Consider the following 70,249-nt stretch of genomic DNA (forward strand, 5'->3'; position numbering starts at 1 on the left):
GTAGCAAAATGGCTTATAGGATAAGGAGTCCTCCAGCAGTTCTAAACTGCACATAAGATCCAACAGGAGGACACTATAGGACACGCCCCCCTCCAGCCCCTTAGAGACTGGTCACCCCCCGCCTAGCCATAGGCGGCACACTGGCGAATCGCCAGACCCTCCTACCACTCCCTCCCCCTAGATCTTCCGATATACCTAGGAAGTATGGTACGCAAGGCAGACAAAAGACACAAAGATATACTAGCTAGGCGAAGGCGGAACGCGTATTACTAGCGGCAAGGAAATACTTAGGTTTTTCCCCCTTAAGGGGATTTTTTTCCTATATAGATAGGTAGTAGCCTACATGGACCTGAAAAGGGACCGAATTGGGCAATAAATAGAACTAATAATAATAATAATAGATAGAGGCGGTATTTATAGCGTTATACCTCTTACTTTCCTTAATTATATAAGCAACAAGTTTAGTATTTTAGTTGCCCGCTCTAGGATTATTTTAACTATATTTATGGGACCTTAGTTAGTATATATTAGTTACTAGCTAGATAATTTATTTCCTAATATATTTTTAAGGCGGCCTAATTAGTATTAATATATACTTTATACTATATAATCTTTAAGAGTCTCTCCGTTGATTTAAGGAGCTTACTAGAAAGACTTTTCTATAAGATTAGGAAGGACGCCTTTCCCTAATAAGAAAAATTTAAAGACTTATTAGCGCTCTTATTAGAGACTATTAGTATAATTTATCTGCTATTAAGAGCGCGTTCTAACAGAGCCTAGGTATTTCTCCTAAAATATTTAATCTACTAAAGAATAATATAAAGGTCGCGGTAACGATAATAACTGCGCCTCTAATAATACCTTATTTAATATTAAACTATAATAAAGGATAAAGATCTTGGGAGTGCGGTATATAAGTTAAAGGTATTTATTTATCCGATTTTACTAATATTAACTTAAGGGTATTAACTTATTTAGGCTTAGCAACTAAAGTATAACGTATTAATTAGTAAAGCGTAAGTCTCTAGAGCCTACCTTCCTAACTTAAGTTTCCTATTAACTGCCTTGGGGAAGTGCTTTCTATATATCTACAGCTCTATAATATTTTAAGCCTAAAGTATTTAATAACCTAAGCACTTACTAAGATGGTGGCCTTAAGTTTAATAATCCTTATTTTATCGCTTTTTAAAAATACTAATTTCTCTAGCTAGATAAGGGTTAACTAGATTTTATACTCTCTTTAGGGACTAGCACTTCTTCTACTTATGAGTATAAGGTAGGAGTACAATCCCCAGTTATAAATTAACGCATTTCCCGCCTAGTATAGGCATTTATAGCTAATTTAGATAGAGAAAGAAAATGGAAAAAGTTCTATAATAGTGTGCCAATAAAGGCGCGTAGTCGATACCATCGTCTTAATATATTTTTTAACGGTGGGGAGCCGAATATTAATAATTTATCTTTACTTAAGGATCTTAAATAATTGGTATATAATTCTATTACGTTTAATATATAAGCAACATTAGTAAAGGATTTAATCTATACTTCTATTTTCTACTTTAAGCTTAATGTATAATTACAGCACCTGTCGTACTAACCGCGTGCCTACGCGTTCGGTACGCCAGGTACGCGTTTACGCGTTCAGTGCACCAACCACCCGCTTACGCGTCTGGCGCACTTATGGAGCACTGACTAATTAGGGGGGAGGTCGCATCAGTATATAGACCACGTAGTCTGCTTTAATATAAGAGACAGTTACCATCATCTTAAAGAGCATACAATACTATACGTATTTCGTGCCCCGGGATATAACTTACTTATACCATTAAGTTGGTACAAATACTGATTAGTAAGCGCGCATAGATTAGCAATTACTTGATACCTGTTCTGCCCTATACCGGCACACGGCTCGTTCCGGATTATTTCTGCTTTATACCAGAACAGATCGTCTTCAAAGAGGAACAAATCGTGTATCGGTTTTATCGTCTTGATTCCGGAACAATTGCTTCATTCCGGAAAAGATTTAATATTATATTGAACTTTTAAAGCTATACAAAGCCTTTTGGTGGAGCTTTTTGGCCGTTTCTACGAGCATATTTAGAAAATATAGTGTAGTAGATGGTTGCAAATAATAGTAAATATATAATTTAATTGATTTTAGGTGTAAAATAAGTAGTAATATATCCTTAATATTACAATTGATTATCTAATGGAGCATATTTAGAATAAAAATACAAGATCTTAATTTTCTAATGAGATTTTGTAAGGCTCTAGAGATTAAATTTTACTACCCCCCCTAACCACTATAATATTATCAAATTCCATCTAAACTAGATTACGCTGCGATTAATAAGTACATTTAAAGGCTTTTCCGCGTTATAGATATAGCCTATAAGTAGTAGAAGCTAATTAGGTAGGGGGTGATTAATTACGTTCCCTAATACTAAAAATTAAAAATCTTATAAAGCTCTAATCTCACTAAGATCTATTAAAAAAATAGGCCCTCTGAGGTTCTACCGGCCGTAGACTAATTGCCTATTTAGGTTTAGCGTAATTACGATTTAGATTTCTCCTAATTACGCCAACCTTACTCGCTTTATAATCTTCCTTTCCTTCGCCTTACGCAGCCTTTGTGGTAGGCTTAATTAATTACCTTTTTAATTTACTATTATTAATTAAGGTAGTATAGGGCTTTGCAATAAGGTTTCCTATTAGGCTCGCTTTAATTAAGGGCTGAGCTAAGTACTAGTAAGCCTTCTATGGCCTCTTATAGGAGGCTTTACAGAACCCTCTGTTGGTTAATTTATATAGGGCTTCCCTCTATAGCAGTATATAGAACACTCTATATTTCCTTTTCAATAACCATATCTATAATTACTGCATCCTTGTTTATACGCACAGCTAGTAGGCCGTGTAGTAGTTAGGTAAGCTTTCACTACTTTTAAAAGTGGTATAATCTTACTAACGCTTATAGGAATTTAAGCGTTATAAGTCTCTCCTGGTTTAATAAGCTCGCTACTAAGGAAGGGCTCTTTTATAATTCCATATTAAGTACGAATCTCATAGTAGCCTTAATTTCGAATCTTGTAAATGCAGCCAGGTATATAAGAGATTTTAGTAGCCTTTTGAAGCTTTTTAGGAATTGGAAAAAGGACTAAGTCGCCTATACTAAATATAGTAATAGAGTACTGCATACCGTACTTTTTCTTTATCTGGTTATAAGAGTGAGCCAATCGCTATTAAACTCTCTTATAAATATCTAATATATCGTAAATAGAGCCCGACTCTGCTAAACGCCTCTATAGCCGTAGTTCCTTTTAGCGCTCTTTAAGCTTCTTTAACACCTGCCGCTTAAGCTCTAGCTATAGTAAAATAGTATAAATAGGGTTATTAGAGTTCTTAATCGCCTAAATTAACTTACGCCTAAAAGTAGGTGTGACTACATTGTAATACTCTTAAAGATCTGCTAGTAGAACGCTAGCTCCACTAGCTTCGCAATAAAGCTGTAATCGTAGAGCTTTAATTTAAATAGTAAGATTACCTATAAAGTAGCCTCCGGGGGTATAGTAAGGATTATCCAGATCTTTAATCTAGTTATTTAGATATAATTGCTCTTGCTACTAGATAGATTGTAGAGCTCTCTTAGCTATACGCTGTAGATCTACGGTAGGTTTAGATCGTACTACTATTAAGGCTTCGGCCTTTCTATCCATTGTCTTAATTACCTCCCGTATACTAGCCTCTTAGCTTAGTGTAAGAAAGCCTTCTAGTAAAGGTGGAGGCTGCCTAAATCTACTTAATCCTAATAATTGAATTTAACGAGTTTGAATTAAGATTAGTAAGTAATTAGGAGAGAGGCTATTGTCTTTAGATAGAGTATAGTTCGCAGAAGTCTCCTACCTTTATAATCTATTAGCTAAATCATGGTCCTTTTTAGATAGATTGCGGTCGCCTATAGAGGCAGTTCCTAAATTTAGAAGGCTCCTATTATTAGAATCCTTATCTTCCTTATTAAAAGATTTACCTAAGGTCGAGAGCCAATTACTATTGTCTCCTATATTAGAAATATCATCGCGATCCTTATCGGAAGCAGTAAGGGCGCTTAAAGCAATAGAGCGATTATCCTCCTTATCGCGCTCCTGTTCGGCAGCCTCTCGCCCATTACTATTCTCTTCTAGTAAAGGGCCTAAAACTTCCTTATTGCTATTTAGATCCTTATCCTTAGCTTTAGAGACTTTAATATTAGGCGGAGGCTCTACCATAGCCCTTAGGGCAGGCGCCACTAAAGCAGAAGCCTAAGGATCTCTCCTATATAGATAGCGAAAAGGTATACAGCTAATTGATTCGTGGTACATGCGATTAATTAAGGCCGCGACGATTAGGTAAGCTGTTACTCATCGCGAAGTTCCTAAGAGTCGCTTTACTGTATAAAGCTTCTTCTTTATAAAGCCATTGGCCTACTCTATAAGGCCTTATAATTAAGGGTGGCGCGGGCGGCTATTAATAACTTTTACTCTATAGCGACGAAGTAATATAAGGAGGGCGCCTTTAAACTCTATACCGTTATTACTCTACCAAATACGCGGGTGAACACTGTAGTGATATATCTATTGTAATATAGCGGCACTAACTTCCTTAGTAGTCTTCTGCTTAAGAGGGTAGAGGGTGTAACAGCGCTATTGTACGTTACCTGCCAAATTCTGCTATATTCTACTAACCCGCGATTAGCCCGCCCAAAGCTAGCGCCTTAGCGGCTCACCCTATATATTTATTTATATCGGTCCTGGCGACCCCTTTTTCTTCTCTTTAGCTTAGTATCTTTGTAATACAGCATTCGTTTAAGCTTCGGTTTAGAGGCATTTATTTAAGCCGTGATATTATACTAAGCTCTCCCTACCTTGCCTGGGAAGGCCTTAATAATATCCTACCCTAAAGAAACTTTGTCTGCAACGACGCATTAATACGCTATACTTAGACACTAAAACAACTCTATATTGCCTGGGAAGGCCTAGATAATATCCCACCTTACGAGCTAGATAGGACTGGACCTATACCCCCGGAATTAAAACTAAAGCGTATAATACCGACAAACCTTAGGAAGCCAACGATGGTACTTAAAGTAAGCTTATCTAAGAAAGCTGCCTCTACCTAAGAGGAACCTAAGATCTAATTAGGATCAGAAATCGAAGATAATAATAACGTTGTAGACGTACGCGAGTAGATTTATACCCTTGCAGCCAGCTAGGAAGCTAATCGTCTTAAAGCGAGAAATATATAAGAGACCCTATAAGAGATCCTAAAAAGCCTTACGGCCCTATAAAATAGCCCAGCTTCCCCTTCTTAAAGCCCTAGCCGACCTATTTACTCTACTAAATACGATATACTAGGGAGTACGGATATAATAATAAAGCAATTAAAGTCCGTTAAGCTCCCTAACCCCCTACTACTATCTAATAAGATAGACCCTACCTTTAAGAATTAGAGGATTTAAGTATAAGGAAAGCTTCGCGTTAACTATAACCATTTTCTTTCTAAAGAAGCTAAAATGCTCTACCTCTTTGGTTAAACCACTAGGGACGCCTAACGGCACCTTTAAGCCAAGTTTAAGGACAACTCCCCTGTCTAATTTATATTCGTTAACGAGATAATATAGTACCTAGCGGCTATTTACGTTAACCTAAATAAAGTACGGGATGCCTATTATAACTATAATCGCCTAATAATAAAACTGAACTAACCCTTTACTAAATTTTAGACTTAATTCCTATACCTTACAGGAGAAGGCCAGGTCCCCCTTAAGAACTATTAATTAGACCTATATAATAAGCTAATAATCCGGCTATAAGAAAAGATTACTATAACCTTAAATAACCTACCAACCTATAAAAGACTTGCAGCTTATTACCTATTATTAGACTTAAAACTAAAGCAGATTAACGCCCGCCCTAATCGGCAGAAGCGACTCCGTAACAATTAGAACTTACTAGCTATACTTATAGGAGCTAGAGTAGAAGGACGGGTTATAACTGCTCTTTTACTAAAGGCGGTTATAACTACGTACTGGTAAGCCTTGCCCGACTAGTTACGTACCACGCTATTAACTAGTATTCACCGCAATACTCTAATTAACTCTGCCTCGGCTATATACTTTAACTGTAATAAGTAGGGTTACTTTACCTCGTCCTACCCGGAGCTAAAGGATATAGGCGATATTAAGGAGATAGAGGAAGAAAAAACGTTAGATAAGTTAGGAAAAGAGGAACCTTAGGGAAAGACTCCCCCCTAGGGTACCCTATTGATCTTAAAGAGATTAATCTTAGTTAGTTAATGGGTGGAAAGCACTTTACGTTTCTATGTATAGTATCTCAAAATAGATATAGAGTTAATATAACCGCCCTTATTAATACTAGAGCAAATGGCTTTACCTTTATAAATACTGCCTATGTAAATAATGTTGCCAAGTTTTTAAATGCAGAAGCTATCTAACTAGAGAAGCCTATTTAGGTAAAAGGCTATAACGGCTAAGCTAGTTAGCCTATTACCTATATCTTAAAGTTATATATCGCTCTTAACGGACGACGCTAATATAGTATCCCCTTTTACATCCTAGACCTAGGGTCTTATGATATAATCCTTAAACAAAAATAGATATCCTATTTTAATATCTAGTTAAACGTATAATAAAGATAGTTTATCTGGCCGGAGGATAGACCAAGGTTGCCCTCCTTTATTAGGGAGATCTAAACTAACCGCAAGACACTAGCCGCAAGGGCTAACCCTACCTACTAGTAGGATGTCTAGGCCTATAACCTAGCCTTTACCTAAGAAAACGCCCGCCGCGAAGCTAGAAAGAACTCTATACTAATAAAGATACTCTCCCGAAGCGCTATATTTAAAGAGGACTCTATATACGGAAGCGGGATAGATAGTAATATAGATAACGTCTAAATTATACGGATTTAACCAGTATGGAAAAGAATATATTAATAGGATATAAGGGATAACCTCTAAAAGATATAATAGGAGCTAAAAGGGGTAATAATAACGCTAGTACCCTAGAAGTCCCTAAAGTTATATACGCCCTTATTATTAGGCAACCCCCCTACTATAGACATTGCCATAATTAGCGCTATAGCGTTTTACTTTAATATATACTAGAAGGACAATAAGGTTTTTATAATAAGCCTATATAAGATTAACTAAATTATTAATAATAGAGAGGAAAGGCTAGCTAAGGAAACCGATAAGGAACTAGTTAAACGCCTCCTTTTTACTATTTATATAAACTATAAGAATATATTCTTAAAGGCGGCCTTAAATAAGTTACCCCCCTACCAGATATATAATTATAAGATTTAATTAGAAGCCAATAACTCGCTAGGCTATAGCCCCCTTTATTATTAATTAATAGATAAGCTAAAAGTAATAAAGTAGTACTTAATTAACAACCTAGATAAAGGGTTTATTAAGCCAAGTTAAGCCCCTTTTACTTTCCCTATCCTGTTCGTAAAAAAGCCTAATAGAGGCCTTCATTTTTATATTAACTATTAAAAGCTAAACGCTATTACTTAAAAGGACCAGTATCTTATTCCTTTAATTAACGAAACCCTTACACGTCTAGGCTAGGCGAAGATCTTTACCAAACTTAATATCCGCTAAGCTTTTTACCAAATTAGGATAAACCCTATATCTAAAGATTTAACAACATTCCGTACCTATTATGGTTCCTATAAATATAAAGTTTTTTCTTTTAGACTAATAAACGGACCGGCTATGTACTAAAGGTATATAAATAACGTTCTTTTTAATTACCTTAATAAATTCTGCACGGTATACCTAGACGACATTCTTATATACTTGGACAATAAACTTAAGCATTAAGTTTATGTTAAGAAGGTCCTAGAGAGACTATGGAACGTAGGCTTATAAGTTAATATTAAGAAATATAAGTTTAGGGTAAAACGTATAAAATACCTTAGGTTTATCGTAACTATAAAAGGAATTAAGGTTAACCCTAAAAAGGTAGAGGCAATCTGTAACTAGAAGCCCCCTTATANNGTAAAAGNAATCTAGTCNTTCCTTAGNTTNTATAANTTCTACNNCTAGTTTATCNNTAANTANAGAATTANNGCAAAACCTCTTATANNACTAACCAGGAAGGANACGCCTTTTNTNTTTAATAATAGCTATATANANGCCTTTAAAGAGNTAAAGGATNGGNTTATCTNTTCCNTAATCCTTTATTACTATAACCCAGACCTTAAATTAATGCTAGAAATAGATGCCTCTAATAGGGTTATAGCGGGAATCCTATTACAGTTATATCTAGACGGTAAATAGTACCCTATAGCTTTTTTCTTAAAGATAATAGACCTAGCTAAGTATAACTACGAAGTACACGATAAAGAAATACTAGCTATTATTTAATTACTCTTTTAATAGTGTGTAGAGCTCGAAGGTACGAACTCCCGGATTAAGATATATATAGATTATAAAGCCCTAGAGTACTTTATAACTATAAAGCAGCTTACTAAATAATAGGCCTAGTAGGCTAAAATACTCTCCTAATTCTTCTTTATAATTATATATCGTTCTAGTAAGTAAAACTTTAAGGCTAATGCTCTTACCTAAAGAGAATAAGATGTAGGACCTTAGGATAAGCTAAAGACCCAATATCGGACGCGCGCCCTCCTCTATCTAGAATAGCTCGACCCGCGGATTCTTAAGGAGCTAGACTCTTAGTAAAACGAGCTAGCACTAATAGAGGAGTCCTTAGATAAGCTAATAGGGCTAATTAACCGCCTCTTAACTGTAAACCGCACGGCTAATACCCTAAGGGCCCTCCGCGAATAAGCCGTAAAAGGAGACCCCGATTTTAAGACGGAGGAAGGATTGCTCTTATACTAGGAGCGGCTTATAATCCCTAACGTTAATAATTTACGGACTAAACTAATCCGCGAAGCTTATTGCTAAGTCTCTATAGCATACCCTAGCAAGAATAAGACCCGTAAAATTATTAACTGCCGCTACTACTAGCCGAGAATAGTTATAGATATTAATCGATATATACGGAACTGCGAAGACTACTAGAGAGCTATAATCCCATAGGATAAGACCCTAGGACTACTTAAGCCACTCCTAATACCAGAGCGCCCTTAGCAGTATATCTTTATAAACTTCTATAAACTACCTAGGGACCGTAACGAATACGATATGGTTATGGTTATAGTCGACCGCTTTGGTAAACGCCTATTCTTAATTCCCTGTTATAAGAACATCGATACTAAAGAGGCAGCCCAGCTATATATCTATTACGTCTACTAAATTTACGGACTATTAGATACTATTATATCTAATTATAGGCCATAGTTTATATCGGCCTTTTGGAATAAGTTTACCCGGATCCTAGGTATTAAGCTAAAGCTTTCTACGGCTTATTACCCCTAGATAGACGGTTAGATAGAGATTATAAATCAGTACCTAGACTAGAGGCTTAGGCCCTTCGTTAACTATTTCTAGGATAACTAGTCTAAACTACTACCCTTAATAGACTACCCGCAAGCAACCTTACCCCATAACTTTATAGGGTTTGCCCCGATTTAGCTAGAAATGGGATACTTACCCTATATAAGCTTTAACTAGAAAAGGCTAGAAGAACCCTAGACTATATAAGAGAAGCTATCCTATACTAAGGCCTAATAGTACGCCAAATAATTAGAGGAGGCCTAAACGGTAGCCCGTAAGAACCTAGAAAAAGCTTAGAGGTTAATAGAATAGTAGGCGAACAAACACCGTTAAGAGCCCGATTTTACCCCTGGCGATATAGTCTAGGTTATAATAAGAAATTAGAAGACTAAACGACCTAGCTATAAGCTAGACTACTAGATAGCAGGACCATATAAGGTTCTTAAAAAGATAGGTAACTTATATAAGATAAAGCTCCCAGATTTAATTAGGGTTCACCCTATCTTCTTACCGGATAAGTTACGGAAAGCTATAAATGACCTATTGCCTAGATAAAAGAACGAGCCTCCCCTACTAGTTTAAGTAAACGGTAATAGCAAATAGGAGGTTAACGAAATACTAGCCTATAAGATAGTACGGGGAACGCTAAAATACTATATCTAATAGAAGGGCTATAATCCTAACCTAACCTAGTACTCTATATAGAACTTTATAGGCTACCCCTAGAAGCTTAAAGAATTCTATAACTAATACCCTAATGCGCCTAGACCCCTAAAGTACCTAGATAAATAGATGGAATGCTAGTATAATAAAGATAATAAATTACCGGAAGAATATAGGGACAAAAACGCCCTAAAGCCCTAATATAGCTATCTGCCAAATTCTGCCATATTCTGCTGTTTTCTACTAGTACCGTAAAATATCAGATGTCCAGGAACTTTAACTGCTGGTTAAAGTTATCTAATTAGTTAGATCCGTGCTAAGACTTTTAACGGCTACTCTTTCTGGCCTAGTGCTTCCACTTAGCTTACAATTGCCCTTTATACTTAGTCTGGACGTATTCGTGTCCCCTTTATCTCCTTATCTTATACTTTATAATCCTACGTTTATAAGCCTAGTGCTACCCTATTTCTAACTAAGCCTAAGGGCAGGCTTTCTTTAAAGAGGGGGGTGATGTAACGGCGCTATCGCACGTTACCTGCCAAATTCTGCCATATTCTGCCGACCCGCGATTGGCCCGCCTAAAGCTAGCGCCTTAGCGGCTTACCCTATATATTTGTTTACATCGGTCCTAGTGACCCCTTTTCCTTCTCTTTAGCTTAGTATCTTCGTAATACAGCATTCGTTCAAGCTTTGGTTTAGAGGCATTTGTTCAAGCCGTGACAGAGGGCGTAGTATTTACTAAAGTGATCGCGTATCTATAGGATCTATTTATATTCGCCGTTGGGCTTAAAGCGCATATTAATTAGATCGCCTTAGATGTAATTAAAGGGAGCTAAAAAGACGATTATATTAAGTGGAGGCCTTATAGTAGAGGAAGCCTTTCTATAAGAATATTAGCATACGCATACAACTAAGATTTTTTCTAAAAGTAATACTTACTCCTTATAGATTCAACAGTGCTTAAGTAGCTATTTAACTTTAATAGATCTTATACCGTAATACTCGGTCGCAATTATATGGTAAGTCTTCTTTTACCCTAAGTGTTTAATATTGCTATACTTCCTTATAATTATATCGTAAATATTTGGCTTAGGAACCACCTTTAAGGCCCGCTTATTAGGCCCTGTTAAACGCCTTTAAAGACCTCGCAGCTCTAGGGGAACATCCTCTCTTATATACCACCGTTGCTTAGCCTTTAATTTAGCGTTACGTTCTACCTGTAAGCGGGCTATATAATTTAGATCTGCGAGCTAGGAAATAAGATTATTGTATTTAGGCTAGGTAACGCGCTTTGTTAAGTTAACTCTGGTTTCTTTTAGATACTTAGTAAAGGCAGGCTTTACTATAACTAAGAAGGCAGAAATAGCATAAGAGACGTTATAGGAGTCGTCTGCGGTAGAAGGAGAGGCAATTGTATTAGGTACGGAGGTAGTTACGGAGGTTACGGAGGTTAATATTGCTATTACCAGTGTTAGATTTAAGCTAGCAATTAAGTCAATATATATTTAGAACTTATAGATAAGACGTACATCTTGTTAAGGATCTAATTAAGTTATACACAGAGGCGGTAAATAAGGACTAATAAGAAAATTTAACAGACGTTGAAGCTTACGAAGTTCGACTTTTGGAGCCCCTACGCTAGTCCCAATTAGGTAATCGCAACAAGAAAATCAACACCTTAGGAGGCTTTACGAGAGCTCTACAAAAATACCTTGCACTTAGGTATAAAATATAAACCAACCACCAAGCTTAGGCTTATCAACTAGCCGTTTTCGCGATGTCGTGTACGCATGGTTGGGGTAATTTGAGGCTGGTCTGGACGTTATCCGATAACAATTTACCAATTAGATTAAGAGGGGAAGAAAACCGAAGTTATTAGTATAATATATTTTAAAGAGCTTTATGATTCGTGCATAGGCGTTAGTAAGCCTTGCGCTGTTGTACCACCTTATAATTGGCCTGATCTTTTGAAGATCTTTTCCGGAATAAAGCAATTGTTCCGGAATTAAGACAATAAAACCGATACACGAATCGTTCCTTTTTAAAGACGATTTGTTCCGGTATGACGCAGGAATTTTCCGGAACGAGGCTCGAGCCAGTATGGGGCAGAACATATATCATTGCTATCGATCAGACAACCAAGCCCAAACCCTGACACCGTGATAACCCCCCTTCTTACTGTCGTTGCAGACGACGATATCTGCTCCTGGCATGCAAAGAGGCAGTCAATAAGGCGTAAATGAGGCGACTATCCGTTCGGCATACGAAGCGTCCCATACAGTCAAGGCTAGAGCGTGGTAGGGATTAGCGACAAGGTCCGGGCATCCTTCTGAGTCCGTGTGCGGTTGTGGGTTAAGTACGTTGCTGACTACTTGCCTAGGATCGCACTATGACTACTATCTCTCGCAATACGGGAACTGAGGAATGGACGGTCCAGACAGGGGTTTCCGACATTGTTACTGCAATCAATGCTGGGATCAGTGTGGCTGGGTGGATTGGTGGTCTCGATTCCGTCCAGAGAACCCGCCAGTATTGCTCGCGCTGGCTCTTCCAGTTCACCTCAGGTTCGACGGAGATAATTAAGGTCGATCTCCCACCAACTAAAATCGGATTGCTAACGAGCGAGGGCCTCAAAATACTGGAGGACAAAGATAGCGCTGAAGCTTTCGGTGGGGATGTTTTCACTCAGTGGCTAGGCGTTACGCTTTGCGCCCTTGCATTCCACTGCGGCAAGCGCGCGGCAGTGGACTTACTGGTAGAAGGCATGGTGCCTGGCTACTTCCCTGAGATTGCGAGTAACGAATCCTTGAAAGACTCGCTCAAGCAACAGATCCAAGATAACATTGACAAAATTTTGAACGAGGGAGCCGCTCGGAGCCTTCCCAAATTGTTTGAAGACCAAGCCTTCGATTTAGGGCCAGGAGATAGAGAGTTTTTGCAAAGGAAATTTAGGCGTAGCGATGACGACTCACAGCCGCCTACAGAGACAGACTTCGTTGCTGGATTCTTGAGGTGGTATTCCACCAAACCCATATCTACAACTCCCTACCTTACCCGATCCGGCCTTGTCATGAGAGTTACTGCTTGCTTACGAGCAGTTGGCTACAACCTCGAACCTGGTAGACTCTGGGATGGCCGGGGAGAGCCTCCTAAGGTATTGCGAGCACCCATACTTGTATCGGGCGGAACATACGTTGATGTCCCCACGGACAAACACCTGTTCCCACCAGGTACCATCACGCCGGAGTCCGGTGCAATATACTATACACTTTCCACCGTCGGAGCTTTCTGCGTGAACTCTTTTTATCACTTGGCTGAGGTCACACAACAGGAATGCCAAACTTACTGGATGATGGTCTATAAATATATCCACGACACATTTAGCTGTAAATGGATTGTCACAAAAGTCCCAGCTAACAATCGGTCGGGGAAGACACCCGACATTATTGCGCGCTTTCACCATTTGAGTCACCAACAACCTTCGGCGTACGCACTTGAGCTTGCAGCCATATACTTTCCGACTTGTAGCGGCATGCTGGCCCATTGCTATGAGTCTATTGGTGACCAGAAGACCCTGGATTGTGTCCGTGAGACATCCGGAGCGATTGGCGATTACGACCCACTTCCGGTCGAACTCCAACGCTTCCGGGTGATTACAGCTTGCATAGTGCTTGCCATTACTGAGCTATTGGTGGGCAGTGATTTCGAGAGAACAAAGCATGTAGCAACACTCGAACTTGACATGGACGATAGCTTAAAGATTCTTACCGAAGCTTTGGCAAATGGCCTAACGTCTGGTCTTCCGCTATGGGAAGCCGCGGTAATTGTTTCTGCTATGCATGCTGGTACAGACACCGAACCAATTGAAGCACTCCGGAAAAGAAAAAGCCCTGGGCATCGAATTGCAACTCTTGGTCGTCGTGCCGGAACTTTCTGCGTCGTTCCGAAGCTCTTGTTGAATATGGAACCTTCAACTGCCGCTCTGGGATTCGAATGTCTCAATATCTTTATTGGCAATGTCCCAATAGATGCAGATGGGTGGATTCTTGATGGCTCAACCATACATAAAAGCTTCTCTCTAACGAATGAGAAATACCCAGAGCCCTCTACGCCTACCGATGCTTCATTCGACCTTGAGAGAAATGCTGCACCTCCAGAGACTCCTTACCTCGGCGTTCCAACCTCTGGAAGACCAAATGAACCACTCTATATCGGCCTAGAACGCCCCCGCCACTATGCTAGCCAGCATGTGCTCCTCACTGGGCGGGTGAATGGCAATGTTATTGCCCAAGTCAGTCTGCGAGACGTATTACGTGCACTTGTACGCAGTCTCGTGTTAGGAAATGATGAATGTCAGGGGCACAACACTGAGCCGAAGCTAATTGTGCTCAACACGACGACTTCTCAGTGGAGACAGCGCCAGTTCAAAATGCACGAGAAGTGGAACATCTTCCTTCATACGTATGGAGATAGAGCATGGACTCTCTTTGCTGCTGGACAAATTGAATATTTAGGGGGTATGATGGTTTTCACGTGTCCGCAATGTGTGCAGAAAGAAATGGCAACTACCAATGGGAGTATCATGGCGGCAATGGTAGACTGCAGACTTTTCGCTAATGCTCCTTTCATAAAAATTTTGTAGGTCAGTTGACCGCTTTTATGTCATCGATATTTTATGCGAAAGGAGGTAGTAACGCTGGAGTTAATAACTCTCTCGGGAATAACCTTTGGGAACTCTATGAACTATCACATATCGGGGGGGCTGATTTGGCGCGGTTACGACCCGGGTTAATACGAGGTTAGGGCCACCCCTGCTGATAACGCCCCCGAACCCCGCACGAGGTCGCGCAGCGACCGCCCCCGAGTACTTTCGCACGCGATTTTGGGCGAAAAGGTACATAATTTGAGTTCGATTGGTACTTCTGGGCGGTCGCGTAATGTTGCTCTGAATTTACAACACCTAAACGGGCTCTATTCCTATATTAAGGCGTCTTAATTACTGTAGTACGGTCCTATATTAAGACGTCTTGGTCGCTGTAGTATAGTCCTACGTTAAGGCGTCTTAGTTAATGCAGTACAGTCCTATATTAAGGCGTTTTAGTTACTATAGTGCAGTCGTATATTAAGGCGTTTTGGTTACTACAGTGCAGTCCTATATTAAGACGTCTCGGTTACTAGTATAGTTCTGCATTAAGACGTCTTGGTTATTGCAGTGTAGTTGTACAAGAAATCCGTTAAATTTTCCAAGGAAATTTTCCAAATTACTGACTTATAGCCAGTAATTTGGTTCCTTAGAGAAATTTAACGGATTTCTCGCGCCTGCGGCGGGCTTTTGGCCTTTAAACTTAGTCTGCCCTACTGCTGCCCTATTACTGCCCTGCTACTGCCCTACTACTGCCCTACTACTGCCCTACTACTGTCGTGGTGGTGATATAAGGCTGCCTTTACGTAATAATCGCGTGATATAGATTTACATAATTGATTACGTGATGTATATTAACAATAGCTATTTACGTCGTCGTTGTTGTCGTCTTCTTCTTCCTTAAGCAACAGCACTATTACCACCACCATCACCACTGCCGCTGCTGCTGCTGCTGCGTCTTCTGCTCCTGCTCCTGCTACTGCTGCCACCGCTGCCGCTACTACTACTACTACTACCACCGTTACTACCGCTGCTGCCGCCGCCATGTCCGCGCCCGGCCGCCGCTTCTCGTCCCTACCGCCGCCGTCTTAGGCTGGGGTACCTACGCGTGGGACTTCGGTCCCAGCAGATGAGCGTGCTGGTAAGTATTAGTACTATAAAAGAATTTGAGAATTTGAGAAGATACTGACATGTGAATAGCTGCTGCAGCTGCTGCTGCCGCCAGGCCCCTCCCCGCTGCCTCCGCTGCCGCTGCTCCCGCTCCTACCGCCGCCGCTACTCCCACTCCCACTCCCACCGCCGCTGCTGCTCCCGCTGCCGCTGCTCCCCTCCCGCCCAGCTTTACGGCCATTAATTAGCCCGCCGCCCTCCCGCCCCAGAATCCCTTGCCTACCGCGCTCGCCGCCGCCGCCGAAGCCGCCACCGCTAACACGGCTATAATGCGGGCGCTACGTCCCCTGCCGCGCGTTTAGGGTGTGTCTCTGCAGTAGGTACCTGGCTTAGGTGGAGCTTCCGGGGTCTACTAGGGGGTCCGCCTTAAGGCCAGGGCCCTAAATACGGAGGCAGCCCTGGCGTAAAGCCGGGGTATAATAGCCCCGCAGGCTTGTGCGTCGTGCGTGTGGGGCGGAGGCCTATTTACGGAGTGTGTGCTAGTCGCGGGCTAGCTGCGCGGCAGCTGTGCTAACTGCCACTATAGCAGCGAAGGGGCGCGCTGCTCCTTCCAGGCCTATAAGTTAGTAACGTAAACGGTAAAAAGCATAACTGATAGAGATAATAGCGTCTGCCCCTGGCGCAGCCACCGCCGCTACGGCCACTACCCTGCCGGTTAGCCGCGGCCGCGCTTCCTTCCGCGCCTTAGCGCCTCCCGCTGCTGCCGCCGATAACGACGATGAGGAGGAAGAGGAGGCCCCGCCTACCCGCGTCCGCCCCCGTCTTGGGTGGCGCGGGCGGATTACGGGGCTGCTCTGCTGTTTGGCGGCTGTGCTTAAGGAGGAGTTAGAGGAGGAGTTAGAGTAGGGGAGGGGGGTTAAAGGGGGGGGAGTAGGAAGGGAGGAAAAAGGGGGGGTTTATTGGGCCCTACGGGGCAGTTATAAAGGTTTTGCTGGCCCTATAGGGCAGTTATAGAAGTAGTTGTATAATAAAATTATATACCTTATTACGAAAGTAAGACTTCTAGATAGATAATATTGTCTATCTTTATTTAATTTAGGGGAAGCAGTACTAAAATATTATTTATAGTAGTAACCTAAGATAGGGTAATATAGAGCTAACCGTAGGTAAAAACTAGTATCCGTAAATTAACGCCTATAAAGTTAAAGGACTAGCCCTATAACTTATTTACGGTTATAGCAAAGCATAGCCAGATTAGAAACTGCCTTCTACTAATAATAAACGGCAGTTCTCCCTCTATAGAGGTAAGCTTAATATAAGGGATTAGCCATAGCTGCCTATAAAAGCTGCCGCTAAGCATCTAAGCTTTAATACAGTGGCGGCCTAGGCGTGTAATAATTATATAGGTGTTATTATAGAGCCCTTTTTTGGGGTAGAGGTTCCGTAAAAGGATTATAGGCGCGCCTATCTTTAGGGAAAGCTTTAATAGAGGCAGGCTATTAGGGTTAAATGTCTGTAGGAGCTCTGCCAGCGGTAGTTCTATATAATCTTCTTCTCTATTTTACTCTATAGAGTCCGTAGAATAAAAGGTGCTTAGGGAGCCGCAGAGCCGCGTAAGGATAGCCTCGTTAATCTTAGCTATAGTATTATTATAAATAGTTAAAATAGCGCGATTGCGGAAGGTATTGGGAGTAGTATATACGTGAGTAAGTAGTTATAAAGGGTATATATAGCCGTAAAAGGGTTCCTAGGACTGTAATAGGGCTATACTAGGCGGGATATTAATACTACTAGCTAGGGCTAGATTATAGGATAAGGCTTATACCTAAGCTGCGAACCGCTAATTTATCTTACCCTAGCGGATACGTATATTTAACCGTAGGGATAGTATACGGAAGGTAGGCTAGAGGAATAACCGCTGTAGGTAGGCACCTATAATAGCTGCGTGGTTCCCCTATAGGATAATAGGTAGTATTTAAGTAAAGTCACCGCTTAGGATAGTAGGGAGTCCGCTAAAGATAGAGTTGTTAGAACGGACGTTAGTAAGTATATAGTATACGGCTTTAAAGTAGTAACGGTGCTGTATTAGTATCTTATTCTAAATAAGCAAAGAGGTACGGCGTAGAAGCTTAACGAGATTTAACTTTTTGGAGATATTGTAAGTAGACTCTTTATATAGATTGAAAGGTATCTAAAAACGGGAGTGGGTAGTACGGCTGTTAAGTAGTAGGAGGGCCGCAATACTAGAAGAAGCTATATAAAGAATAATCTTATTATGCAAGCGGTAGTAGTAGTAAAGGTAGTAATAGAGAAATGTTTTATTAGTGCTTATAGGGCCTTAGAGAAAAAAGCAGGCGGTTTACGGATCCGTATCTATAGCGGCAATAATAGTATTAAAGCACGCTACCTAATCTGTATTTAGCTGCTAGCGTAGCTTAGTAAACTAGCGTTCTTCCTCTATACGGTTATATTACTATAGCTTTGCTATAAGAAGCGGGTTACTTCCCTTTATAAGAATACTCTACTAGTGCTAAAACTAGGGCAGGCTATAGTCCGTAAGCGTTTTTTAGTAATCTGTAAGTATCTAATAGATAAGGTATAAGCCGTAATTAAGATAGGCGTTATTGTCCTTAGCAACTATAAGAGGAGTATTAGGTTAGCAGGTTAAAAAGTAAGGCAGATTATTATAGATAAACTGTTTAAAGCGGTCCTATAAAGTAACTAGCTCTATAATAGGGCTGTAAATTAAAGCGGTTATAAATAAGGAGCGTAGCTAGGCACTAACGGCAAAAACGGCGACCTCCGTTAAGTAATTAATTTACTTATAGTTATCCTTTAGCAGCCCTAGGGCTATATAGGCGGCTTAAAAGGTTAGATAAACCATACTAGTAATAGTACAGAGGTCTTTAAAGGAGGTAGGGCTAAAAACAGATATTAGTAGCAGTTGTAAGTAGAACCTCTCCCTTATAATAGGGCTGCAATAATATATACGGCCTATTACAGTACCTTGCTAGCGAGAACGCTACTCCTAGCGCTTTGCATTAAAGATATGCTACTTAGGGAAGTCTTAATATAGCTAGTTATGGTTATTTTTATACTCGGCGTTATACTTAAAGAAGGCCGTTAAGGTAGAGTAGGAGAGCTTAAGGCGCTGTTAAATCTCCTTAGTAGACTAATTGGGCTAAAAGTATACGGGCTGCTTACCTAGAAGGTGCACCGCAAGCTAGATTATAGGGGGGTACTCCTTATAAATAGGAAACTTAAATAGCCGCTAGATAGCCTTAGACGGGCCAATATAACAGCCCTGTAAATACTGGCTTACCTTATCGCCGTTCGTAAGCCGTAAAGTAGTATAGTCGCTCCCCTTATATATATACTTGTGGATATACTTAATAGACTTTATAGAGGCGCAAACCTTAATATTTATATGCGTATAATACTTTATGGTTAGATATAGAGAGTATAGAATAATCTAGTAGTTATCTATTTTAAATATAGCTCCCCCTAGTAAACAGATAGACTACGACTATAAATTATTACGACGGCGGTATTTTAGATAGCTGTCCTTATATATAATAGTAGTAGGGTTAAAAGGCCTAGGGTACCGTTTTAAGTAGGTTAGCGGAAGGTTTAGCCTTAGCGTAACTATATAGGGAGCCCACGGATTCTAGAGGCCGTAAAGGCCGTAAACTATTATTAACTTTACAATTTTAGTAAGACGGCTAGTAGGATTATCCTTTAGCTATGGAAGCTCGGTAGATATAAAACGGTTAATAATAGCTAGGTTTAGCAGCCTATTGCGGTTATATAGATATAGAAAGAGTAGTAGGTATAGATAGGGCAGGCCCTATTTCTGGTACTTAATAGTCTAAATAGAGCTATAGTACTGGCCGAAGATCTATTTCCGTTTTAGGTTATAAAAGAGGTAGATAAGTTTTATACGGAAGACGCGCATAACCAGATTAGGCCTATCTGTAGCGGTCTAGCTAGGTAGTAGCTTACGGGTAATCTCGTCCCATTTAGGGTTAGTAATAAATATAAGAAATATACTTAGACGGCCGTATTTACGGATAATAGCTATTAAATCCTAATAGTATTGCCTAATAAAGCAATTTCTATTAAGGAAACTTAATAGAAGGATTACGCGGCGGCCTAATAATCTAGGGTCTAGATTATAGCGGGTAAAAGTGTCTATAACGCTATTATACAGCTTTACGCGGAGGGTTGTTTAGTTAGAGCGGATCTAGGTAAGCTTATTTTAATTATATAGCGCCTATATATCTATAATATACTGCTAAAATAGCTAGTAGTAGGTAAAAGGAACTAACCTAGAGTTATTATAGATGTATAAGTAGAACCAAAAGTATACCCGCTAGGTTAAACAGTCTTACTAGCAGACTTAATTAGAGTTGCGTAGCTAGAGACCCTAGTGCTAGCTAGTATTACCGCGAGGGAAGAGTAGTATATAGTGGAGCGGTATATATGCGGTATACATTAGGTTAATATAATAGTACCGCGGCCGCTTATTAGGTGTATAACGCTCTATAAGCATAATATCGCAGAAGCTAGTATTATCGTACTTATCTGGTATAATAACGGCCACCTTATTGCTTATTAGGAGGTTCTTATAGCGCTAATTAGCACTAGCCTTTAAGATAAGCCGCATTTATAGGTTTAAGATAATCCGCGATAGGGCCGTTATGGGCTAAGCCTAAAGCTATTTCCTTACGGTTTAATAGAGGGCAATAAAAGGGTTCCGTTTCTTAGATAGTATAGTAGTAAGGCACTATAGAATAGTTATATTTAGCTAGGTATTAAAATAGGCCTATAGCCGGATATCTGTAGTATAACTAGAGTTATAAAAATATAGCTAGATATAGCGCTTATATTTACCCTAAGAATAAAGGCCGAGCGTGTTAGAAAGGTAATACTAAAGGAATAAGAAAATTTCTTATATAGAGCTATAAATAGGTAGGCCATTTAATGCGACCTAATTAGCTAATAAGTTTATATAAGTTGGTGTAGGGATCCTAGGGTATAGCTAAGGCATAGTAGACGTAAAAACTAGGGAGTAAGCGGTTATATCCTAAGTTAGCGTAGGGATTATATATTCTAAATAGGAAATATAGATAAGCTATTAGTTCCTGTTATAGTATACTAATTAACCTATAGGGCGTTTTAATTAGCTAATAAGTTTATATAAGTTGCTAAAGGGGGTGCTAAAAATATTATAAGGCTTATATAAAGAGGTAAAGGTCTATTCTAGCGTAATATAATTAGCCTATAAGATTATATATATTAGGTTAGGTCTAGCGCCTTAGCTTATTAATAGTAAAGTAAGTCTTATAATAAACCTTTACTTCTCTTTTTCTTCCTCTTTAGATATTTATAATACTATATTTTTTTTAAAAGTATTACGGACGCTTTAAGTACGATATTATAACTACTTAGAGAAGAGACAGAAGAAGCTAGTTAGTTAATTTAGGCACGGTCCGGAATGGAGCCGATAGAACTATATAACGAGGAATGGTAACCAAGGTCATATAATATGCTACGTATTAAACAAGAGGAACGAGAGGAACTCACGTACCTTACGTATAAGACGTACATCACGTATAAGAAGGATTTCATAGGAGTACAGTTATGTATTTAAGGACCCTTAGTCCCTACCTAGATAGTTCCTTCTTTATAGTAATTCTTAGAATACAATTAGAGTTAATCTATTAGGCAACCACTCCACTAGTTATTATTACGTTGTTAACTTTTATACTTATATTTCCTATACACCTAGCCCAATAATAAGCCCACCGTAGTTCTTACTACAAGGTTCCGTTACATAATTACTACCTAGTTACGGTATTAATATAAGAAGTCAAATAACATGCCACCAAAAGCAGCCACCACAACACCATCGACGGTAGCAACTACTTTAGGGACAGGAGGTAACACCAGTATAGCGGATACTGACTTATAGCAACCTATGACGGTCAGACAGCTATAGGAAATAGTTAACTAGCTAATAGCTAACAATATAGTATTAGAAGAAAGACTTAACGGGATAGGAGCAGCAAAGATTAAGCTACTATTAATTAAGAGATTTATAGGAGAGAGGTTAAAGCTTAAAGGATTCCTTATATAGATACATTTTAAGGTCTTATAGGAGGGAGCAAAGTTACCTATATCTATAGATTGGATAGCCTATACAGGACTATTCTTATTAGGAAAAGCACTTAAGTAGTTTAAATCTTACCTTATAGAGATATAGGCAAACGGAATAACAACCACTAACTAAGACGTGCGATTTATATTCTTAAGTTAGGAAGAATTCGCAGAATAACTAATATAGATATTTAGAGACCTAGAAGAAATAACTATAGCAAAAAGAAAACTCCAGAACCTTATATAACGAACTTTAGCAATTAAGTATATAATATAGTTCTAGATACTAGTAATATAAGTAAAGTAGAATAATAAGGCGCTTATAGCATAGTATAAACAGGGACTTAAGGCTAAAGTCTAGGACGCAATTATCCTAATAGAAGATGCGGATACCCTAAGGGAACTAATAGATTAGGCAATTAAGATTAATAATTAAATCTACTAAAGGGAACAGGCTAAGAGAGGCTAAAATAGAGTTCTATAGTTATATAAGGCGTAGAGTATACAACAATAAAAGCTAAGTTAGAAACTATAGTACGGCGCAGAGCTAATAAACCTAAGTAGTACTAAAGAAGCCTATAAGAAATAGAGCAAACTATAGAAACCTAGAGGATAAGGATTAAATAATTAAAGGTCTAAGGAGCAGAGGCCAAATTAGGGATCTTAATAGCAGAAGATATTTAGGCGGATTTTATAGTAAGAGAAATAGTTTAAAGAAGGAGCTTACATAAATTGCGGAAAACAGGGTTATTATATTAGAGACTATAGAAGTAGGTAAAGTCACTATATAGTAAAAGGTATAAGACTAGTAGACGATATATACGTATAAAGGGATAACAATGTACTATAAGGAATAAAAGAGTGTTTAATTAAAAGTTTTGCGTTTTATTACAATAACGCATGCCAAATTTATAAGGACGCTAAGTACAGCGCAAGCTATTAGCTATAAGAGCTAGTACCTATAGGATATAGAGGAACTAACGAACTAGTTCGCAGATTGGATATTAAGGACAATAAATTCGACCTAGGCGAAATATTTTATAACAATAAGGTAATAAGGGCTGCTTACTAGGAGTAAGTAGACCTTAAAGATATTATACTAGAGGTAGAGGATGATTCTATTATAGAACAAGGAACATTAGTAGGGATTAAAACCCTACTAGATATAATATCTATCGCTTTACGAGATATAAGAGAAGTAAGACAGTAAACTACTTCAGCACTTAATAAAGGCAAAAGGCCAAAGGCTTAAGATTCTTATAGCGAGATAAGAGACGACTAAGATTCTTAAGATAAGATAAGGCAAGCTTAAGGACCTATAACAGATAGAAACCGATAGAGTAGAGCAGCAGCTTAGTTTAAAGATATACAAATAAGCTCGGGATAAGAATTCCTAACGGCATAAGATTCTTAAGACGAGATAAGTGAGATTTAAGACTCTTAAGATAAGATAAGAATACTAAGTAAGCCTAGTTAGACTAAGGCTAGAGCTAAGCTTAAGTTAGAAGCAAGCTTAGGATTAAAGAACCTAAGGGGTTAAGAATTTAAAGTGCGAATTAGGATACCCACAGATAAGAGGCAAGGGGCTTCTTTACAGATTAGAGAATCTGTAGCATAAACAGTAATTAGATTAGGAGATAAATATATAAACCTAGAGGATTTACTAGTTAAATAAAGTGTTTAGACTAAAGATTAAAAAACCAATATTAGGATTAAAAAGTAAGATAACTTTAAGGATTAGAGCGCAAGGCGTAAACTAAAAGAAACTATAAAAGAGTTTAGGTAAAGAATTATTACATAGCAAGAACAGAAACTAAATAAGAGATCTAGCATATTAGGACGTATAAAGGACAGAGCACTAGTATAAAGAATTACTAATAGGCCGAGAGTAGGTATATTAAGAGCTAAGTGGCTTACTAAACTAGAAGATAAAGAGGATCTAGGGATTCTAACTAGGTTCGAGGAACGATATATAAAGGGCTGTCACAATGCAGTAATAAGAAGATACTTCCTTACAGACAGACTATATACACTCTAGTAGCTATACTAAAAGTAGTATAGGCAAAGGCACAATAATAAGTGGGAAGATTTCTATATATAGTTGGATAAAAAAGTTATTTAGGACCACCCAATTATAGAGAAGGCCATAACGTATATTAAAGGAGCCTTAATTATAACGTTAAAGGATTTAGAGAAACGTTTAGAGGACTAGAGAAGCAAGAGACGCATCTTAGTACCTATAAATAAAGTTATAACGTTTAGATTAATATAATAAAGGTTTAAACTTAGGGATAAAGACAAGCTAAGAGTTAACCTAAAGCACCTAGTACACCACATAATATTATAGATTGCGTGCGTGGACGATATATACGAAATACATAAGAATCCAAAAGAGAAGAATTAGAAATACCCTATAAGGATATATTAGATAACGGATAAGCAATAGTATAGGAATGCTAAATATATATATAAATGGCATCTAATAGAAATCCAAGAGGAAGGAAGTTTAGTACTTTAACTAGGAAGATTCCTTATAGAAGAATGCTTAGATAGATAATAGTGGTAGAAATACCTAAAAAATATATGTCTATAGTATATAGAAGATAAAAAGCAAACTAGGTATTAGCTAAAGAGCAAGCTAAGTGCACTAGGATTAAGCAGCTAATAGTTAGAAAAAGTAGAGGCCTATAGAACTAGAGGGAGCCAGTAGTAGAGCCTTAGACCCTTAAAGGAATTTAAAGACAACACCTAAATTTACGGATTAATTAGTAAGATTAGTAGTTTAAAGCACTAATAGATAGTAGAGTAACGCGAAACTATATCTCACTAGCAGTAGTTAAAAGAATGGGGCTACCTCACAGACAAAAGGAGCAACCTTACCTATTAGTTATAATTTTAGGAGATCCAATAACCTATAGAGGAAGGATTATTAATCTTAAAACAGGACCTATTTAGATAACTATTAAAGGAAAATAAATCGAGATGTCTTTTAATATCCTACTATTGGGACGGGACGAGGCAGTATTAGGTATGCCTTAGTTATAGGAATATAATCTAAGAATTAATTGGAATACAGGTCAGGTCAATATTAGAGATACTTAACGCCACAAAATACAATAATAAGCCAAGTTGGTATAGTACTAAGTAGGAGCAACCTATAAAGAAACAGAAAAAGGACTAAGCCATATACCAAAAAGATACTATAAGTATAGTAAAAAACTATAGTTACCAAAAAATAAAAAGCTATTAGAATATGTAGCATAGGACTATAAAATAGAGTTAGAACTAGGAATAAGTCTAAAGTTCTTTCTAATCTACAAGCTTACTAAAGAAGAGGGTAGAGCGTTAAAAGAGTTTATCTAGGAAAATCTACGAAAGGGATATATTAGACCATTATAGTTATTAGCGGGTTATCCAGTACTATTTATACTAAAGAAGAATGGTAAACTAAGGCTGTATATTAACTATAAACAGTTAAACAGCATTACCAGGAAGGATAGGTATCCTTTACCCTTAATTAGCGAAATCTAAAATAGGATAGGCAATGCGCAAATCTTTACAAAAATAGATCTAAGATGGGCGTACTATTAAATTAAGATTAAGGAAGGCGACGAATAAAAGGCAGCCTTTAGGTTAAAAGAAGAATTATATAAACTATTAGTTATACAATTCGGGCTTATAAATACACTAGCAACGTTCTAGAAGTGTATTAATAATATATTAGGAGAATACTTAGATGAATTTATTATAGTATATCTTAATAATATTATTATCTACTTAATAACTAAGGAAGAATACGGGGAATACGTTAAATAGGTTTTAAAGAGACTATAAGAAGAACAGATGCTAGTAGCAATTAAGAAATGCGAGTTTTTTACTAGAAAGACTGATTTTATTGGATTTATTATTAAACTAAGCTAACTTAGTATAGATCTAAAAAAGATCGAGGCTATAGTAAATTGGTAGGAACTAGAGAACGTTATATAGTTAAGATTATTCCTAGGGTTTTGCAATTACTGCAGAAGGTTTATAGCGCAATAGTTAAAGGATATTAAGCCATTTACGCGGTTAATAAAGAAAGAAGAACTATAGGTATAGGGGGAAGAGCAAAGAAAACTCTTTAAGAAAGTTAAAAAGTTGTTTACCTAGGAGCTAGTTCTTAAGATCTATTAACTAGGACTAGAGACAATTATAGAAACGGATATATTAGACTATATACTAGGGGCATACTTTATATAAAGGCATTAAAATAGATGGCACCTAGTGGCATACTATAGTTGAAAGATAACACCACCAGAGTTAAACTATAACATCTATAATAAGGAGTTATTAGGTATAGTTGCAGTATTAAAGAAATAAAGAGCATTCTTACAAGGTATAGAGAAACTATTTATAGTTAAGACGGATTATAAGAACCTAATAGGATTCTTAATAATAAAGGAACTTAACTAAAGATAGGTTAGATAGGCAGAGATGCTTATAGAATACCATTTCAAGATTTAGTATACTAAAGGTACAGATAATATACGGGCAGATACTTTAAGCCGTAAAGCTAAACTACAAAATAAGGAAAAGCTATTAGGGGCTTTATTGCAAAAAGATATAGACGGATTAATTAGGTATAATTATCCAAAAATCGCAGCAACTTAAGAAGACGATGAACTAGAGAAAGTCTATAAGACACTAGAAAGCTTTTAGGCGTAAAGAATTCTAAAAGTATAGCTAGAAGATCTATAGACGGATATATACGAAAATTAAAAAGTAAAGTATATTCTAAGAAGTATAGTAGAGCAGTTTATAGAGGACTTCTATAAGGGACTAACCTAAGAACACAATAGAGCTACGGGCTTAGTGTTGAGACTCTAAGAGGAGTACGTTATTGATAGAATCTAAAGAATAGCTAGAAAGGTTATAAAAGAATGTCTAAATTACTAAAGGAATAAACTAATAAGGCATAAGCTATATAGAGGGCTATAACCTATTAAAATACCAGAGAAACCATAGGAGGTTATATTATAGGACTTTATTATTAAGTTGCTAAAATTAAAAGATCCTATTACTAGATAAGATTATAACGCGATTTTAGTAATAATAGACAAGCTTATAAAGTGGGGATACTTTATAGCATACATAGAAGAAATCTCAGCGGAAGATGTTGCTAAAATCTACGTTAAAGAAGTATTTATAAGATATAGAGCACTAAGCAAGATTATATCGGATAGAGATCTAAGATTTATAGCAGCATTCTAGGAAGTGTTCTTAGCGGAGTAAGGAGTTTAAGTAGTAACTTCCACCGTATACTATCTATAGATAGACGGTTAAACGGAAAGATTAAATTAGACGCTAGAGTAGTATTTAAGGCATTATATTAATTATATATAAAATAATTGGGTATTACTATTACTAGTTACACAGTTTGCATATAATGCAACACCTTAAGAAGGAATAGGTATATTACTATTTAAGGCAAATTACGGATACAAGTTAAGAATATCATTATTACTACGGCAAGTAAAGAAAATAAGTAGTATAGCCAAAGAGAGAATAAAGATATTAATGAATCTTTATGCAAACCTTACGGAATTAGTAAAGAAGGTATAAGAGAGAATGAAAAAGTACTATAATACTAAGAGATCTAAGGGACTAGATCTTAAGGAGGGAGATAAAGTATAGCTACTATATAAAAATTTTAAGAGTCGATAACTAAGTAAGAAATTGGACCACGTTAGACTAGGACCTTTTGAAATTATATAAAAGATTTCACCGGTTATATTTAAGTTAAACCTACTAGCTAAAATGAAGATCTACCCTATATAGCACATTGCAATACTAAAGCCAGTATATAGGAATATTAAGCCACCGGTTTATAAAGTAGACACATATAAAGGATAAGAAGAAGACAAATAGTAAGTATTAAAGATCATTAATTATAAGGACATTGATGACAAAATATAGTACAAGGTTAAGTAAATAGGCTATACTAAAACTACCTAGGAGCTACTAGAGAATTTAAAAAACGCTATAGGAAAGGTACAGGAGTATTAGAAGAGATTAGGTTAGGCAGTATTAATAAAGAAGGATTACTAAAGAATAAGTTACCTAAGGGGGACCTAAGAAGAGCAGTTGCCAAACTACTTAGATCTGTTTCCTTCTCTATTAGAAGAGAATCTATTCTTTTATTACCTAGTTCCTATAGACCTTATTCTATAAGTTTCTACTCCTTAAAATAAACCTTCTTATAAACCTTCTTAAGACGAAGCAGATAAGTAGACGCCGTAATTTAAGTATTTAGAGCCTTCTATTCCGCATTACAGGAACATTCCAACTTAGTAAGGGCTTATAACAGTTTACCATCTAGCTATATAGTAGCAGATTAAACATAAAACCCTAAGATAAATTAATTAGGGAACTAGACGACTATTAAGAGTAATAAATCGCGTATATTTAGTATTAAAAGTAGAGCGAACGTCATAGAACGAATAAATATTCGCTTTAGTATACTCTAAGCAAGAGGACAGTTGTTATAAAGATGGGTTCGCTAACATAATATAAACCAACCCCTCTTTTAAATAACAAGAATACGGAGACGGCATAATCTCACTAAGAGATAATATTGCAGCAATAGTACGAGCACGACGTTAGGCGTGTAAAGAAGAAATTGCTTTAGGTATAATAAGCAATAATATTAACTAAATTAATTAAACGGATATTATACCTTTAGTAAACAACTTAGAGATATTTTAAATCTTTAAGGACAAAGATAAAGAGGAGGGAGATGGTATTACGGACGCTTTAAGTATAATATTATAACTACTTAGAGAAGAGACGGAAGAAGCTAGTTAGTTAATTTAGGTANNGTNNNGNATAGAGCCNATAGAACNATNTAATAAGGAATAGTAACTAAGGTTATATAATATGCTACGTATTAAATAAGAGGAATAAGAGGAACTTACGTACCTTATATATAAGACGTATATTATATACAAGAAGGATTTTATAGGAGTACGGTTATATATTTAAGGACCCTTAGTCCCTACCTAGATAGTTCCTTCTTTATAGTAATTCTTAGAATATAATTGGAGTTAATCTGTTAGGCAACCACTCTACCAATTGTTATTACGTTGTTGACTTTTATACTTGCATTTCCTACACACCTAGCCCAATAACGAGCCCACCGTAGTTCTTGCTACAAGGTTCCGTTACAAAAAGCCTTTAATATCTCCTTCTGCTGCCTAGGTGCTTATATACCTACTAAACTTCCTACTTTAGAAAAAGTAAATCCTCCTCCTTATTGCTGCCCTCTTATACGGGTAACTAAGGTTAGGGACTATCCGGCGTCCTCGCCCGCGCGCCCTTTCTCCTTCTTCTCCTCCTTTACCTTTTTTACTTCTCGCCCCCCTCTTTGCGCTTATTACCCCCCTTACACCTACTAGCCCTATCGCGCCTACCTTCCCCCTTAGCAGCGATAATAATAATGGTAATAATAATAACAATAACCGCCTGCTAGATTTTGGCGGCGACGATAATAATAATAATATAGTTGGCCTTGCTGGGTATGTGTACTATAATACCTATTATATTAATTATTAGCTTATATATACGTAGACCTATAACTTAGCCACCTGCCCCTACTATTAGCGCCGCTCTAGGTCCTCCCCTTTCTTTTACCTAGGTAGGCTTCTATACTGCCTAACTTACTAACTAGCCGCGTCTGCCTTAGAATTAGTAACTCTAGGGCAAAACTACGGACGGCTATACTGCCGTCCGCTAGGGTAAGTAGTAGTTATTTCTCTAAACGGCTAATAATAAGAGAAACCTCTTTTATATTAGGAGGATTATAAAAATAGAGCTAGGTAAGTAGCTTTATAGTAAGGATTGGTGCCTAGCTTACTAGAAGGATAGTTAAAAGTACTAGGTCTACTTTAAGGTAGGCGCCTAGTAAGTATATAAGCCTAGGGACGCTTATGCCCGCTATTATATAAGGGCCTACCCTAGTAGATACTCTATCTTAAGGCGGGCTAAGCCTAAACCCTAGTAGGTATTACTAGCTCCGCCCCTATAGCCCCTATTACTAAAGGGACTATAACTACCTCTACCTAGAGCTAGGGGCACAGGGCTAATAGTATAGAGGATAAGGGGGTGGGACTAGTATAGTATAGCGTATTTTTAGACTCCCTTTATAGGGAAGGCTTTAACCTTATTTTAGTAAAAGCTAGTATTTTAGAAGGGTCTAACTATAAGGCTTTTTATAGGTAAGCTTTAACCTTACCTAGTTAGTTTAGATCCCGTATAGGTAAAGAAGCTAGTATTTTAGATAGGCCTAACTATAGGCGTTATAAGCCCTATAGGTTAGGATATATAGACTTAGCCTCTATCCCTAAAAAGAGAGTAGGCTTAGCGGGCCTTTACTCTAGTGGAGTAAGAGGAGGATAATAAGTATAGTAGGCCTCTGCTTAGTAGAGGATTAGGTAAATAAGTATAGTAGGCCTCTACTCTAGATAGATGGCGGATAGGTAAGTAAGTATAGTAGGCCTCTACTCTAGATAGATAGTAGATAAGTAAGTAAGTATAGTGGGCCTCTGCTTATAGTAAAAGTAGAGTAAGTATAGCGGGCCTCTACTCTAGGTAAAACGAATTTACTTTCTTATTCTACTATTAACCTACTACTCTAATAACGTAATATAATTGCGTTTATTACTAACGTATAAAATTATAAATAGAGGCTTGTATATAGTCGCCATATATAGGTAATAGCCTCTACTCTTAGCGGGGGTCTATTAATATAAGCTACTACTACTCTAGATATCTTCCGAACTTATATAAACTTATATAAACTTATTAGCTAATTAAGGCAAGGCGGGGGTTTTTAAGTTAAGATATATTATCTAGCTAATAGCCTTTACCCCTTATAGATAATAGCTTCCAGCCCTTATTAGGGCCCGTTAATATAGGCTTTAGCCCCTAATCTAGAGATCTTTTAAACTTATACTAACTTATATAAACTTATTAGCTAATTAGAATAAGGCTAGGGCCCTTAATTAAGACATTTTATATTCCTTCTCTTTATAGTATTTCCTAGATATCCTCCTCTTAAGTTATTATTATCTTAGGGTCTAAGGCCTATAATAGGGTCAGTAACCTAGGGGGTTTAGCCTTATTCTAATTAGCTAATAAGTTTATATAAGTTTGGGAGATATCTAGACTAAGTCTATTAGCCTAGCTTATACTTTAAATTATCTACCTTTAGGTTTAAATTTTAAAGCTAAACCTATACCTTCCAAGATCTAAGAAGTGGCAATACTTTTATTATTAATTTAAAGTGCTGCAGGATAATATAGCTTATCCAGTATAGACTAGTATAGGGCGATCGTTTAATATAATTAAGGCTATATATAGGGCTAGGGTAGAGGGGCCTTATAGGGTAAAGGAGAGGGAGACTTATAGGGCAAACTAAAGAGGAAAGCCGCGCTTTAATTGGCCGATAAGTTTATATAAGTATACCTAAGTTTATAGGCTACTTAGAGCCTCCTAGCTAATAGAAGGTATATTAGAAGTAAAATTTAGTTCCTTTATATTATCTAGCCTATCTTTAATAGTATTAGTAAAGTTTTATATATCTATAAAGCTAGCTAGGTCCTCTATATCTAAAGGAGGATAAGAGGTAGTAACTAAACGCAGACCCTAAATATAGACCTAGTTAAACTTATTAACCTTCCTTACTAGAACTTCTACTCTAGTGCTAAAAATATTATAAGAATTAAATAGGCGTAAGCCTACTAGCTATACTAGTTGCTATAATATAGCTAAGTTACTAGAATAGAGATTCCGAGTAAGTATAAATATATTAAGGTCCGCCTTCGCCCGCGTATAGGTACCTAATATCTTCTTACTAAATATATATTTTATCTTACTACGTAATATTCTAACTGTTGTATTTAATAAGTATACTTAATTAAATATAATATCTATATCGTAAGTAGAGTTTTTATAGTACTTTATCTCGATCTTATAGCTTCCATTTAAGTACTTTAACCTAAGATTAATAACCTTATACTTATCGGGAGCTTTAAGCTAGTTTACTAGCCTAGAGGATAGGATTGTATATTAAAGTTCGGGCGAATTAACTAACGTAAGATTCTACTAATAGAATAGCATCTCTTAACCGTAATTATGCTATAACGCACTAAAGAAAAATATAATAAGGGGGTTAATAAGCCGCCGTAGTATATCCATATTAGTATACTTAATAGTATACTAAACAGTAAATAAAAGCTTAACCTTTTAAAGTATGCGACATATTATCCGAAACTTAATATTATTATACTTTACGCCCGTTCACGCGTCCTAAGAAAAGGCATTATGTTAAATCTTATTAATAATATCTAGGAACTACTTAGGCGTAAGGCAGCCAATAGCCTGGGTAATATCTTTAATATACTTAGAGAAAGATAGGTTAGATAGGGTGTCTAGATCTAACAGCTTAGATAAATTAGGTATACTAATTCTAAAGCCTTAACGCTATATAGCAGTATAAAAGAGGGCGGTTATCCGCGCTATAAAACCCCGTTTAATAATAGGTACTAACTTATAGTATTTAGTATTCTCTTATATAATTATAGAGCGATTTTATAGCGTTATATTAGACTGTAGACAGTAAAAAGCCTTTTCTTACTTATCCTTAGGCGTAAAGTGTGTACGTATAAGAGTATTATATAGATTTATCTTAATATAGAACTATATAGGTATACTAAGTAGCTAGTCCTAATAATTAAAAGGGCGGCTGGTATAAATCTGCTCCTATTTTACTAACCTAATATAATATATAGTAAGCTAGTCACTATAGGCAAGCCAGAGCCGCTTAGTAAAATTATTAGAAGTAGTGCTATTATAAGGGTTATTTAGAGCCTGGAGACTAAACTAATTAAGGAAAATACTTTTATAGACGCTATAAGTACCTTAGATAGTACCCTTATCCTCTATAATAGTACTAAACTACTAAAATCTAGTCTTCTTATTACTAATATATTGTATACTTAGCATCTAAGGGAAAAGATCACTATCTTTAAAGATACGCTCTATACTAGTAAGGTAAATCCCCTTTATTACGTTAGTAATAAGGTAATGGCTAATTTATAGTAATAACTCATCGCCAAAGCTAGGAGATTAGTAGATGTCCTTAATATTTAGCGGAATAGTTAGATTATACATTAACTAACGCAGCCCTAATAAAGGTAGTTTAGGATAATAGATAATAGCAGCAGTTATTAAAGAGCGCATAATAGATATATAACCAAGTAGCTTATTGCGCTTTATATCTTTAAAGTTTATATTATTATATATAACAACCATCTAGGGGTTATACGCTAGCGTTATAAAATACCTCTATAAATATTAGCCCCTAGCCAGCTAGTAGTTTATAAAGGCTATACTAATTAGCTTATAAGTTTATAAGAGTTTGCGTAAGTTTAGTTAAGAGGCCGGTACTAATAGATATATAGTACTAATATAAAAACTAATATACCTTTACCTTTTTAGCAATACTACCTATAGTATAATTCGCAGAATAATAACTATAGCATAATCTAAAGCTAGCTAACGTTTTAAACACCCTTTTTTTATACTAGAGCCTATAAGATATATATCTACTACTAAAGAAAAGAAATTGGACCGCTTCTTAGCCTAAGAGAAATAAATTATACTAGTAATAGCATATGCCCGCCTTACTAGCGTATCTTAGCTATTTACCTTCTAGCCCTTTGCTTTTTAATTACTATAGCTAGCCCTATACGCCTGCTAATTACTAAATAGTTATATTAAAGTTGTATACTATTCTAGAGCAGTATTCTATATAGAGTAAAAGACGACATTAAAGTTTAAGTCCTTAAGTTTTAACGTTCTATTAAATGTGGTAAAATATAATTCCTAAATAAGGTAATCTAGCTCTACTATATATAACTTTATTCGGGTATATAGGATATTACTTAACTATAGGTCTCTTGTAACTGCATCTAATAGAGCCTAACACCGCTATCTAACGCGACCGTACCGACGGTGCTTAATTACAATTCCCTTCTCTTCTATATTATCCGCCCTAACCTAAGTAGATAAGAACTAAGTAAAGCTCTAACCTTTTTCTTTTAATGTATTAACTACGGCTTATAACATTTACGCGCGGTTCCCCTACCTCTTATAACGCCTTAATAAAGGCTTAGGCACTTTATTCTTATTACTACCTATTTAGTTACTGCCTAAATCGTTATTACTATTGTTAGATGAGGGCTTAGATAGTTTAATAATGTTTTCTAACTAGCTAGAGAGGCTAGAAATAGAGGGGGGACAGCTAGGGGTGTCTTAGTCGCCTTAACGCCCACTTAAGGCACGGCTGGGCTCTATTATAGATGGATTCTATAAAGTAAGAGGAGGGCTTTTAAATAGAGGTATTGGCGAGTTAAGCGGTGGTATATTAGGGGGCGATATACCGCGTTAAAGGCGATACAATTGTCGTCTACTAGGCAGCTAGCTTGCCTTTATAAATCGCGCCTATAATCCCTTAGACCATTGGAGAGGAATCCGGCTTGGGGCTCTATAATTAGCTGCAATAGCTAGCGTAAGCCTACGGCGTGCCACCTGCCACTAATTGGCCCATAAATACCCATAAGTTGCAAGGGTGCTAAATGTGGGCCCAAGGGAGGCGGCGGCAGCCGCTGATTGGCTCATAAGTACACATAAGTTCGTAGGTGGAGGCCCGGGCCGAATTCTTCTCCGAGGGTCTGAGTCAACTGAGATAAGTATGGCCCACCATAGCTGAGCGGTCGCCCGCCCAACTTGTAGGCGCCGTTTTATTACGTTTATCGGATAACTAGTGATTAATTGCTGAACTTTTTTTATGTTACGGGCATATGGTCTGGTGGTATGATTCTCGCTTTGCAATTGTTGTGAATGCGAGAGGGCGTGGGTTGTACGCTTCTCCCCATAATTAAGGATTTTCCAAGTTAACCTATCCCTTGCACCGATGACTCTGTCCGCAAAGTGGTGGCTCGTGCGCAACCAACCAGAAAGTTTTCTTCGTAGGCGGTCGGCGTTCTGCCAGGAACACCAAAATAAATCTCGGAGGGGCTCTTATAGATAGGCCAAACTTTAGATATTAAATACAGCACCAAGATGGTGCGGATCGCAAATCTAACAATAAGGACTTTGTCGCACAGACTTAATACCCTAAATGGACGATATATAGGCGAAGAAGAAGCCTCCTAAGCCGTCAGCACAGCTTCAATACTTATGCATCTTGATTTTGGTGTTCTCTTGCACGGACCACCTTCTTACGGACCCCATCGGTGCAAGGGATAAAAAGATCCCCACCATGTCCAATTTTTGATCTCATTTCGTGTTCATATTTTGGGCTTCACCATTTTTTGGTCTATTTTAACCATCGTCTTTGTTTTAAGTGAGAGGTCAGGGTAAATAAAATCAACAACAAGACGGTAATAGGATAATCTGGGAATGCTACAGTCGGGCAGACACTCAGTGTTAAGGATGAACAAGATAGTGACTCAAACAAACGTCAAAACTAAGGCTATTCTAAACCAAAACCCCTGCGTACTTTGGTCCAATTAACCAAAGAGTGATCTATCTGTCGCGCCTGCGGAAAATGTCATAGTTGTGCTTATATGCAGCATAATTCATAAAGTGCAAACGACTATGCAAACCTGTGCCAGGTTTTTGGCAGTCTGAATCGGGACAACATATTGTGTCGCCTGGCTTGTAGACATCAAGGTGCGGCTCAACGTGATCGCGAGTTTTATAAGCGGTATAATAGTTATAAATCGGACTTCGTAGGGCTGACCTGGATTGCAAAAGCAGAAAATACACTGCGTCTTTACACAGCTTCCAGGAAACGGGGGAGGCTTCGGTGCTTCGTGGCCGTGTTGGATCCGTTGGATTCCCCATGTGCAATCTAGCTTCTGCCGCCCCGCCTGCTCCTCGCCTGCTCGCCTGATAGCATAGGCGGTAAGAATTTGCATAAACCCTGCAGCGAGGCCCAAACGTTGAAGATAATAGATGTAAGCGTAATAACATAGAGACGACAGATGGCCAAAGGCCAATTAATTAGACGGAAACGAGAACTAAGGCGCCTGGCGGTAAAGGAAGTTAGTGCTGTCCTTTAACGAGAACAGGGGAGAGAATACCGAGCAGACAGACGGTGGCGCGAGCTAAGCTTTATCTTCTTTCGAGCTATCTAGATTATATCAGCGGCGGCTCTAGAGGCGTTCTGTAAAAAAGCAACGGAGCCTGCAGCAGGCTAGAGCAGACGAACGAATCAAGACCCGGTGGTAGTAGATAATGAAGACTCCGTGCTGTCTTAGGGAGACCGACCTCCAGGCGTCAAGAAGCAACCAGAAGGAACCGAAGTCTATGCTTCTTTTACACAGAACTCGAGTGTTGGATGTTGAAATCCGTGCAATTACCCCTTGTATATACAGATTTCCTCCAACCGATCCATGCGTCATTATCATCATCATGCTTTTCCAACGTATTGACTGCCTTAACTCCCCGACCGACCACCCCGTCATATTCATCATAAACCAAACCGCGCCTTCACGAACACAAAACCTTCGTCCTCATCCACTCGCTCGTCCCTACCCCAAGATTCAACCCATTCCGTGCCCACCACCTCCTAACCACACGTCCCTTCTCCCCCTCCACACCGTCCTCCAATGCCTCCTCGATATCGCACGTCTTATACTCGACCCTTAGCCCGCTCTTCTTCCACCACTCCAGCACATCCGCATGCCCCATCTTCGTCGCGCCGACCAGCACCTGGTTATCGAACAACATCTTCTCGCCCCTAAGCTTCCGCCAGAAGTCAAGGATGTGCACGTGGCCATGCGTCGACGCCAGCTTGGCCACCGTATCTTCATGCGGGAACGCGATGCCCGACTCGCTCCACCAGCGCAGCGTGGGCAGGGATCCGGACTGGGTAGCGTAGGAAATCGACTTGCCGACCTTCAAGCGGAGGCGCACAGGCGCAGGCGCAGGCGCGGTATCGATCTCCGCAGACGCAACGGCAGCAGCAGCGGCGGCGGCGGCGGCGGGCAGCGCTTTGCTGGTATCGGCGTCCTGCAGCCCATGCAGCTTCCACCACTCCAGCACGGCGATGTGGCCCTGGGAGCTGGCCTGCTCGAGCGCGGCCTCGGAGTACTTGAGCGGCAGGCCGGAGCGGGCCCACCAGTCGAGGACGTGGACGAAGCCGGCGCGGCTGGCCTTGTCCATGGCCTCGGCCGAGTACTCCTTGGTCAGGAACGCTGGCGACGTGCGCCAGTACTCGAGGATCTCAATGCGGCCGAAGACGGAGGAGGCTTTCACGGGCAGGAAGGCGTGGCCGAAGGTCGACCAGAAGAGCTCGCGGTGCGCGCTCTCGAGGTGGCAGAGCAGCCGCACCATGCCGAAGCGCATGATGAGCCGGATGCAGAGGCGCGAGAGCCGCGTTGGGTTCTCGGCAGCCAGCAGGGTCTTCACTTCGGACAGCGTGCCCGTCAGGATCGTCCATTCGAGCTTCCCGGTGTAGGTCTGCGGCCCCGCTTCGCTGCCCGCTTGGCGCCATTCGTCTGGGGTCGGGACGGTCGTGTGCACGTTCAGGGCGGTGGCGAGCTCCCAGTCGCCGGTGTAATCGAGGATGATGGACCACAGTTCGGGGGGCAGCACACGCTCGCGCTTGCGAGCGGGCGTGAAGGTGGACATGTGCGGCACAGCAACGTCCACGTCCCGCCCTATGGTTATCAGGTCGACCTGCGTCTGCACAGACTCCATCAGCCCCTCGAGCCCGTCCCACGGAAGCTGTTTGCGGCCGCTGCTGCCTTCGAAGGCCCACAGCACGGGCTGCAGGACGCGGACCCAGTTCCATTTCCTGCGGATCTTGCTGAGCTGCTTCTTGGTCATGGGGTTTTCCCACATCAATGTCGACATGCCGGGAAGGAGTAGGATCTTCTTGGAGACGTCCCAGCTTCTGAGGATCTCGAGGTGTAGGTTGTTGGTCATACCGTGGAGCATCCGCGCTAGACTGTCGGCGTCTATAGGGGCCAGCACGAGCAGGTCTGCCCAGCCGCATAGCTCCGCAGCATGCTCTTGTTCTCGCTCAATGTCTTGAGACGACTTGTAGTCTTCATGGTCCTTGTAGTATATGAGGTTGGGAATGTGCGAGGCGAAGGTGAAGGTGAAGGGTGGGTTGTGGCGGACTCTTATTATCGACCGAGTGTGGACATTTTCGACTTGGGACAATCGCAGGATAACGTCCCGAGTGAAGTCGGGGGTGGAGGAGGTCGCAGAGGCAATTAAGACGTTCAGAGGACGGGCATGATCCAACGACGGCATGGCGAAGAGATTGCGGTTGTGGGATTTCTGTGTCTGTCGACCAAGTAAAGGTGTCTCAGTGTGGGTGTGGCGCTTTGTGGTGGCTTAACGCGGGTTTCGGCTTCTGGGGCGCGCATGACTCGCGAAAGGCTTGGTTGTGCCGGGCAGGAAGAGAGAGGGATGTGGCAAACCTCATCAGGAAAGGCTAAAGCTGCGTGGCTAGCGTGCATCTTGGCTGGATGCCAGTCTGCAGCAGGCTTGGTGCTCTCGTGAGGAGGGAGGTGGGAGGAAGGAGGTCAGAGTATAGAACGGTACAATCCGTAGTAGGGCGGCATTTAACACCAGTCTCGGCGTTTCTTTTGCTTGATGCGGTGACTGATTGACATCGATTGACTGACTCGGCGCGCTTGTTCCAAACGTGGTGTAAGACGATCATGATGATTATGGACATGCCACAGTCCCGCTACAGCATAGCCCTAGCCATGGTTCTTTTCAAAGCGTTGCGAGGACACACCAGGGCAACCCTCTTCCTTGGGGCTTCCCAGCCTTGGCTGACGTAGCTCGTCTCCCGTCAGCGGCGTTCTCTTACTGAATGGTTCCGCAGCGCACAGGGAAAATATCCCTTGGGCAGTTCCCCATCATACCGTACTACGCCTTCCGCTCCATCCATTCGTCCCCCCCCACAAATCCCTCTTTAGCCCGGAGAACGCGAGTTTCAGACAGCTTGCAGGGCATTCTCGCCCACTACTTGCCCACTACTCTTTAATGGCCAAGATCGCCGCTGATCGTGGCACAATTCCCTTGTAAATCCTATGATTGACATCAAGATCAGCACCTGCGCCCAAAAGCCACACCACCCGTCGCTACAACGCGTCTGTGGCTTTGGACCCGCGCCATGTTCTTCTCATGACTCCCGTTTGCTGTCGTCCCACCCTAACCACTGCCCTGGCCACTGCAACCCGCCGCCTGTCTAACGGCTGTCTTTGGCCGAGTCCCCTCCACTTGCCCAAAGGCCCTTGTCCCAAATGCCTCATTCTTTCTCTGCCTTGTTTGAACTACTGTGACGCAGACTACTGCCTGAAAAGAGACAGCCCTCAGCCCAAGGAATCTGTGCGCAACATGCTGCACCAAGATTTCAGGGTCCGATACAAACGCCACCACATATCTCGTTTGTCTAGGAACCCGGATTCCCTGCATAACGTACATGCACCAGCCCGAGTGGCCTGCGGTGAATGCTGAGCTGTTCCCCAGGGCCACCTGCGTCGTTCTTGTTTTGCAGCACCCGTTGAAGATCAGGGAAACCCATCCAAAGCTACGGGTGGCAAACTGGGCTTCTGTAGTCTTTCATCTGCTCGTGCAACACGCCCAAAATATTCCCTATCCTCCAACACGTCATTTTGCATTGCCCACAAAAGCTCATGGCGATTTGACAAACCGATGAAAAAGTCCCTGGCGTGGACGAGCACGTTGCAAAATCTCTCTGCTGGCCGCTTGCCCGGCCTCCAACGTTAACTTTCTCCAACAAAGTCTGTGAGTCTGTCCGTGGCCTTTTCAACTTTTCACTTCCTTACTGCCTCCGCCACGGCCAGCGGGCTCGACAGAGCTCCCGATGTCTCAACAACTTACTCAGCTGAAGGACGTCGACCATTCCTTGGAGCATGGTGGGGTTAAACAATCACCACCACCAACCTGGAAAGACTGCCCCAAGGCATGGGCTTCTCCGCCTTCCAATGCATCCAAAGTTCGACAAAAATCTCCTCCCCGGGTCAACTACTCAGTCCCCTCGCCGTCGGATGAAGGAATGAGTCAACTCAGTCCCGGAGCTACAGATCGCGTGTTCCCCATCAGAAGTGTCGTATCCGTCGATCCCACCCCTACGCTATCACAGCGTCCTGACTGGCAGGGCGACTACTTTTACCACTACTCAGCTCGTGCCGGTGAAGCTCGACGGCAATCTGTCGGTTCGGATACCTCACATGCCTCGCAAGGTCCTAAAAAGGCCACATTACGCCAAAAATGTCAAGATGGTGCGGATTTGACGCCGAGACCGGAACACCCGCCTGCCCAGGCTGCTCAGGACGCCCGCAGAGGATCCATAAAGCCATCTAGAGGCGACTCTTCTAAGCAGCTTCCTCCTAGGCTACCAGCGCAGCTTTTCAGTGACATAATATCTAGTAGATCTGGAGGGAGCGAGAACACAAGCCGGACGGCCTCGTTACTAGTTGATGATCGGCCTCCTTCTACCGGGCCAGGCTCGTCGGTAAAGAGCAACAAGAGCAGCTTGGGAGAAGTCGGAGGGCTATTAACGGCCCGTTTCAAACATGTGATATCCGATGGTGGGCATGCGGTGATCACCGGAAGAGATGGTGACGTTCTACAGCGGTGCGAGGATGAACCCATACACATCCCAGGCGCAGTTCAGGGCTTCGGCCTTCTGATTGCGCTGCAGGAAGACTCCGAGAACTGCAGCATTCTTCCCATCAGGATCGTGAGCGAGAACTCCAGGCGCATCATCGGACGATCGCCTAAGGAGCTTTTCGCACTCGAGAGCTTCACAGATATACTATCAGAGGAACAAACAGACAATCTACTAGATCACATAGATTTCATCAGGGATGAAGACGCGGATGTTGCGACGAACGGACCGGAAGTCTTTACAATGTCAATCAAGACCCCCAGCGGAAGGTCTCGCAAACTTTGGTGTGCAATGCATATGAATGACCGGAATCCTGGCCTCCTAATATGCGAGTTTGAGCTGGAAGATGATCCTACGAACCCATTGGTACCATCCAGCGACCTTACGCCAGAACTCCCACAAGATACCCTGAACAGCCAACCTACGGCTGAAGAATATGCAGAGAGCACGGAGGCGAAGAGTAGGCCATTGCGCATCTTACGGAATGCTAGAAAACGTAAAGGTGAAGCTGCAGCCATGGAGGTGTTTAATATAATGTCACAAGTTCAGGAGCAACTTGCAGCTGCACCAAATCTAGAGAGGTTCCTCCAAGTGCTCGTTGGGGTGGTCAAGGAATTGACAGGATTTCATCGTGTGATGATCTATCAATTCGATCAGGCCTGGAACGGTCGAGTCGTGACCGAACTGGTTGATCCAAGAGCAACCAAAGATCTATACAAAGGCTTGAAATTTCCCGCATCGGATATACCCAAGCAAGCCAGGGAACTATACAAACTCAATCGAGTGCGCATGCTTTATGATCGAGACCAAGGAACAGCACGCCTCGTTTGCCGGACCGTGGAGGACTTGGAAACTCCGTTGGATCTCACATACTCCTACCTCCGCGCAATGTCACCTATACATCTCAAATACCTCGCCAACATGGCAGTCAGATCGTCCATGTCCATATCAATTAACGCCTTTGGCGAACTTTGGGGCCTCATTTCTTGTCATTCTTATGGGCCCCGCGGTATGCGTGTGTCTTTTCCCATCCGCAAGATGTGTCGGTTAGTTGGAGACTCAGCATCAAGAAATATTGAACGGTTGTCCTATGCATCAAGACTACAAGCAAGAAAACTCATCAACACGGTACCTACTCAACACAACCCGTCTGGATATATCATTGCTTCTTCGGACGACCTTCTCAAGCTCTTCGACGCAGATTTCGGACTCCTATCTATTCGAGATGAAACAAAAATTCTAGGAGATCTGGAGCAGTCACAAGAGGCCCTCGCAATGCTGGAGTACCTACGAATGCGCAAGATTACATCAGTCATGACATCCCAAGACGTTACGCAAGATTTCCCTGATTTACGATATCCTCCCGGATTTCAGGTTATTGTAGGCATGCTCGTTGTTCCTCTCTCATTTGGTGGCAGTGACTTCATTGTGTTCTTCCGGAAAGGACAGCTCAAGGAAGTTAAATGGGCAGGAAATCCGTACGAGAAGCTCATCAAAGAAGGCACTGGAGGCTATCTGGAACCCAGAAAGAGTTTCAAGACTTGGAGCGAAACGGTAGTAGGCAGTAGCCGAGAATGGACTGAAGAAGAGATCGAGACCGCAGCCGTTCTCTGCCTTGTGTACGGAAAATTCATTGAAGTTTGGCGGCAGAAAGAGGCCGCATTACAGAGCAGCCAACTCACAAGGTTACTGCTAGCAAATTCTGCGCATGAAGTACGGACTCCGTTGAACGCCATCATAAACTACCTAGAAATCGCTCTGGAGGGATCTCTGGACCAGGAAACTCGGGAGAATTTGGCGAAGTCGCATTCCGCATCCAAATCTTTAATCTACGTCATCAACGACTTGCTCGATCTAACTAAGACAGAAGAAGGCGGCGAACTCATCAATGGTGAAGAATTCGACTTGAAGGCTACCTTCCGCGAGGCCACCGACATGTTCACCGGCGATACGCAGCGGAAAGGCATAATCTATGAAGTCACGGAACATCCGGGTGTGCCTAAAAATGTTATTGGAGACCAGAGGAAGGTTCGACAGGCAATCTCGAACATCACGGCCAACGCCATTCAAAATACGTTGGAGGGTAGCGTCAAAGTGGAGATGTACGTCATAGCATGGCAGAATGACCACGTAGACGTTGAAGTTGCCGTTCAGGACACTGGCATTGGCATGAATACAAAGCAGCTTGACTTATTGTTCCGTGACCTAGAACAAGTTCAATCGGAGAGTACGTCGATGCTTGAAGACACCATTGCTCCGGAATCAAAAGCATTGTCAGAAGGGAAAGAGATAAAAAGAGCATTAGGACTCGGACTAGCTGTAGTCGCTCGAACAATACTCAACATGAACGGACAATTGCGGCTGAAATCGGAAGAGAGCAGAGGGTCTCGATTCGTAATACAGCTACCGTTCGATCTACCGGATTCTGAGATTAAGCATACTCCCACTGTATCACCGGAAGGATCGCTCACGCCCCAACCTAACGGCTCGCAACAAGGCGATGGTAAGGTCACTCTTGTTGAGCGAGATATGACGCGCACGGACTCCAGCAGCGGCAAAATGGCTCGAAAAGAGAGCGCCGACAGTCTCGGCAGCAAATACAGCATCAGGAGTTTCAAGAGCGGTTCCAGCAACAGGAGCGGCAGAAGCGACGCGGACAGATCGATTGAGGCGATCCAAGAGGCCCATCTTGTAGAAAAGAGGCCAAAATCTGGGGAGCGGAGCAACAGCACGCGCTCGTCTAGACCGCGGTTGGAGAAGCGGAATAGTTATAGTAAAAGCCTGCCAGCAGCACCTAAGAGAATGCGGTCGCGCAGCCTCGACCTTGCTGCAAAACCCACCGTTCCGCCTCACCAGCGCTCGATGATTCCTGGAGAGCCTGGCGAGGAAATCCTGCTATACTCAGTAGCGCCGGTTAGGGTTGTCAAAATCCCGGACGAGGTTGGCTCGCCGATCAACGAGCATCCGCCGAGCTCGTCCGGAATCTTGGGAGAGGTAAACGACAATGCGGATGCCGACACGGAGCCGCCATCTGCAGACCACATGCATATACTCGTGGCGGAGGACGACCCGGTAAACAGCAGGATTCTCAAGAAGAGGCTGGAGAAGATTGGGCACGAGATATACCTCACCATCAACGGCGAAGAGTGCGCGAGCGCCTTCGGCGACCAGCCCGAGATCTTCGACGTCGTCCTGATGGACATGCAGGTAAGTTCGGCTTCCAGTTCAACCAAGAACTCCCCCCCCATAATTCCACCCACCCACCACCATACAGATGCCCATCGTCGACGGCCTCACATCCGCCAAAATGATCCGGTCCTACGAAAAGACGCACCCAACGCGGTGCCTCTCCGCACGCGCCGCGCTCAACGGCCGCATCCCCATCATCGCCGTCTCCGCCTCGCTGATCGAGCGCGACCGCCAGACCTACATGGACGCCGGGTTCGACGGCTGGATCCTCAAGCCCATCTCCTTCTTGCGCCTCGCCGAGCTGCTCGCCGGCATTATTGACCCCCGCATCCGCCACGCCGCGCTCTATCAGCGCGGCGAGTGGGAGCGCGGCGGCTGGTTCGCGAAGGGCGGCGCGGCGGACGCGCACGGCGCCGTCGGGGTTGGCGCCTGCTGGTAGTGTCGAGGATACTGGGAGGATGGCTACGGCGGCGGCGAAGGAGGGCCTGGATGCGGGTGTGGACGTTGGAGAGAGCGAGATTAAGGGGAAGAGTCGCTCGGTGCCTGAGATTGGGAGGTATGTTCATTATGACGATGCGGGCGCGGATGCGGATGCGGGCGAGGACAGCGAGGCGACGCCGCAGCAGCAGCAGCAGATGTCCGAGGCGCTGTAGAGGCGCCGTTAGCTCGCGCCTCGAGCGGCGCGGGCGAGTATTCTGGTATGTGTGCGTCGAGAATGTCGCGGCGTGGCGTGGCGTGGCGTGGCGTGGCGTGGCGTGGCGTGGCGTGGTGAGGTAATGGTGCGAGACGAGCTGTGCTACACCTCGTGCTTCCCAAGGCGATACCGTAGATGCGGTGAGTGATAGATGTAGATGCAGATGCAGATGCGTCGGTTCGTGCCGCTGTTGGGCTCTTCCCCCTTACCACCACAACCACCACCACCATCACTATTACCACTCCTACGCCTCACGAGCTTTTGATTAATCTCTTTTTTTTCCCCATCGGCATTTCAGGCCGGTGTGTACACAGCGCGGCGTTTGATGGCGTGTTGGTCCTGTTTCTTCTTTTCTTTCTTGGTCCATCAGACCAGGAAATTTTCAGTTCTTTATCTTTCGCACTCCATTTCCGGTTCTTCGAACAGGGCGGTTTTCGGTGCATAAAAAATATGTACAGGGGTTGCTTTTGTGCGCGACGCTAGATATTCTCGCTCGCTGGCTCCCTTTTTTTTGGCTTCTCTTCTTCCCCGAGTTACGGGCCCTGGCGAACCGGAATGCTGGATTGCCATGCGGTCGTGCCGGCATCACCCATGGTTATTCCCACGGTTATTCCCGGCGTTTTACTGTTACTGCTTTTTTCTTCTTCTTCATCTTCGTTCCCTTCCCCTTACTCAAAACAAAAAAGTTTCCGTCTTTTTCCAAGTTGGTTTTGATTTCGACGAAACACGCGATATCATGTTAGCAACGCAACGCAACGCCCCTCCCGCTTCCCCGCCCCGGGTACAGGGCGCGGGTTTTTCTGCATGCATTCCTGGGATTTGATGGTGAGGGTTTCGGTCTTGTTTGGACCCGGGTGGCAAGCGTCCGGTTCTGGGATTCCCGGGTTGGGACAGGCGTTGTGATGCTCTGCCAGGTTTTTCGGCCGGAAGAGAGGGGAAAATCAGGGTGGAATTGAGCCTAGACGAATTTCCTTCGTTCCTGGGCTTCTGGGAGGAACGGGGACAAATGGAAAGGATACGAAAATGTAGGCCGGAGATAGGGGAGATAGGGAAGGAGGGTGATGCGATGTGGATGTGGTGTAAAGTAAAAAGGATAATGGGGACGGATAGGAGAGGGGCGGATTGGGACGAAATGTAGACGGACAGGGCTGATGCTAGTAGTATTCTTGGTCCCAATTGCTGGATGCGTGAGGTGATTTTCAGGGGCAGGACTTTGGCCCGCCGAGTTGGGGCTGATAGCCGATGCGAGGTCGGGACAGAGGGTTGGGATAGTGCTGACGGTCTGCCAACAAACACGATTACACCACCTTGGCGCATCCGGTTGAAAGTGCGTGTTTGATCTTGGTGATCAAACGGCAGAATTTTATATCTTAAAGTAAAAAGTACCACCATTTTAACGTATTTTAGCGTATTTTTGGGTATAAATCCGCGTAGTTTTATCTGCGCAATCAACATGCGCTTTCAACCGGATGCGCTAAGGCGGTGTACAGACTTCTTCCCGCACCCTATGGTTAGTCTGCAGAAGACTTTTCCGTGCAACAAACACTCTATCTGTGGCTTTGCAGCCTTTTTTACCCAACCGAATGCAGCTCCTCAGCTGTATTTTAGCCAGTTCCAGCGGTGCATTAGATGTGGGGAAAGTTTGTATTCTTGCCCTATAGCAAGATACATGCTTTGAAGTAATTGATGAAAGGGGAGACTAATTACGACATGCCTTTGATTTTGGTCCCTGTTAAGATGACCCTGCAAAGCGATATGCGGGGCATTTTGGGCGCTAAGACAGTGCAAGCTTGTGTGAAGTCGCGGAAGGAATCATGGTGATATTGCAGGGTGTGTTTTGCTTTGCTGTGTAAACACGCTTTAGCCGATTATGGGGAGGTTAGGATGCTTGCTCATGGGTGATGCCGTCGGGTGAAATCCATTCTCGTACTTTTTTCTTTCTCAGAATGGGTTCGATGCGTAAGGTTCTATAAAGGGAGGAATGGAGACGTGCCGGGGTGGTCACGGCGGACGATGGGATGTTGTAATATGCGCTCATGAGTTGCGGCTAGCGGCGGGCAAGCGGCTCTTTTTGGTAATGCTACAGTACGTATAGTGAGTACGTAGTCGTCATCCTGATTCCGGGAGGCTGGCTGAGCGACATGGAACATGGTTAGATGCGGGATTGGCAGTGAGCATGTGCTGAACAGGGGTCTCGAGTCAGCGCTGCGCGTGTCGGCGCGTGTTGAGAGTGAGCGCACCAGGCTCTTGGACAAGGCTGTCNCATGCACCGTTGAGGCGGATGGGACTGCAGTCAACCTTCTCCCGACTTCGTCGTCTTGAATGTCGTTTGATGCGTAGGGACGCTGTGAATATTTCAATTAGAGGTTTTTCCAAAAAAAAAAGGAGGGAAAAAAAGAAGGAAGAAAAGTCGAAGTTAATTCGCATGCTATCTGCATGACGCTGTTGGAAGAACGGACAATACGACGAATTGACTTCTCGCTTGGTCAAGCATCAGCCATTAAAAAACAGTGCATGGCAGCGCAGCTGATTCGCGTAAATATTAAAAAAGCAGAACCCAACCAACTGGGTGATCCGTTACACGAAATGGCGCCGCTGCAGGGCTGCGTTGGTTCGGTACGGGCCGCGGGACGACAGCGCGCGATCTCATGCGGCGCAGCTTGCAGGTGGTCAACGGCTGCCAGTGTGAGAGTGAGGTTATTATTACTGTGCGTAAGACGATCAGGCGTGAGGAATCCTCTAGAGCTAGATTAGGAAGTCCCCGCTTCTGGGCGCAGCAAGACTAATATGAGAGTGGAAGAGCAGGGAGTCGTACGACTGGCGGAGGATCCCGCATGGAACTGAGAGGAAATCCGTCTGTGTGATTCTGAAGTTTTTTTTACAGATTATGAGATCACTGGCGGGGTTGGCTTGAGCATCTTGGGTTGCTGTGAAGGGGTGAGGGCTTGGGAACTGCGGTATATGGGACGGGTGCGTTGGCTGAAGGTGGTGGAGATGAGACGGCAGGGCAGGATGGGCGCGGGCGGTCATGTAAAACGGAGCGGTCACCAAAGACGGAGGCGAGCAGAGCTGTAGCTTGCAGTAATGATAGAAGAGGGATGGAAGTTGCTTGACGCACGCTTTGAGCGCGGCGAAGCTGAGGTTTTGAGCGGAACACTCCATAGAAAGCTACAGAAGAACATTGGATAGATGATTGACAGGTGGATTGTGGGGGTTTTCTCTTCGGAAATGCTGGGCTTGCCGCGCTCAATGTTTGATATGGTTCTTGCCTGAAGGCATAGGCGTGTTTGGATTGTAGGCGGTGGAGGTTAGAGGAGAGGGAAGACTCTGAGCATGTGATCAAGCGCTAGAGGGAGATTATTTTCAGTTCTGGAATGCATACAGCTACTGCGCGCTATCTCTGGTCGGGTGTAGCTGGAAAGACTGCACCGTACCTCCTGGGAGGATGATTGCGGGAGGTGTTTTGGAGAGGTTTACGATTGCACCACCATTCGCGAACAGGGCATAAAGTACCTTTAAGGTTGCGGAAGCGGCCTCGACGGGTGACAATAAAATAGGGTTTCTACTACTGCAGGCAATCGAAGGTGGAAGCTGCCTTCAGATTTGGCGCAGCTGTTGGTAGTTTACGGCCATCGAAGCTATTAGGGACCTTTAGCCATCGAACTCGACGGAATATTAACGCCATTTTGGCGTACATAGCCACGACTTAGTCCTAATTAAGGAGTCACCTCCGGGGATCGTCGGACTCGATATTGCCAAGATTAATAGCGTGTCCGACGGCCGCTTGTAGTTAGATCCTAATAACTAAGCACGATATTTAAATGTTAAAAGGCCCCTTTTTATCTCCTTATGCCCTACTGTAGTAAATATAATATATAGGTGTATTACTACCTATAACTTCCTATTTATATACCCTAACTAAAAAGTAATATATTATAAAATTATAGAGCTTAATAAGGAAAACCTAATAGTATAAAAATTATAATATTTAGTTAGATATAAGGACTATTCCTTAACCCATTAGGGTCCTTAGAAAATTCGCTACCAGGTTTAATTGGGGTTCTCCAATTAGCTAGTCCCTTATCGATGACCGTAGGACCCAAATTAACGGGTTAAGGGATAAGTCTCACCAGTCGCATTTTACCTATTCGCGATTAAAAGTTATATCTAGCCTCTCCCTTCCTACTATTAGCCTTTTATGGCCATAGATCTACCTCTACTATGTGCATCGCCCATACAAACTCTATAGAATTGCTCATTTTGATGGGGAAGATATTGCTAAGCAACCCTAGCGCGGACCACAAGCACAGCTTTGCGTCAGGAGGTGGCTCGTCAATCTCTAGCGTCAATATTTGGCTAAAGGTCCCTATTTGTCGAACAGTCCTGTCCAACGGGCACCCTTACCGCTTTGCATTACTCGCGTGCAGGGCTCAACGTTGATGCACCCGCAGCCATCAGCCTGCCAAGGAAATGAAAGAAGGTTCTGCGGCGCTTCCTAGCACTTAGAGCGACCTTAAAGCGACCTTAGAGCGACCTTAAAGCGACCTTAGAGCGACTTTGGTACAAATGCGGCTTGAGATGGGGCTTGTTTCGCCACGCGTTAGAGACGATCGCCACTCTGAAACGCCCAGTGCCCTGGCCGGTGGTAATACCATGGTGTTTGCGTATGCAAAGTATGTAGGGATCTGTAAAGGAGATGGGCGGAAATGATCTGACGACAGGACGACTCTTGTTGTCTTTCGGTTTTGGCTTCTGGCTGCTGCTGCTGCTGCCGCTGTTATTACTGGAAGATCTTCACGAAAACAGGCGGGTGGAGAGGTCCCTCGGGTGCTCCCTCACTCAGGCTGGCTGGAGGGCCTTTGCCCGCTACAGGGCTCCCATGATAAAGACGCGCGCCGGCCGAATCACAGCGAGGCGGTTTTTTAAGGACCTCTCTGGCAATTTGACAGCTTGCGAAGGGGCCGGCCACTATCCCGTGCCCTAACTCGTCTCGTCTGCTTTCCAGCGTGAAGCAGTTAAGACGCTACCTCGGTCTTGCAAGCATCCAAACCTCATTGCCTAGGCTTAGACGGGGTATTTTGCTCTTCCCAAAACCATACCTGCCCATCCTCTGAGTAACGGTTGTGCGCCCTCTTCCCCCCTCTTCCCAGGAGCAGTCAATCAGGCCCATCTTACTGCGGCCCGCTAGCCGACAGGGAAACGAGGAAGCTGGCAATGGAAACCTATCACTCCTCTGAACCTCCAAAACATCAGAACCCACCTCCACGCCGCCTCAAAAAGCCTCCGCCACCTGCATACAATAACCAGAGCTCCCATAAGCTCCGCAGGACGCCCTCAGCGCCTATCTATCCGTCCTTCACCTCCGCGCAGTCGCCTGGTCATCAGCGAAGCCCGACGTTGCCAAGTCCTGTATCCGCTCAGCCCTCTTCCACCACCTCGTCCCTCCGTAGACAGAACTCCAACAGCCCCGTCAACGACTCCGCGTATGTAACGTCCAGTCCGCACCTCGCTCAATCCTCCTTGGCCTTCCCCATTCACTTACAACCTGCACCACCTTCACGACACTCGGTGACGAGCAAGACCACCCAGGAGCTGATTGGCGCCCCGTTTGACGCTCAGGCAATCTACAAGAACATCGAATTGGTGCAGTCCTCTCAACCGCCGCCACGTCCACGTCCACCCCACCACGCCTACACAGCCGACCCACGCTTCATTTCGCCGAAGTTACGGCAGTCCGCCAGCTTCGCGGCCCTTGGTCATAAGATGGAGACAGTGACCCCGCCTCGATCAGAGGGCGGAACGAAAAGCCCGCGACAGCGATACTCAGACGAGGGGGATGCGGGCAAAAATCGCAAGTCGGACGGCAGTAAGAAGAAGGGTGGTTTCTCCAGCTTCATGAACAGCATGCTGGGCTCACCCAGGAGGCCCACTATTTCCACCCCTACGAATCCTATGCATGTCACCCACGTCAGCATCGACAATGAAACTGGAGAGTACACGGTATGTGACACGTTGTATCCCGCTCTGCGCGAGTTCCTTTTTCTCCCCGAAAAGACACGATTGGGTCCCTCAACCATCTCCGATACCCCACCCTCCCGTCAACGTTTGCACGTCTCCGCGCTTCTACTGACACCTTGCAGGGCCTACCAAAGGAATGGCAGCGAATGCTAAAGCAAAATGGTATCACAGAACAAGAGCAAAAGCAGAATCCTCAAGCTCTAGTGGACGTGGTCACTTTCTACAAGGAAAACACAGAAGGGAAAGTCGATGACTCCATCTGGGATAAGATGGGACCCGCTCATCCTCAGGGTTATGCTTACCAGGGAAGCTTAAATCCAAACTTTGTTGCTTTACAACCGGTGCTCAGTCCACCGGCGAGCCCTCGCTTCCCTCGAAATGACCATGACAGCTTTGAGAATCCTCGCGCCCCACCTCCGATCCCACGTAGTCACACCTCAACCGCTATCACATCGCCCAGCTCACCCGCCGTCAATGGCAATCTCGTTCCGAATAGACCAGCTCCGAAGCCACCGGGTGGTGCCGCATCGGCAGGCTTGGTTCCTGCCAGACCAGCTCCTCCTGCGCCAAGCCCTGTCATGAACCTGCCACTAGGACAGCCCCGCCAAGCTGACGATCTTCCACCTGTCACTTATGCACCTCCAACCGTGCTTGAGAACCTTCAAGGACCTCCTCAAACCGCTTCTGCTCCTCGCAGTAGAGCAAACACAACCGGTGGAACCCCACCTCGTTTTGACTCTCCACCTATTGGGACTGCCCACCAGTACCAGCAACAGCAAGCACAGGCTATGATTGCCGCTCAGCAGTCAATTGAGAACAAGCAGCAGCAACCATCTCGAAGTCAAAGTCAGCGACAGCCACCACCTCTACTTACTCCCGTCCAACCTGTACCCTCGCAGCCTTCACCTCAACCGCAGTATGTACAACAATCCGATCCCCAGAACATTCCTATCCCCTCTCAGCAGGCAAGGGTTGGTCCTGCACCTCGACCCCGTCAACGCCCACGTCAGAGTCAAGGAACCGACATCGTCGCCAAGCTCAATGCTATATGTACAAATGCCGATCCGACGCAGAAATACCGTAACCTCAATAAGATTGGGCAGGGTGCATCTGGTGGAGTTTTCACGGCTTACGAAGTTGGGACGAATAAGTGTGTTGCCATCAAACAGATGAACCTGGAACAACAGCCCAAGAAGGATCTGATCATTAACGAGATTCTGGTCATGAAGGATAGCAAGCACAAGAACATCGTTAACTTCATGGACAGTTTCCTGGTGAGAGGAGACCTGTGGGTCGTCATGGAGTATATGGAAGGCGGAAGCTTAACGGATGTCGTTACTTTCAATATTATGTCCGAGGGGCAGATCGCTGCCGTCAGCAGAGAGGCAAGTTTACAGCATGTGATAACTGATAAAGCTGACCCGAATAGACACTTCAAGGCTTGCAACACCTACACTCCAAAGGCGTAATCCATCGAGATATTAAATCCGATAACATTCTTCTTTCGCTAGAAGGCAGTATCAAACTCAGTACGTCTCCGATAATCCACACATCCACAGTATCCTAGCCGTGCCAGCCCATTCAGCCCGCCTCACGCTCTTCACTTAACCCAATTCCCTCTTCATCCTTCGAAGGTGGCTGTGTAGTACCAATAACGTTTTCTAACGCTCTACATTATAGCTGATTTCGGTTTTTGCGCCCAAATTAACGAGAGTCATACCAAACGCACTACCATGGTCGGCACGCCCTATTGGATGGCCCCCGAGGTTGTTACCCGAAAGGAATATGGTCGTAAAGTCGATATTTGGTCACTAGGAATCATGGCTATCGAGATGATTGAGGGTGAACCACCTTACCTGAATGAAAGCCCCCTAAGAGCTCTCTGGTTGATTGCGACGAATGGAACACCGACGATAAAGGACGAGCACACGCTCACTCCAGTGTTCAGGGATTTCTTGCAGTTTGCTCTCAAGGTGGATCCGGAGAAGCGAGCGAGTGCACATGATTTGCTCACGGTAAGTCGAATCATCGATTCTCTCTTGGCATGCAGGGAATGATGGGCTTGGGTTTATAACCGGGTGCTTATTACATCGCAGCATCCATTCATCCAGACAGCAGAGTCTCTGTCCACTCTCGCACCTTTGGTTCAGTCGGCACGAAAAGCTAGAGCCGAGGAGCGTCGCAAGAAGGGTGGTATGTCTTGAGTACATTTATCTCTGAACATTGCCTTCAGAATCCTTTTTACGAACTTGTATACGAATCCGCTCATCCTGCACTACTTGTCCGCATCGCCTGCTGGAAAAACATATACACGTTTTATACGCATGTTGAACACTCGATGCATCTCTAAACTACTCGAGATGGAAGCTTGCTGCATTGGAAAATTCCCTTTCTCTCTCTTTGATCTTGTGGAGGGCCCCGAAGGCATTTTTCGCATATTTTATCATTGAATCCTGGAGGAGAATTTGAAGGTACCACTACGCTTATTTGGCTGCAATTGCCTAGCAATTCCCATAAGATTTCTTTACGTTTTCGGTTCTCAGGTGTTAATCCTGCCTGTATATTTTTTTTTACTATTCTTCCATTCTTTTGCGACTTTGACCAGTCACTTCTGGAGCCGTGCTCGACGACATCTGAGCTTGGGTTATATTCCGGCTTTTGCACCATCTTATAAACGCGGCGACGCGGCCCGCTTAAGCGCTTATTCCTTTTTTTATTATTACTTGTTATCGGCCGCTTTCCGCCGTCCTGCATTGGTCTTTGCAATATCGGCCGATAACGCTGGCTTGCCGTCGTTTCTGTGAATTTTTCTTTTGTTCTGTTGTTGCGGTTAAAGAGATGCTATGTGCAGCACATGTACGGCCTTGGTCAACGCATGGTGCGCCACATATGGGGGAGGAACTTGTGGATGGAGCAGCTATGGGCATGAATTGGGAGGCAGGAGGTGAACAGGCAACAGCGAGTGAAACGGACGGATGGCTAGACGAACAAGGCGTTCCCCAATGGAACGTCTGGATTGGGATTGATGGGATGGTGAAGTGGTGGCAACGCACCCTCTTCCTTTTGAGGCATTACTTGTCCTTGCGGTTGGCTCTTGGTAATGGAGTCATGGCGACGTTTGTTTCAATGTGTAATTGATTGACTGGCAAATCAAAAAGGGGATGGATGGGTATGAAATCCGGAGTCAGGCATAGCTTCGACGAGTTAGAAGTCTATCGTGTCTCTTCTCCAAAATACGCCCAGCTGCTGAATGCGTGGGTGATATGAATTAAGCATTTGTATTCTTTTTTTTGGTTTCGACAGCAGTTACTACGTGTGTGAATTGCGACGGCGCATAGCAATAGCAGGCGAAAATGTGGCAGAGAAGACTCGAATTTTCGTCTATTCTGCCAGACCCGTGCAAGCTCCATTCGTAAGCTCTGCCGCCATGGTGACGTTTCTGCCCCCCAGAGCCAAGCTGGTGGTGCGGGCGCAGCTATGTAAGGCGAACTTCCAACTGCATATCTCACCTAAGTGCACCAAGTAGCAACCTGTACTCCTTCAACACCCACCTCTCACTCCACAGAACCTTCTTAATACTCTTCTTTTCCCTCTATTACCGACTCGCGGCTGCTTCCGGAGTAGTTGAAGAAGAAATACAATGTTCCGCGCGCAGCAGAACGCTTTCGATGATGTCGTGGGTAGGTAACCTTTTTGGGGTTTGAGCTTCGGGATTCGCTTTCTGCGGGCGAGCTGGTGGGGCAGCAGCCGGGCGAGTCGTGGGCGGCGGAGCGGAGAAGAAGAAGGCTGAACTTGTGATTTGTGCGTGTGCTAATCTACTGGGTTGTTGCGAATAGTCAAGGCCACCGACGAGAACCTAACGAGCGAGAACTGGGAATACATACTTGTACGCTGTGCCCCCGACGAGCCCAGCACCTACATATTCCCTCCCTCACTGCTATGTCCCTCAGATAGCATACATAACTGAAGTGTATGGTTTTGAGGAGAGAAGGATGATTGAAGCTTGGGACCGACTAGGCTGACGAACTTTCCTGTGCTTTAGGATGTCTGCGACAAAGTTGGTCAGGAGGAGACGGGAGCCAAAGATGCCGTGGCGGCCATGATCAAGCGGCTCGCGCACCGCAATGCGAATGTGCAGCTGTACACGCTAGAGCTAGCGAATGCGCTGAGCCAGAACTGCGGCATCAAGATGCATAAGGAGCTGGCCAGCAGGAGCTTTACGGATGCGCTTTTGAGGCTCGCCGCGGATAGGGTGAGTACTAGGTTCCTATACGGAAGGGAGAAAGTAGTGGATAGGGATTGAAGAAATGTTATACTGGCTTAGTTCTAAGATGGAGAAGAGATACTGGGGGTTTATGGTTTTGGACGGGCGACGCTAATATTGGGGTACAGAACACTCACCCACAAGTNAAAGCGAAGATCTTAGAGCGGATGGCAGAGTGGACGGAGATGTTTGCTAGTGATCCAGATCTAGGGATCATGCATGCAGCCTACATGAAGCTTAAAACGCAGAGTATGTAATTTTTACCTAAGATGTGGCCCCGAAAGCTTACGGCAATACAGATCCATCTCTTCGAGCACCGTCGAAGCCACAAAAAACACAAATCACTGACATTGACCGTAAGAAAGAGGAAGATGAACTCCAGATGGCCCTCGCCCTCTCCATCAAAGACAAGGCTTCCGCCGCTCCGTCAGCTGCGAAATCAAACCAACCCGCGGCTGCTGCTGCTTTGATTGCCTCGCAGCCTACAGAACAACGGTCACAACCCATCCCATCTGGTACCACCGCCGCAACCGTTTCCCGCGTTCGAGCACTCTTTGATTTCCAACCCTCTGAACCCGGTGAGCTGCAATTCCGGAAAGGCGACGTCATTGCGGTACTCGAGTCTGCGTATAAGGACTGGTGGAAAGGATCGCTGCGAGGGCAGATGGGTATCTTTCCGCTGAACTATGTAGAGAAATTGCAAGACCCCACGAAGCAGGAATTAGAAAGGGAGGCACAGATGGAGACAGAGGTGTTTGCTGAAATCAGGAATGTAGAGAAATTACTTGCCCTGCTGAGTACGAGCTCGGGAGCTGGCGAGGGAGATGTTAGGGACAATGAGGAGATCACGGTATGCTATGGAGGGAACATGCTCTTCGAACGCTCGGTGCTGACAACGTTGGTATAGACACTATACCACTCTACCCTAGCAATACGACCGAAGCTCATTGAACTCATTGGCAAATATTCGCAGAAAAAGGGTAAGTACTTTACAATCCTTGTCTCGGCTCTTTTCGTCCTTGACGAGGTGCTAATTCGATTCAAAGACGACTTCACTCAACTCAACGAGAAATTCATCAAAGCCCGCCGCGACTACGAATCCCTGCTGGAAGCGTCAATGTCCCAACCGCCACAACCGACATACGGCCGTCCACCCTACAGCTACGGCGCCCCTCAACAGGCCACGTACGGCGCACCCCCAGCCGGTCCGGGCTACCCACCACAAAGCCCACCACCGCAGCAAGAGCCCGCGCGCTACTACGGCGGCGGCCCACCCAACGCTCCCTCCGATGCCGCGTCCCAGTATCCCGGTGGCCCGAACCCGAACGGCCCGAACGCGGCCTTCTTCATGATTCCCCCATCCCAACAACCCCAACGAGCAAGCCCCAAACCGGGCTCCACGGACCCCTACGCGCCGCAGCAAATGCGCGTCGGACAAGGCCGGCCGCACTCGATGGCATTCGGCCCGCAGGAGCTCGCAACAGGCCACTACGACTCCCCCGTCGACAACCGCGCCAGCTTCAACCCAACCCAGGGCCTCCCGCTCCAACCACAGCAACAGCAGCAGCAGCAGCAGCAGCCATCGCAGCCCCCATCGCAAGAACCAGGCTTCGAGGGCTACGCGCCATCTAACCTGCACCAGAGCCAGCACCCCTCCGCCCCTCCTTCGCAGCAGCAGCAGCAGCAGCAGCAGCAGCAGCAACCGCCGCCATCATCCAACTACCCGCCGCAGCAGGCCCAGCAGCAGGCGTACGAGCCGCTCTACTCGCCGCAGCTGCCGCACGTCTCACCGCAGGAGCCGTACGAGCGCCACCAGCCCGCGTACCCGCCGCCCGGCGTGCCGAGCAGTCCGCCGCTTGACGGCGGGGCCGGCGGCAGGCCCGGCGGCGCGTATCAGGCGTATCATCCCCCACAGCAACAACAGCAGCAGCAGCAAGGCAGGTGGGGCGCGGTGGGCGCGCGCAGCGTGGAAGACGGTGGGGTGGATGGGGATGAGGGGTTTTATCGGTAGGGGAGAGGATGTGGTGGGTCGGGTGGAGGGTTGGGAGAGGGGAAGGAGGGGGGGTAGGAATCTGCATGCATGCGATGTCGTTCGTCTTTGGTCATGAAACAGCACGTGGTGGTTGGTATAACCGGGTTCGTAGCGGCCAGCGCCGAGGCGCCGTGTGGGGCGGAAAGACTGATAGCGGAAAATATCACGTGTACAGAGATATGTCAGTTATGCTAAGTTTGTGCGGATGGAATGCAATATCAGTATATGATTATCTAAGTGCTGGGTAATGAGACTGTTTTCGGGAGTGGTTTCCGAGGGATCGGAGTATCTTCCCGCAATGGACTTGTTGGGTTTTTATTTTTATCTCCTCGTGGCTGAGGTGAGCCGGTTGGCGGCATATGTGGCAGATAGGGCAGGGGGCCTACAGAGCGTGGAAGCGTCTAGAAAGTTTGTGATGAGGCCAGACTGAAATGATGATAAATCGGGGTACGGCGGATCACCACAGAGCGCATAGAGGGCAAGATGTAGGTTCTAAAGCGGTTCAAGGGAAGAACTGATAATAAAAGGCTACCCATCTATATGTGAAGGAGCTCGGGCCAAACCCACAGGCGAAAAGAGCGCCACAAAAAGCAGTTGGGTTGAAGGATGAGGTCTGAAAGTGCCCGTTTCTACGCCGGTTTGAGGGGATGTGGGAAGTTTGTGAAGCCATGCTGGGTCAAAACAGCACGAGTACAACGATTCAAGTCCATCGCGAAAAAGGAAAATCCAAATACCCAAATACAAGAAAGCAGGACAGATGTTTGATGAAAACATTATCCCGCAGCCGACACAACCTCCCCCGACCCCGAATATTCCCGGTGTGTGCGCCTCTCCGTGAGGAAACCCAAAGAATTGTGATAGTCAAGCGTGCGTTTTTTCCCTCCTTGCCTACACTTCTAGCCGCAAACTACCCTCTATCGTACCCGCGGCGCCGCGCTCTATCCCTCGGCTTCGTGGTGATGGGGCAGCGCTCGCTCACTGGCTCTCTTGGCTTGCCTGCATGTACTTGTAGGCGCCGAAAGCGAGAAGACCGCCGAGGAGGATCACAGCATAGAGACCAACGCCCATGCCGGCGTTATCAGTGCCTGAGGGCGTGACTCCCGGCTCGTGCGTCTTCGGGGCTGGGTCGCCGGGCTGGTTGGACCAAGATTCTACATCAGCACATGCAAATATCCAAAGTACCACATTTCAAAACAGGGTAGCGGAATTGTTCCGAGGTAGATATTGAGCTCGGCCGACGGCCGACAGCCGTGGGAATTATCCGAGTTTGATTTTGTGGAGATGGAGAGAAGGGAGGGGAGAATGTCGTACCTTCCTCTTCAGCACGCCGACGAGTAGTCCCTCAAGGATCTCACGGGCCTCGTCGCTGTGGCCGACATCCTCGAATGCTTCCGTTGCGTCCTGGCCGGCGACGTCTAGGAGGACTTCCTCACCACCTCTGTAGCGAGCGTTGTAGAGTTAACAGATGATCTGTAGATAAAAACATTGAAAACGCTAAGCAGAATTGCTTAAGGACGTCGTGTGTATGCGTGCCCTCTTCAACAATTGTTGAGGGACCGAGCATATATTTAGGAGCAGTGGGAAGCCTTAAGGGAGTAAGGTTGAAAAAAGGCCACGTACGGATGCTCGTCCACGAAGCTCGTCGCATTGTAGACCTTGTCGTGGACGACGAGATAGAGGTCCTTCTTGGAGCTATGTTCCGAGACGTCGGAGTAGCTGAATTCCTTGGTTGCCATTGTTGACAGATTAACCGATTATGTTGGCTCGAAATAGGCGGATTCGTCCCAATGAATCCACTTTCGATATAGCGATCTAGCAGGATTGCCAAGTCGGACGGACAAAGGGGAGCACGGAGTGTTTGCGAGTGGTGTGGAGAAGGAAAGGTCGAGGCGGAGGAGGAGTTGGACTTAAAAGGGAAGAGAGGTAGGTGTGGGCAGTCAGACTCGGAAAGGCAGCGTAGAGATGAGAATTGGCGGCTGTCAATTGGACAGATAACTACGGGGAATAACTAGCCGGCGCGGAGTTTAAGGACACTTGTCGGTGGGCCGATTTTTATCCGGGGGGCCCCTGAAAAGGGAAATTTGATCCGTGCCCGAGAAGTTGGCCGTGTGGGTGGGGCCCTCAACCAGACGCTGCCTTGCAGTCCACGTATTCTTCCGGCATACTCTCGAGACGACAGAAGAGCGGCATCTGGTGACATCATTCTATTGATGCCTCCACGGATGGACATATTTCTCGCGGCCCGGAAGCAATATCCAAAGCGGAAATCTACTTCCAGGACGCATACGACTTCGGTTTTCAAGCGTTTACTATCAAAAGTACCTAGCCCTGGTGAATGCTTGCTGAGCTTGCTTGTTAGCAAGTCTGAGCGTGAGCATTAGGTGAGCTCATCATTTTCTGAGATCCCCGTATTCTGATTTACGGCTTAGATATTTTAGTCCGTATCATCTGACAGTAGTTTTGCTATGAGGTTCATTCCGATTAGAGGCGGAGTATGGAAATATAATCACGATAGATGTATTCTATCGCATTTGTCTTAAAGTATTAGCCTGTAGTCCGCAGCCCGCAGTATGAACGATTGTGCGATGTTGACCGGTAGAGAATTATTTCAGGTCGATTGTACAAGACTACCTGAAAATAGTTGGCTATTTTCATGAGAAAGACTTGCTTTAGTAAACAAAGAATTTGGTCTCATGTCGCAGAAGCCCTATTAGGGAAGGAGCTATTCTGTTAAAATCATTTGACAGTCTATCAGTTCTCTTTGTTCTTGTCTCCTTATTGCTCTCCCTATATCTTGACTTTTTCTTTGTACCTTTATTTTACATTCTATGCCATTGTTTTATTTATAGTCTTTGTTTGTTTGCTAAAATGTCATCAATTGTCCTAGCTTTGTTTAGTTTGCAACATAGTTCGTTAGCTAGAGAAAGTCCGCGCAGGAAGTATATAAAGACTGATATCGGCGCTTCTTGATCGATCATTGGTATGGTTCGAGCTACTCTTGCTGGTACGCTTGGGTTAACAGCTTCCTGGTGAAGGTGGGGAAGTGCCGTTTTTGTTTGCTTTTCAGCTAGGCATTGTCTGCTTTCAGCTAAGTATTCTTCACTCTGAACCTTTTGGCGTACTGATAAGCAGTAGCAAAGATACAATCCATTTCAATCCGTTCTATTAGTTTACGATAAAGCTAACATGGCGTCAGAAAATAGCCCCAAAAGTAGATCTTTTCGGGTTGAGAAGCCCTACAGTCGGCCCCGAATAGGTTCTTATCGACCACATTCTTACTGCTCATCGCCACCATCACCTAGCTCACTGCTAACTCACAGAAGGCGCGATTCCTCTATATTTTCTACGGCATCTTTCCGAGACCGTTCATACGCCTCCCGAAGCGTCTCTAGCTCAAGTGAGGAGCCAAGGACCCGAAGAACGTACCGTCGCGAAGATTTTCAGCCTGGCACGATCTTTAAATGCCTGACTGTTAGTCAAGTGAATGACCTAGGTTCTATAAAAACCAAAGGCCAAGTCTTCCATAATGATCTTGGCTCTTGGCTCTACAAGCCTCGCCATTACATCGTAATATCGAGGAGCTTGTACCATCTCAACGCGCTGCCTCTCTTCACCTTTGGAGGTAAGGGCCTCATATCGAAGAACCCGGAAAGGTGGAGAGAGTATCTTGGTATTAGATACGATACCGATGACGATTATAACAACTTATCTCAATATCAACCCATTGAGGTGGCTGAAGAAGACCTTTCATTCACCCTACGGCCTGAAACCTCGGTCCATCTGATGTCTACCAGTATTTCAATGAGCGATGTCATTGAAATCGAGGGGAAGATAAGAAACCAGAGTCTTGATAACCTGCGCAAGGCATTTCGAGATTTCATGCAGACCGGAATGAATGAGGAAGAGGGAGAGATCGTTGAATAAGTATCGACCAAATCGGGTTGTCTCACCTTGTTCCAGTTGCGTATCACCTTGTTTCAGTTGCCTACCACCTCCCTCCCGGGGCCTGCACCTTCCTCATGTACACCACCCTGGCGCATCCGGTTGAAAGTGCCTTTCTTAGCGCTGCCGATCGTTCGGAGAACACCGCCTGTTTTACTAGGTAAAATGGGGTTAATCTCTGACAGATCGGTGTGCTTTAAAAAACGCCCATATCAAATTCAAATGAAGCTTTTCAAATCAAACGATTGTGAGGGATTTTGCCTATATACTGATTTCTACGGAGGAGCAATCAAGCGATCGTCAAATTGCCAAACGAGTATTCAGTTCCTTCCTTTAAGTTCTTACCTAAATCTACCACTTAGTTATGCCCCCTTTAGCGCAATTACGTCGCGTACGCGTTGCCTTATAGATGCGACGGGTCAGTATAGATCTTCTTGTGTAATCTTATCCCACTCCTCCTAAATTGCCTGTTGCATCTGCTCCTCCGTACGAGGCTTATTACAACGCTGGGCAATTCGCTCCTTTATTATCTTCTAAAGAGCTTTAATTAGGTTAAGACTAGGGCTATTTAGGGGCCAATTAAGTAGTCAGATTTGGTTAGCCGCGAATCTAGCTTTAGTAGATTAAGCTCTATGGGCGGGCGCGCCGTCTATTTATGCGATAGATGGGATAGGATTAAACGGCTAGTAGGCGTTATAATACATATAATATTCCCTATTATAGTATTTGTAGAAGTTCTTTAGGCTAGGGTAGATATGATCTTAGAAGCCTTAAGCCGTAATATTACCCTATTCCTACTTAAAGCAAGCCCAAATTATTACAACCCCTTCACGTTAAGTGGAGAATAGATAACTTTATCAATTAATTACACCACAATGGTTCGTAACTACATTCCTATTGATATAGATCTTGTATAGCCTACTCAATATCCTACTTCCAAAAGGGTCGCGAAAAAGCCACCGCCAGCCCCCGGAGCACGAGGCCTTGGTTATCTGGCAGAACGATTGACCGCCTGCGTATACAGCTTCCTGATTGGTGCGCACGGAGCACAGCTCTAAGGACACGTTTATCAATGCAAGGGATAGTCTCTTTTCTTCGTAGATCAATCTAGACACGAGTTTTCCTGACCTGGTATGTCCGGCTGACATTCCCCCTGACACCCTGAAGCTCCCTTCTCCATATCACTACCAGCCGACTTCACAGTTCCATCCGTGTATTTAAAAATGGTCGTGATTCCAAGACTAGAGACGGTCAAGAAGGAAAATGCCAGCCATTGTAGAACCTGGAACGAGGTACCGGCCGTGATCTTCACCGGGGAGTCGGTTAGCGAGGTCGTCAGGTACTGCAAGGCACCTAATGTTTATGTTGTAACAAGAACAGATGCAAGTGCTAAGGCGGTGGAGAATCGAAGTGTGCTTATTGTCGCATGTTTGTAGAAACGTGTGCGGTTTGCTGATGTGGCTTTTAGATCTTTTAGGTTTCGCTTTAGGAGAACAAGCAATACGAGACAGGTGAAAAACCAAATACCTGCACCAGCTAGAAGACTTTTGAAGGCCTTTGACTTGAGGACTAGTACGGTTAACACTAAAGAGCTTGCGAATGTCCTATCGGTGGCCGTAGTATTGGAATTCTGATAGATGCGTTTGATGGAGGAGTCACTGGAAGCACCAGATGCTGAAGAGCATTCAATGCTCTTAGAATCACCGACGCAATCAAGAGAGGAGAATAACTACTCTGCGGAGGGGCGGCGACCAGTAACAGATGATTTAAAATATTTCTGGTAGCGTTCCAGATCAAAGCTTCCATCCTCTAGATCTTTACTGTCTGGATTGCCAGCCCAGCAGAAAGTCCGACAATTATGTAGCGTACCGCCATCGTTTAATTCAACATCGCATTCACACCACGTGTAGACGGATGTTTCATATTCCGCAAGCCTAAGGAATTGGGCTTTAGAGGTTACCCCCCATAGTGTCCTAAAAACTTTCCCATTCCCATCCCGGACCAAAGCTGGATATACCCCCCACATTTTCATAGAGAACCCGGTAATACTCGCACATTTAACTGCGGGAATTTCGGGAAGCCCCAGAACGGCTTGGAGAACTTCTGGATCCATCAAGGAGCCATAGAAAAACAGATGACAGGGCCGAAAAGGCGATTTAGTGTAGTCTTGCTTGTTAGACGCATTCGCTGCGGTTATAACCTGCAAGAAGGCGGAGTTACTGATGGACCGGAAAGCGTTTGGCGGAAGCGTAGGCGGTTGAGGAATTAAAGACTTTGGCTTTGCGCTTCTTGGAAGTGGGGGGGGCGTTGGCGGAATTGCTAAGTCTGTCGCCCAGTTTTGAAAAGGAATATTAGCGCACTGGTTGTCGCAGTCATTGTTCGGTGTGTAAGGCATGATGAGAAAGGTAAAAACAATAAAGGTTTATCGACGTTGTGGGAGGAGCGAAATATTGGCATAAGTGGGAAGGAGCAGCAACGCTGAGCTATGGTATATGAGCGGCTATTGAGGCGTGAATGCAGGAGCGCGCTTGTTGCGGCGCGATCACGACGTGATTCGCTAGAAGCCATGCCAAGCAATTTTATTCTAACGTCTTTCTTTCCTTCCTTTTTCCATCAAGGTTACCATGAACGAGCAGTTCCTGACAATCTGAAACAATCCTCCTTGGTGGGTCTCATCAAATGACTGTCCTGGAGTTCTCCAAGCATTATTCTTGGTCTGTTAACCGACATTAGACCCTTTTTTTTTGAGGACCACCCACTACACCACCTGCCCGAGTGGGCAAGGCGCTTGATCCTACCCCTGCCACCCCCCTGCTTCCTCCAAGCAGGTGGATTAGTGGTTCAGTTTACCCACCAGGTGGGTGAGCTCTACCACCAATCCAGAGCTAAAGTTTGGTGCTCCTCCGGCCCGTCGTAGGGCTCGTTGAGCTCGTTGTAAGGCTACCCCGGGATATCGCACGTGATAATATACTACTACTTCAAGCTATATAACGCTTCTCTACCCCTAGTATATCTAGTAGAGTCTATAGCACGTAACAGCCTTATAAAAATATAGAGTTCTCTTCTAGGCCAAAGCTACACTCTACATGTAAGATATCACGTGGAGGAAGAAAAAAGTATAGCTTCGTGTCTGGTATCGCGGGGGGGGGGTCGTTTGGCGCGGTTACGATGTGATAGATACTACAGGCAAAACTCCTTATTACGATCTACACGCCCTAATTAAGCCTTTTTTGGTGTAACTAACGATAATCTGACTTTTAACGATATCGTTAAGCTCTACCACCAATATCGGTATAACTAGTTGTATGGGAAGGGGGTATATCTAGCCCTTTAGGCTTTAAGATCCACTTTTTATTGAAGTTTTACTGCTTATTCACCCTACACGTGACTCTTGATATTGGTATTACGATACATTCGGCGCCAAAACCCATATCGTACTAAGGAGTTTTGCCTGTAACTATATACTTGACACGAGCAAGTTGTTCTCTTGGCCCCGTGCACGGGCCACATTTTATTATCTTATGTCGCACGGGAATGCAGGTGTATGAAAGTGTGGACTCCATAAGGTGGAGTCGTCCCTTCGGGACGACTCTATATACTAGCTAAGCGATGATCACGTGACCCAAGGAAGCTCCTGTGGATGCCCCCCCTACCAACATCTTATGATGCAAGGCACAAAGGGTATGCCTTAACCCGTTGATTTGGATAAGGGACTAGCCAATCGAAGAACCCCCAATTAAATCCAGTAGCGAATTCTCTAAGGACCCTAACGGGTTAAGGGATAAGCAAGTCTCTGGGTAGATCTGAGAATATTATCAATAAGAATAGAGAGGAATTTTAGGGAGATGTATTCCGTATGGCGAAACCTAGGTTGCCAGCTTTGCTTAGCTCAGCCATGCTTTATTTGAGGGGTAAAATTTGAGCTTGAAGATCAACAGATCTGCAATCACCTTCCCAGTCTCGTTTAAGCTCGCAAAAATGGTAGTGGGACGACCGACTGAAGCATAGCTTATTGTAAGATGAGATCGTTGGAGGAACCAGAATAAAAAGAGTCTTCATACGCTTTTATGATTGGGAATTTGCTTATCTGCTTATTCAAAGTTGTGTTCTGGTGAATTCCAAAGATGGCGGCGAAAATTACAGATGTGACAAAACCATCCTAATAACATTACAATCCTGCAGTCAGCTCTCGGCGCAGACTTCTTAGGAGCACATGGTGCAACAGTCATAATGTTTTTCACCGAGATTCTTCAATCGATACTCTATTGCGGCCGGATCCTATTCACGTCTCCTATACCTCGCGCGAACCGCAATCTCGCGCACGTCCACAGCCACCTCTCCCCTCTACCTCGATGTTCGGCTTCGGTGAATTTAACCAAACGTCACCCCGGCACCGTAAAGACATGTTCTCTCTATAATGCCTCGATCACTTTCGAGATCAAGTGATGGCGCAAGCGATCACCATGAACGCCTGGAACCGCGATTACTGCGCGCAGCAGAGGAGGATGACACGGAGGTACTGCGGCAAATCATCGAAACAGCAAAGGAGAAGGGCCAGTTGAACGACAACTTCCTGCGCATTGCTATGATGCGTAGTTCGGAGAAAGGAAAGATTAACGCAACGCGATACCTTTTGAAACAGGGCGCGAGACCGGACGGAGCCGCTGGGAATCGGCTCTCACCGTTGCTGAAGGCAGTGGAGAAGAACCACGTCGGGATCGTACAATTACTGCTAGAACATGGTGCAGACCCAAATACAGCGGACAAGCAAGGCAGGACAATCCTTATGACAGCGGCGTGGAAGAATCACTGGCACATTTTGAATCTGTTGCTTACAAAGGGAGCAGATGTCAATGCCAAGGACGTTAGGGGGCGGAATGTCTTACATAATCTAGCCGCGGACAAGAAATGTGAATGGGGAAGAGACGTCATTGATCTATTGCTATCGTCTAATATTCATATTGATGGACCAGAAGGCGAGGACGAGCTGAAACGCTCGCCGTTGCATTGGGCATGTGCGACTGGGAAGATAGACCTCGCTGAGATGCTGCTCAACAGGCCGAGAGGTCCAAGAGCTGACATTGGCGCAGTAGAGATACGGGAGAAAACCAGTCTCCACCTCGCCGCAGCACATGATAGGGATGATATTGTAGCGATGCTTCTTAAATGTGGGGCGAATGTTAACGCGAAAAGCGATGGATCGTGGACACCACTACACAATGCCTGTGAGAAGGCCTCAGAGAAAGTTGTACGTCTTCTCCTGAAAGCAGGCGCGGACCCTAATGCGAGGCTCCTCAATGGAATGACCCCTCTTCATCTCTGTGCCCAAGGAGGCCACTCAGAAATAGTGAAATGCCTTCTTGCACGCAAAGATATTAAGAGAGCTACTCGAGACGCCTTCGGCAGCACCCCCTTCCTACGAGCAGCCCAAAATAGACGGAAGGATATTGTCGACCTTCTAGCTCCGTTCAATAATGTAGAAGTCCTCTCGGAAGACGCTCTTGGAGCATGCAATGGTTTCAATGCCACCATTGTTGATTTTGGAGATTTCCACAACGGAAATCGAGTCAAGAGACGGACAGTATACGGTGCGTCTTAACAATTCTTTGTCCGGGCTCAACGCTGACAATTAAGCCAGAGCTTCTGTATGGACGTGGCCTTGTCAACACACAGAAACCCGCCATTACTGTCCTTCCGAAACACAACAAATCTACTAATTTTAGGTGGATTCATCTCCCAGCAAACAACATGACTTGGGTAGAGGCACTGCTCACAAAGGCATTCATTGAAGAAGGCGCCGGTGATGTAGAAAGCTTTAAAGCCCTAGAACGATCCTTCAGCCATCAGCATCGAGGCAAGCAAACTCACTCCCATTTTATGAGGCCTATCTGTCAAAGCACGCCACGAACACCAAGGCTTCCGGAGGACGAACTTCCAGAAATCCCAGCAGAGCAAGGACCGCCCCGGATTGTCATTAGTGAGACTCCACACCCCAAAGATGAAGCCCCACCTAAGACCCCAGCAAAGGCATACACTTCTGGCGAAGAGAAGAGCGATTGGTCTAAATCCTCGGGTCATTCTGGTCGGAAAGATGGCACAAAAGGGCCACAGAAGGATAAAGGGAAGAAGACGGCTAACAAAGTTACTAAAAACAATAAACACGGACCAGGCACCCGAAATAGGGATGAGCAACGCAAATTCAGTCAATTTCTCGACGGCCGAAACGTCCGCTCGCCTGGTTCTCCCGGGCGTAAAGACCCCCTTCAGACGGCAAAGGGTAATATCTACACCTTCATGCCATATCTACATTTTGAAACCGACCGTCGCCGTCAAGAAATGCAGGACGCCATCAGGAGGGCCGAAAGTATGAAGGCCCAATTCCGTCCCAACCTAACGAAGGCCAGAACATACGACGAAATGTTGCTTCGGGCGCATCTCGCTACATCGAGTGTGTCACTGCATGTTCGACGCACGTTGGACCAGTTCTTTTATCATAACATTGACACCCAAAGCCGGGATCAGGATCAGGTTGTATATCGTTATCAAACCAAAGGAATAGACCCTGACGAGACCGATATCGACCCCAAAATTTTTATGGTGGACCAGCTTTGGATGTGGATACTAGGCAAGGACCTCATCGTAACAAGCTTTCCGCAGCGCTGGCAACAGCCGAAGAACGATCCTTTGAATGTCCTAGATGGAATCATTGAAGATATCAACTCCAAGACCCGCGAATCAGTCAAATCCGTTCACGACCTCTCCCTGCTCATCACGGGCCGCTGCTCGGGTGTTTTCGGCCATCATTACACTAGCGAAGAAGAGTACCAATTTCTTGACATGTTCGAGTCTAGTATTGGTAGCGCAACTGATCGCGAGACTGTGCTCTTCAAGGAATTCAATGCTGCCTCTGTGCAGGCATCAGCCTGGCTACAACATCATCGGCGCTCAACCCGCTTCAGCCGTCACTTCGAATACGCGTCCCGAAACCTCGAACATAACGCTAAAAAGAAATCGAAGGATGCTGATCTCGATGTACGAGAAGAGAAATTCAAATATGAAGACCCAATATTTCTTGATAACCTCCTCGATATCGGCCAAGAGACTGACCTTCTTACCGAAACCAAAGACATCCGGGACGAATTGAACATGATCGCAAAGGTGCTGGAGGACCAGCGGCAAGTACTCCCAGACCTCGAATCCGCTATTTGCGACATTTACCAGGAGGAGCGTCGCTCTCAGCAAGAAGTCAAGAAGCGGTTCCGCGACCAGCTCAAGACCATAGAAATGCATATAAAAGACATAGACCGCATGGACAAGCAAGCGGAGCGTATCTACTCCTCCATCACAGACTTGCTCGATCTCAAACAAAAACACGCAAACGCATTCGAAGCTCGATTCACTCGTGACCAAGCTGCCGGCACCGCGAGGCAATCCCAAACTATAATGGTCTTCACAATTGTGACGATTGTTTTTCTACCTCTCAGTTTCATCGCGGCATTCTTCGCGATAAACGTTCGCGAATTCCCTCGTGCAAATGATGGCAGCACCTCACTTCCGCTTTCATATGTTTCGAAATACATGTTTGGAATTGGATTTGCCGTTTCGATACCAATGATTCTTATCGCCTTATTGCTAGATGATATCGGAGATTTTTTCCGGGAGGTAAGGAGGCGGTGGAGGCAACGGGGACGAAAGGGAGGGAATAGAGAAGGCCAAAACGAGGAAGGTGAGAGGATGCTAGGTCTGCTCGGGCTGGACCAGGCGATCAGCATTGCCAGAAGCGGAGTAGGAAGGAAGAGTGTGGAGACGGAGTGGACAGGAGGGCATCTGAACCCCGTGACATCGAGAGGGACATCGGGCACGGCCGCGAGGAAACTAAGTGGTGTAAATGGGAGCACGGGATTCAGAATGCGGAGGGATGTTGAGAAGGGTTTGTAGAGAGTTAAGCTGTATTTCCCTTGTCATCCACGAGAGTAATTCGTTCCCTGACACCAGGGACTCAACAATATAGGCCTTGGTATGCACTCATTCATCGGAAATGGTATAACGTTACTAATATAAAGTCTATAATACTATCCCCCTCCTCTCTAACTTTATCCTTAGAGATATTCTATATCTTTAAATTATTAATTAGAGGTATAGTATTCTCTAATTTAATTTAGTTTTCTTTATTACTCATTATACATAAGTAACCTCCCTTTATATAAGCGCAACGTTATATACGTACTATTTACTATAATATTATTACTTAGTAAAATTTATATCTCCATATTCGTACTATTTAAAAGAAAGATTAGTCTATATTATAATTATAGCTCCGTTTAGTCGTAAATCTTCCTCTTATTTAGAGTATATTAAAGTAAATATTTAATCGTTCTATAATATTCGTTCCCACTTTTAATATAAAATATGCGCGTTATATTATTCTTTAAAGTCTTCTAGTTTCTTATCTAATTTATTCTAAGGTTTTAGGTTTAATTTACTACTACAAAGCTTAACGGTAAACTTTTAGCTATCCTTATTAAGATCTACCGCCTCTAGAAGGTTAAACATTATATCTATAAAGAAGAGTACTAGGCCTTTAAAGCACGTTCCTTTACCTATACTTATCTTCAGCGTTTTAAAAAAGTCTACAAGAAGGTTCGTTTAAAGAAGTACCATTTAGTTTAATAAGGTCTTTAGCAACTAAGTAATAAAAGAATGAATTCTATTAAAGTAGAGAAGAAAATAACTCTCTATACCTTCGTAGATATTCGTTCTATATCCTCTTTAAGTAGTTTATATTTTACTAATTTTTTTTAATTATTTAACTACCTTTTTAATAATACTCCTTAACATTTCTTTTAGCTTTTTTTAGATTTATTTTTAGATTATATATAACATATTTGTTACAAACGCTTTAAGTACAATGTTATAACTACTTAGAGAGGAGTTAGAAGAAGCTAGTTGGTTAATATAAGCACGGTCCAGGATAAAACCCATGGAACCATATAACAAGGAATAGTAAGCAGAGTTACGTGATGTGATCTGTATAATCTGTATAATCTATAAGATCTATCGCAGAGCAAATAGAGCAGACAGAGCAGACAGAGTAATAACTTTCTTAGGAGTACGGTTATGTATTTAAGGACCCTTAGTCCCTACCTAAATAGTTCCTTTCTTATAGTAATTCTTAGAATACAATTAAAGTTAATCTGTTAGGTAACCACTCCACCAGTTGTTATTACGTTGTTAACTTTTATACTTACATTTCCTATACACCTAGCCCAATAACAAGCCCACCGTAGTTCTTACTATAAGGTTCCGTT

The 70,249-nt window shown here is 43.9% G+C and overlaps 11 protein-coding genes across 11 annotated transcripts; 5 read left to right on the plus strand and 6 right to left on the minus strand.

Moving 5' to 3' along the window:
- The first annotated feature begins 12,279 nt into the window (after positions 1-12,279).
- Positions 12,280-15,247, plus strand: K441DRAFT_654331 (uncharacterized protein). The gene is made up of 2 exons (XM_067647673.1): positions 12,280-12,443; positions 12,509-15,247. The coding sequence occupies exon 2, from the start codon at positions 12,518-12,520 to the stop codon at positions 14,768-14,770; it is 2,253 nt and encodes a 750-aa protein (XP_067507780.1). The 5' UTR covers positions 12,280-12,443; positions 12,509-12,517; the 3' UTR covers positions 14,771-15,247.
- A 20,335-nt stretch (positions 15,248-35,582) lies between these two features.
- Positions 35,583-36,401, minus strand: K441DRAFT_318019 (uncharacterized protein). The gene is made up of 2 exons (XM_067641148.1): positions 36,226-36,401; positions 35,583-36,171 (listed from the first exon to the last, which is right to left on the minus strand). Exon 2 carries the CDS (start codon positions 36,113-36,115, stop codon positions 35,666-35,668), a length of 450 nt encoding a protein of 149 aa, XP_067507781.1. The 5' UTR covers positions 36,116-36,171; positions 36,226-36,401; the 3' UTR covers positions 35,583-35,665.
- A 233-nt stretch (positions 36,402-36,634) lies between these two features.
- K441DRAFT_543509 (flavo protein) lies at positions 36,635-38,407 on the minus strand (the record flags this gene model as incomplete). Its single annotated transcript, XM_067642736.1, has 1 exon — positions 36,635-38,407. The coding sequence occupies one exon, from the start codon at positions 38,405-38,407 to the stop codon at positions 36,635-36,637; it is 1,773 nt and encodes a 590-aa protein (XP_067507782.1).
- A 1,446-nt stretch (positions 38,408-39,853) lies between these two features.
- K441DRAFT_318035 (uncharacterized protein) lies at positions 39,854-44,470 on the plus strand. Its single transcript, XM_067641149.1, has 3 exons — positions 39,854-39,916; positions 40,023-44,009; positions 44,077-44,470. Exons 2-3 carry the CDS (start codon positions 40,188-40,190, stop codon positions 44,428-44,430), a joined length of 4,176 nt encoding a protein of 1,391 aa, XP_067507783.1. The 5' UTR covers positions 39,854-39,916; positions 40,023-40,187; the 3' UTR covers positions 44,431-44,470.
- Positions 44,471-45,136: 666 nt separating this feature from the next.
- Positions 45,137-46,512, minus strand: K441DRAFT_318037 (uncharacterized protein). The gene has a single exon (XM_067641150.1). The coding sequence runs from the start codon at positions 46,138-46,140 to the stop codon at positions 45,358-45,360; it is 783 nt and encodes a 260-aa protein (XP_067507784.1). The 5' UTR covers positions 46,141-46,512; the 3' UTR covers positions 45,137-45,357.
- A 3,387-nt stretch (positions 46,513-49,899) lies between these two features.
- On the plus strand, positions 49,900-52,907 carry K441DRAFT_544327 (Pkinase-domain-containing protein; the record flags this gene model as incomplete). The annotated part of the gene is made up of 5 exons (XM_067642761.1): positions 49,900-50,685; positions 50,826-52,103; positions 52,133-52,232; positions 52,384-52,718; positions 52,800-52,907. 5 exons carry the CDS (start codon positions 49,900-49,902, stop codon positions 52,905-52,907), a joined length of 2,607 nt encoding a protein of 868 aa, XP_067507785.1.
- Positions 52,908-54,175: 1,268 nt separating this feature from the next.
- K441DRAFT_703367 (uncharacterized protein) lies at positions 54,176-57,322 on the plus strand. The gene is made up of 7 exons (XM_067653469.1): positions 54,176-54,383; positions 54,540-54,589; positions 54,746-54,955; positions 55,096-55,216; positions 55,267-55,817; positions 55,875-55,947; positions 56,014-57,322. Exons 1-7 carry the CDS (start codon positions 54,344-54,346, stop codon positions 56,976-56,978), a joined length of 2,010 nt encoding a protein of 669 aa, XP_067507786.1. The 5' UTR covers positions 54,176-54,343; the 3' UTR covers positions 56,979-57,322.
- Positions 57,323-57,478: 156 nt separating this feature from the next.
- K441DRAFT_318146 (uncharacterized protein) lies at positions 57,479-57,919 on the minus strand. The gene has a single exon (XM_067641151.1). The coding sequence runs from the start codon at positions 57,771-57,773 to the stop codon at positions 57,528-57,530; it is 246 nt and encodes an 81-aa protein (XP_067507787.1). The 5' UTR covers positions 57,774-57,919; the 3' UTR covers positions 57,479-57,527.
- A 55-nt stretch (positions 57,920-57,974) lies between these two features.
- K441DRAFT_684839 (putative cytochrome b5) lies at positions 57,975-58,735 on the minus strand (the record flags this gene model as incomplete). Its single annotated transcript, XM_067651822.1, has 3 exons — positions 57,975-58,133; positions 58,311-58,437; positions 58,620-58,735. 3 exons carry the CDS (start codon positions 58,733-58,735, stop codon positions 57,975-57,977), a joined length of 402 nt encoding a protein of 133 aa, XP_067507788.1.
- A 1,048-nt stretch (positions 58,736-59,783) lies between these two features.
- On the plus strand, positions 59,784-61,015 carry K441DRAFT_318158 (uncharacterized protein). The gene has a single exon (XM_067641152.1). The coding sequence runs from the start codon at positions 60,186-60,188 to the stop codon at positions 60,921-60,923; it is 738 nt and encodes a 245-aa protein (XP_067507789.1). The 5' UTR covers positions 59,784-60,185; the 3' UTR covers positions 60,924-61,015.
- A 1,655-nt stretch (positions 61,016-62,670) lies between these two features.
- On the minus strand, positions 62,671-63,336 carry K441DRAFT_543483 (uncharacterized protein; the record flags this gene model as incomplete). The annotated part of the gene is made up of 1 exon (XM_067642735.1): positions 62,671-63,336. The coding sequence occupies one exon, from the start codon at positions 63,334-63,336 to the stop codon at positions 62,671-62,673; it is 666 nt and encodes a 221-aa protein (XP_067507790.1).
- Positions 63,337-70,249: the final 6,913 nt, after the last annotated feature.

Source organism: Cenococcum geophilum, assembly GCF_001692895.1.
Source record: "Cenococcum geophilum 1.58 unplaced genomic scaffold K441scaffold_7, whole genome shotgun sequence".
Lineage (NCBI taxonomy): Eukaryota > Fungi > Ascomycota > Dothideomycetes > Gloniales > Gloniaceae > Cenococcum > Cenococcum geophilum.

Coding starts and splice junctions, on each gene's coding strand:
- K441DRAFT_318037 (XM_067641150.1), bottom strand. CDS start 46,140: ATGTTGATTGCGCAGATAAAACTACGCGGATTTATACCCAAAAATACG.
- K441DRAFT_318019 (XM_067641148.1), bottom strand. CDS start 36,115: ATGTTATTACGCTTACATCTATTATCTTCAACGTTTGGGCCTCGCTGC.
- K441DRAFT_318035 (XM_067641149.1), top strand. CDS start 40,188: ATGAGTCAACTCAGTCCCGGAGCTACAGATCGCGTGTTCCCCATCAGA. Junction 44,010..44,076: donor TCGTCCTGATGGACATGCAG/GTAAGTTCGGCT, acceptor ACCACCATACAG/ATGCCCATCGTCGACGGCCT.
- K441DRAFT_318146 (XM_067641151.1), bottom strand. CDS start 57,773: ATGTTTTCATCAAACATCTGTCCTGCTTTCTTGTATTTGGGTATTTGG.
- K441DRAFT_654331 (XM_067647673.1), top strand. CDS start 12,518: ATGACTACTATCTCTCGCAATACGGGAACTGAGGAATGGACGGTCCAG.
- K441DRAFT_318158 (XM_067641152.1), top strand. CDS start 60,186: ATGGCGTCAGAAAATAGCCCCAAAAGTAGATCTTTTCGGGTTGAGAAG.